General features: G+C 43.3%; 1 protein-coding gene across 1 annotated transcript; it reads left to right on the top strand.

Annotated features, from left to right (window-relative positions):
• Positions 1 to 55,787: 55,787 nt before the first annotated feature.
• BHLHE40 (basic helix-loop-helix family member e40) lies at positions 55,788 to 61,709 on the top strand. Its single transcript, XM_030570443.1, has 5 exons — positions 55,788 to 56,189; positions 56,408 to 56,477; positions 56,939 to 57,046; positions 58,091 to 58,214; positions 59,215 to 61,709. The coding sequence occupies exons 1-5, from the start codon at positions 56,110 to 56,112 to the stop codon at positions 60,072 to 60,074; spliced, it is 1,242 nt and encodes a 413-aa protein (XP_030426303.1). The 5' UTR covers positions 55,788 to 56,109; the 3' UTR covers positions 60,075 to 61,709.
• Positions 61,710 to 72,089: the final 10,380 nt, after the last annotated feature.

The raw sequence follows: 72,089 nt of genomic DNA, 5'->3' as shown, positions 1-72,089 counted from the left end.
CAAAGCTGATTTGTTTTTAGCAACTAGCAAAGATGCTGGAAAACCCCTACAAAGATTTCATTTTAAACAAAAAGTACCAAAAACTCCACCAGTTTTGCATCACAAAGTAGTGGTTAAAGTAAAGATTTGAGTAAAGCAGCATGTTTGTGGGTTTTGTGGGTGGATGGATCTCAGAATGACTATCAGTCTTTCAAAGGGGGAGATCTGCATGTCATCTCTGCATATGACAAGCAAAATCTATAGTGACAAATATCTTTCCAACAGCAGTCTACAACATTAGCCACATAACCCTGTTGCTATACCCAGTACTCATCATGTCAGCACTTGGAGTATAAACCCCCTTTTTTCAGACACTTTTATAACCAACGGTGAGATAAACTTAGAAAGGAAAGTCAAGTATGGAAGTGATACTAAAGCTGCAATCAAATGGCACTGCAAACATGCTTAGTTATATAAGATTAAAACTGTGATATGTGTATAAGGGACACTATATGAAATAGTTGCATTAATTTATTTATCCTACTTTTATGTTGTTCTCATGGGTACTTGTGGCACTCCTCTCTGTAGTATCTGAGAACTTGAGTATTGACTGCACACTGATGCTTGGAAGTGAAATTACGTCACACACTGAGGAAAAAGAAAACTAAAACTACTTGAATAATTATGCCAAATGAAAGGAAGTCTCAGGCAATTTAAATGCAGTCACAATCCCAGGATGTAGTTATTGTGTATGTGGAAACAAGCTGACAGCTGGCAAAAGCTCCATTAAAACATATGCTTCTCCCCCCCGACCACCAAAAAAAACCAAACAAAAAACACAACACAAGCAAGAACACCAGAACTTAGTTCAAACCAGCTTTTACATTTGAACAGCCATCATCTGTCAGATCCCTCCTTAAAATTCACTCCTACCTCTTTAGTGTTCCATCACCTGTTAGCTCTGTGATGCTATCTGTTCCCACTCTGGCACCTGGTCCCTTTTTTTTTTTTTCTCTTCTGTTTAGTGAAAAAATGTTTAGTGCCTCTGTCTCATTGAGGGATTGATTCTGCACTTTTCCTCCATGTTGAGTAGTACTTACTCATTGGCAATGGGACCACTTGCAAGGGGAAAGTGCAACTCTCTGCTAAAGAAAGGGTGCAGAATCCAGGCCCTTTGATTGTTAGCTCCTTGTTGCAGAGATTTTGTCTTCCTGTCTGTTTCCGCCTGTAGTGCTATATAAATAAATATATGGGGCAACAAATGTTAACTAACCATCCCTATCACCTATGTATTAATTTTTTTTAAACAAAATACGGTGGCTGTAGCTTACATTGCAGTGTGAATCTTAAGTAATGTAGTGGAAATAATATAGTTGTGCATTCCATTAACCTTTGTGTTTTCCCATTTGTTTTTACATCACTGTCTTTAGATGAGACTTGCTGAAATATAATCCATTATCTCTATAGGAAACTATTTATATATAGTATGAATGACAGAAGTAACCATGTACTCAGAAATCACACTGCAGAAAATTATCTCTCTCATAGTTCTATTGTGGCTGACAAGTTCATAAATGTAGTTTTATTTAGACATCATACAGATTTAATCAACATGCAATTCATAAATTTTAAGGGACCGCTATGATCATTTAGAGTAACTTTCTGCATAATATAAGCCATAGAATGTCACCTAATGATTCCTGCATCAAGCCTGATTACCTGTAATTGAACCACCCCATATCTTTCAGAAAGATATCCAATTTTGGTTTAACAATTCCACTTGGTGGAGAATTTATTACAATCCTTTGTACTCTGTTTCAATGGTTAATTGATCTCACTGTTAAAAATGCACATCTGATTTCCCATCTGATTTTTTTCTAACCAACTTCCAGCCATTGAATCTCATTATGCAATTGTCTGCTAGATTATATAGCATCTAGTATCAAAGATCTTTTCCCTGTGGAAATACAATATTTTGTATAAAACAATGTAGGCTGTGTCCCTTTAGGCAAACCATTTGGTTAAATAAAATAAAATATTCATCTTAACAATACTCTACAGAAAGGACATGCTCTCTCCTGAATTAAACACACATCCTCACCCTAAGTATGTGTAGCCTGAATTGTGGTGCAAGATGATGAGCTGATTTTAAAATAACTAGAAAACTGTAGGATTATCACACAAACAAGAGCTGTGGCGAGGCAGATTTAAGAGGAACTAATGATATGTTAATACAGATTAGATCCTTGTGTGGGTCTCTGAATAGGTGTTATAAAGTGGAAAAATAAACAGGCAACAACTTAAATTTTCCAGCTCTAAATGAGGAGATGCAATACATGAAACAGTGGCTTAGAGACATGGGTAGACAACATTAAGCAGCACAACTGGTACCAACTTGGAGGAAAGTCCCATTCTGTACATATCATGCTTGTGAAGAATTACATTAAAGTATAGTATCATACCCCCAGTAGTATCATACCCCCACCTGTCTGAAAATACATAAATCAGTAACTAACGGGAAAGCATATGTCCAAAGTCCTCATCTGCTGGACTTTCTCTTGGGCTCAATCTTATTTGAAATTAATACTAAATAGGCTAAAATATAACCTGGTGCTAACTACTTCTAGACCCTTCAGTTACATTATATAGATTTCCACAGGACAGACCTATGTCTCATGTGCATCAAGTATGAATAGGAGCTAGAGGTGGTATTACCATCTCCTGAAAACAAAAACACACGCTATCATTTAAAAACTAGTTCTCCGAGGTTGGCCAACAAAATGATGGAGGTCAACTGTTACTCGATACTCAGAAAAACACAGCTCCTCAGCCCTCAAGACATGTTTATTATCTCTATTTGTATCCTCTTCCTGCTGAATAGGCTAAGCTGTACACAGCTGGTGACCTAACTGGTAGTTAACTTAACCTTTGTACATCATTACTGTACTATAACTGCTGGATAACTAATACACCTCTATCTTGATATCACACTGTCCTTGGGAGCCAAAAAATCTTACCGCTTTATAGGTGAAACCGCGTTATATCAAACTTGCTTTGATACGCACGTTTATGCAGCCCCTGCCCCTGCCCCCTGCCGCGGTGCTTTACCGCGTTATATCCGAATTCATGTTATATCGGACCGTGTTATATTGGCATAGAGGTGTATATATGACTCTTGCTAGGCTTAATTATATTAGGATCACATGTTACATCATCTCTGCAATGTATTTTGTAAAATGCCACTAAAAATCAAGATGGAAACAACTGCAAGTCATTAGCCTTCTCCTGCTTTAAGAAACACGTGACTATCTTTTAACACACGTGCTGGTATGTGCATATGAGCATTCCTCTATCCAATAAAGGAAAAAGGCCTTTTCTGCTTTGTTCAGGGCTGTGAAGCTATAACATGCTACTAAGCTGTTCATAAGGTTGCCCCCCTGTAAGAACAGAGCCCATCAATGTAAAGCCTGCCACCAGACCATTGTACCCAGGAGCACTGTTTGGCTGGTCTTTGGAGACTCTGCCGCTGACCCCATGACAATGAAGTAATGTGTGTCACTTCTAGATCAGATAAATGCCAGTCATTTTATAACCACTACTACACATACTACTGAGAAACAGACAGGAAACAACAAAAAGTCCCACAACCAGTGCAACATAAATGCCAATCCTTAACTGGAATGCTCAATATTGTTTTTCTGGTGCTCATTACTACTTATGGAGTCACAAATCCTTGTTAGCCTTCTGTTAGGTATAGCTTACTTTTCAAATATTTTTTTCTATACTAAGTCAAAACTCAGCATAGCTTAGCACTCCTAATTGGGGGCCAGGGGGAATCAAACTGTCAAAAAATCTATCCTTGTGGAGAGGGGGAAAGGAGTGTATGGTATAGAATTACCAGCATAGTTGAAGATGATTTGAAAATGTACTCTTAAAATCAGCAACTTCAGAACTGTGTGTTGCTGAAAGCACCAAATAACCAGGAAAAAGTTTAAGCTTAAAATCTGGTTCTCCAGGTATGCTGACCACTTCCAGCTCTAATTAAAACTAATGGGAGGTGAAGGCACAACTCTGAAAAACAGGGGTGAAATCCTGGCCCCACTGAAGACAATGGCAGAACTCCCATTGACTTCAATGGCACAAGGCCTTCCCTCTAGGTTCTTATACTTCTCCAACTCCCTCTCCCATTTGAGCCCTATGACATCCACAGCCAGTGAAGATCACTGTTATCATGGCCCAGCAAGGACAACTTCACACCTCTTTTGGAAGCTGACTGCAACAACAGATTGAGAGCAGCATGATCTAGTGGCGTGAGCACAGGACAGGGTTGCTGATCCTAACTATACTCTAGGCATGATCCTGAGCTCTTCTCCATTTCCCCTTTTGGAAAACAAAGTCAGTAATATTTACTTGCCTTTCTATGGTGCTGTGAAGATGAATTCGTTAATATTTGTACATGACTTTAAAAATGAAAAGTGTTATTATTCAGGAGTTGATCAAAGGAGTAAGGTAAACCCTATCTCCTGCATGTACGTAATGTATATGTTACTTTTCAGTTTTAAAGAATGAACTCTGTAGAACAGAAAATAATGTTTAGAAAAACAGAACAATTTAAATCAGTACTGCCTTATTTTAAACTGGGAGGGAGTTCTAGATAAGAAACCAAATTTTGCTACTTTGCTTTCCTAATGGTTAGATTTTTGTACTCTACAATTTGTTGCAACTTTAATTCTAAAAAAGTTATAGGTTTGGGTTTTTTTAACTTTTACAAGATCTTGAAAGTTGCCAGGTGATTATGAATATAACATTTATTTTCTTGACTTGATATTTGTCACAGTAATTTCTGAAACCATGAATAGAAAATTTATATAAAAAAATATAGAAGTGTTTCTTCTAAATTAAAATCTCACCTGTACGGGCCATCCTCAAATCTGTATTGTGTGTGACATTCCACATACAATTCAAAAGCTGTTGGGCGTTTTTGTTGTTTTTTCTCATGTCTATTTGCAGGTCACACTAAAAATTACTTTTTTTCTACTCTAGCTATAACTCAGCAGTGTTAATTTGCATTAGTCTGACATTTTGTATGTAAGTTGCTTAAAAACTGTTTAAACTGGAATGGTCACTCATTGTGAAGCTACTTTCATTATCCACTCCTCCCCATCCAGATTCCTTTCTGCATGTATTTTAGTGGGAAAGGATGATCCTGGTCTAGGATATTTGGGCATATTAACATGTCATATTTCCACATTATAATCACCACTTCAACCCTTTCATTATATGGAACTGCCCCATGTGCTACAAACAAATTTCCCTACAAACCATGCAGATATCTTGCTGAGGGCTTGTCTACATCAGAAAGTTGCAGCGCTGGTGAGGGAGTTACAGCGCTGCAACTTTCTGTCTGCATATGGTTTAACCAAATAATGTTTATAAAAGCCAACAGCCCCTAGAGAGAAAGCATAGTACTCATGTGCATTTTTATATACACTGAATTTTTGTATTCTAACTTTTCCTAGTGTTGTTCTTTATTAGTATTTTAACTCATCTGAAAGCTGATGGGGGATTACTCACACAAAGGTGTGCTCACACAAAGCTCATGTTGAATTTCAATGAATCGTTCCAGCAAAACTATGTAGTTAGCTACTCTTCCTCTTGGGTAAACCACTGTCACATAAGCTGCCAAAGGTAGTTTGAGAAAACATAGTTAATGTGCAAAGGTTGCTGTCAGGAGGAATGCAATTAATACCAAGAAACTTAAATTCATGTAAAAAGGTCCACTGATGTTATGTGACTCCTGTACTGAAACATTTTAAAAGAAAACAATTCTAAAGTTAGAACGCTCATGTCCCACAAAGCTTCCTTTTTTAGCATTGTGTCAAGAGCCTTCAAGTTTTTTGACACTGACAAAGCATTCAAAACAAAACATTCTGTTTTAAACTGGCTTAATTTTATATACAACTTTTTAAAAGCCTCTAATATCATGGGTAAAAACCAAAGTGATTGCAACTTTACCAGCCATATTTACTTTAGTCATTCTTGTATTTTTAAATGGGACAAATCGGTTTTTATACAGGCTAATGCAATGCTAAGCAGCAACTTAAAGAATTGGCTCTCCCACAACTACTCCTGAGGGAATTCTGCATGACAGTGAGGTGCACAGGCCACTGGCTGCATTGAGGTGGACGATCACCCTGCAGCCCCCACCTCCCCGGGGACAGAAACTTAGCAGTGAGGCTGCACCTGACCCTCACACAGTGCCAGGGCTGAGTCTGCCACAGAAACACCCCTGGGCCCTGCTCCTCTGTGCCAGGTGCATCAGGTGTGGGTGGGCAGGCTCAGCCCACCGGGATCCAAGCATGGAGGGGCTTAGTGGGGGGGTTCCAGGGGTGGGGCGAGAGGTTTCTGTGTGGGGCAATCTGGGTGCAGACAGCTCAGTGGGAGATCTGGATGTACAGGGACTTGTTGGGGGGTTTCAGGTGCAGGGGCAATGGGACGTTGCAGGGGATCCATATAAAGGTGGTTGGGGCTCAGCCGGGGGGGGTGTGGCTGGAGGGTAGAGAGATGGGTCTCGGTGGGGAGGTTGGGGGGAGTGTCCAGGTGCTGGGGGAGTGGGGCTTGATGGGATGGGGGTCTAGGTGCAGCTGCTTGGGGATCAGTAGGGTGGGGGTCTGGGTGTGGAGGCGCTCATCAGAGGGGTCCAGCTGTAGGGGGGTGGTGAGGGTTCAATGGGCCTGCTTAATGGAGGAGCCCCAGCTGCTACTGACAGGAAGCCGCATGCCCAGCTCTCGCTTCCCCCTGCGATTCCCTTATCCCCTTTTCTTTTTCATCCCTCTACCCTCACTCCCACATTCCCCTTCCCCTGCCCTATTCCACCTTGCTTCCTTCCCCACTGCCTCTTGTCCCCCACAACCTCACCCTCCCTTTACCACGCACCACCACCAGCGTTCACTGTTGCACAGAAAACAGGAAGGCTCCCAGCATACAGAAGGGGAGCAAAACTGGCAGTAGGACCCAGGCAGGGCATTAGCAAGCAAGCAGAGACAAAGCAGCCTCCTTCAGCTGGGCAGCTCTGTGCTTGCAGAAATGGGGTGGTGGTGGTGCGGCAGTGGCACGTAACCCAGTGTACCCTCCCACCTAACATCTGGGGGGAGGCAATGCCCCCCCCAAAAAAACCGCACCCATAGTCATCCCCCCATGTGGCTTCCCTTTGAATCCCTGCCATTTTCTACAGGGAAGCACAGGAATTCTGTGGGGGTGGGGAGGAGCATTTTCTGCAGGCACACAGTCACACAGGGCCAGCTATTCCCAGAGATTAAATGACGTTAGAAAGAACCCCAAAGGTCAGTCCCCTCAAAGTTCCTTCCTTTATTGAGTTGACAAGGCAAACTCACCCATGCAAAAACCAGCTTTAATAACTTTTAATAATTATTTGGAATGGGGAAAATGGACAATGACTCCACTCTCAAGCTCCCGTGACTTTGTAATCATGTGAAACTGTTTAAGGGGGAGTGAGGGTGGAAATCTCTCCCCTTTTGACCTGGCAAAGTATATGTTTGAGTTACGATATGGCCAATGAGATTGCTATTTATTTCATTTGATTTATACTGCCATCCACCTTTCCCTCACTATTGAAACACCAAACAAGAACATGTTTAAAATACAACGCATAACTTTAGTTTCTATGACTGAAGTTTATTTTATCCTGCACTGTCGGTGCTGCAGGAAAATTAATCATGTGATCTGTACCTATTTATATTTACTTAAAAGATTAAATAGACTTTTGTTACAGGATAATGCTGAGATGGCCAAGATACTTACAGAACTGTGGCAGTGAAACAAAGGCATTTGTTCTTTTTTTTTCAAAAAGAAAAAAAAGGCATTGATCATGCACTGGTGCTAAATTATGACTATTTCTATTAAACTAAGTTACTCCAGCAACTGGGACAAATATCTATAACTAGTGTGGATTGTATCTAATGGAAGCTGGTCCCCTTGTTGTTATACTTTAGTAGTGTACAAAAATCCCCAAGTGGACTATGTACTGTTCAAAGCCATCGGAAGTCAATGGCATGCCAGGTAGGCGCAGCAGCATATAATGAAGTGCTGGAGAGAGGCCTAAATAACAGACCTTGTTGCTTTTTCCATAAGTTTAAGGAGGGTGGTGGTGGTTGTTGTTTAAGGCCTGGGTTACATTAGTGGAGGGGTTCAAACTAAGATACGCAACTTCAGCTATGCTATTCGCCTAGCTGAAGTCGAAGTATCTTAGTTCGACTGACCTAGCCATCTTCACGGGGGTGAGTCAACTGCCACAGCTCCCCCATCGACTCCACTTACTCCTCCTGCCACGGTGGAGTACGGGCATAGATTAGCAGATCAATTTATCACGTCCAGATGAGACGCGATAAATCGATCCCCAATACATCGAACATGACCCGCCGATCCGGTAGATAGTATAGACATACCCTAAGTATTGCATACTTTACAGTGTGAATGACCAACTTTTGAGTTTTAACTTTTTTTTAATGTGAACAATAAAATATGACAGTCTGTGTCATTACAGTGGTCAAAACATTTGTATATTATTCAAACATGTTTGGGGCATTCGGAAAGAACAAGGACCTGTCTACTTGAAATGTCGGATGTGCTTCTTAAAATTTATGATTAATTTGTTTAGCAACGGTGGCCTAAAGACTTCTAAAAAAAATTTTAGGAATACCATACATTATAAAATAACCCATCTCCCTCAATTGTGCTCAGAATATTATGAATTAAAACTGGACTTTTGTTTGCTATTCTGTATATAACATGCACTCAGAGAGCTTGTTGCTGGATCTGCTGGTTTAACAAAGTCACAACCAGACACTTCCACCTCTTTACACTTTTGGTAAGGCCATTTCATAGTTTAACTCACTGTACAATTCTGAGTTCAACTTTATTTTTTTCAACTAATGCTAAAAGATCAGCTAATAGAAAAACCTATTAAAGAGGCCCGAGAAGTCAGTTCTAATGTAAAGCTACCTGCTTAGTTTCTCACAAAAAAGTCTGTTTGCAAGAGGTCATTTGAAATTTGTTTGTGATTCTTTGCTACAAAGGCTAACCACATCCTGGCACAACAAATGTTGTTTGATAAACAGACAGTACACACAAACTTGCTGTCAGTCCAGCTGTTTTTTTGTGATTCTACACTTGAGCTGGCCCTATGACTTTTTCCAGATAACAGAAGTTTGATTTACACAACCCCGTGCAAATGCCTGAGCGTGGTCTGGGTTTTTTTCTGCTATTACACTGAATTTGCAGTAAGTTCCTACATTAAGCTTTGAAAATAGTAACCGACAGAGAAAAGTGAGGTTTGGGACAATGAATGCACAGAGACTTTTCCTCTAGGCATAAGGAAGCAGAAAGAATGCATTAAACAGATTCAGGACTGACTCTATTTTTAGAAACCATAAAGGAGGGATTGACTCGGGGAGTCATTCCCATTTTTGCCTTTGCGCCCCCGGCCGACCTCAGCCAGGGGCACCCATGATAGCAGCAGACAGTACAGAACAACAGATAACTGTCATCTTATTGCCAATTTACAATGGCAGCAGACGGTACAGAATGACTGATAACCGTCTCTGCTATCATGCAAAAGCAAAGGAATGCTGCCGTGTAGCACTGCAGTAACGCCTGTCAGCGGCACATACGGTGACAGTAAAAAAAAAAAAAAAGCTGAACGGGCTCCATGGTTGCCGTGCTATGGCGTCTGCCAGGGCAATCCAGGGAAAAAGGGCGCGAAATGATTGTCTGCCGTTGTTTTCCCGGAGGAAGGAATGAGTGACGTCATTTACCCAGAACCACCCGTGACAATGATTTTTGCCCCATCAGGTACTGGGATGTCAACCCAGAATTCCAAGGGGTGGGGGAGACTGCGGGAACTATGGGATAGCTATGAAATAGCTACCCACAGTGCAACGCTCCGGAAATCGACGCTAGCCTCAGACCATGGACGCACACCGCTGAATTAATGTGCTTAGTGTGACCGCGTGCACTTGACTTTATACAATGTTTTACAAAACCGGTTTATGTAAAATCGGACTAATCCCATAGTGTAGACGTACCCTAAGTGGTCTTGGTGCCACTAGATGGGACAGAACACCACCCCCAGGAGGTGCATGGGTTACACACAGAATTCCCACTGCAGTTTAACAGACAATGTTAGCAGTCAAGGAATGAAGACCCTGAGGTTGCAGAGGATGAGAACACCACATATACACCATAAGTCCAACATAGTTATTACATAGCACTCCTTTCTTTCCCAGTCAATAATTGAACTAAATGAACAGTTCCATTATTCAAAATAAAATAAAAATCCATGGACTTTGTACAACAGGATAGAAGGCATGACTGGAACCCACCATATAGTATCTGTCAATGTGTTCTGCCAGAAAAAGTAGCAGGCAGAGTTGCATGGATTTTAATAGGCAGTACTACATAAATTCAAGAGCAAGTTATCAGAAATGCTTGTGCTGTCTTATTTTAAAGGGACATTGAAAATAAAAACCCCAAAGAAGGGAGATAGTTATTGTGCCTGGAGAACCTACAGTGTTTCATAGAGGCAGTGTTCCTAATTATAAAACAATTTTAAGTTTCCCATATTTTTGTAGGCTCAATCCTGGATTTGCAGGATTGAGCCCAATCTGGGAACATCACTCTATGATGCTTAGTTCAATGCTATCAACTATGATCTCTCTGGATAGCGCAATTGTCTTGAGAAGATGATCCACCTTTAGTTTTAGGATTATGATGATGCATACTATACTTTCCATATTTTTCCCACTCTTTCACAAGGAGAGGTCATAATATTATGGGGTGGGGAGGTACATACCCCTAGTTTACTTAGTCTGTTAGCAGCAAAAATGACTCAATGCAGCCAGAAAAGCGAGCCCAATTCTGTGCTGGAGCTGCTCTAAATGCCTTTGAGTTGGACACAGGGGAGTGGGTGCATGCAGAGACATGTTTTACCTGTTAAAGCATGTTGGTGGTGGTGCTCAGGGAACCTTGAAAATCCTCAGGCAGAATCCGGAAGGGTGAGTTCCAAGTACACACTGGGGTTGGGGAGAAATGGGAACCCGGAGGAAGGAGAGCATGGGGAAAAGACACAGACACAGATACAGGAGTAGGGGGGACAGTGGAAAGGGGTAGCTGCATATGCACTGATGAGAGAAAGAAAATGGATAGATCCCCAAACAGGAAAGGGCACAGGGGGCCAAAAACAGGGGCCACACACACAGGAAGTGGGACATGGGGGACACACTGCAGATGGGGGCCCCCACACAGAAAGGGGTGCATGGAGGGGACACACTGGAGATGGGGGCCCCCACAGGAAGGGGTGCCTGGAGGAGAAACACTAAGGGGGGACACTGACGGGGGGGCCCACATAGGAAGGGGTACGTGAAGGGGAAGATGGAGAAAACACACACAGGAAGAGGCGCATGGAGGGGACACAGGAGACAGGGCCCCCCCACAGGAAGGGGCACATGGAGGAAACACACTCAGGGGGACACGGACTGGAGGGCCCATATAGGAAGGGGTGCCTGGAGGGGACACTGGAGATGGGGGCCTGCCACAGGAAGGGACACAAGCAGGAAACACACTCAGGGGGATATGGATGGGGCTATATAGGAAGGAGTCATGGAGGGGACACTGGAGATGGGGGTGCCCCACAGGAAGGGGTGCATGGAGGGGACACTGGAGATGGGGCCCCCCCACAGGAAGGGACACAAGCAGGAGACACACTCAGGGGGACATGGATGGGGGCCCCCCCCAGGAAGGGGTGCCTGGAGAAAACACACTGAAGATGGGGGCCCCCACAGGAAGGGACACAAGCAGGAGACACACTCAGGGGGACATGGATGGGGGCCCCCCCAGGAAGGGGTGCCTGGAGAAAACACACTGAAGATGGGGGCCCCCCCCCCCAGGAAGGGGTGCCTGGAGAAAACACACTGAAGATGGCCCCCCCCAGGAAGGGGTGCCTGGAGAAAACACACTGAAGATGCCCCCCCCCGGAAGGGGTGCCTGGACGGGACATTGGAGACGGCCCCCCCACACACAGAGGAAGGGGCGGGGAGAAGCAGCAAACCAGGCCCCGGGCTGCGCCTCGGGAGGCGGGTTCGGCTCCGGGCCGCCCGCCCGCAGGCGTGGGGGGGGGGGAGCCGGGCTCGGGAATTGCCCGCCGGGCCCCGTGCGCACCACCCCCGCCGTGAGCTGGGAGCCCCGGCGCAGCCCGGGCGGCTGGAAGAGGCAGGAGCGAGCAGCGCCCGGCCCCGCTCCCGCTCCCGGTGCTTTCCGCTCCGGCGCAGCCAGACAGGCCGGGCCGCACGCTGCTCGCCCCCGGGCCGGCGCGGGAGGGGGCGACCGAACCAGCGAAGCTCGCCAAGCCCTGGGGCGCCCCCAGGGCCGGGCCCGCCGTCACCCACTCGCGGGAAGCCGAGCAGGGCGGCACGTCGGGCCCTGCAGACACGTAATTGTCTGGCTTTGACTTCCCACGGGCGAGCCGCCAGCTCCCGGCGCTGCCTGCCTGACCCCAGCCAGCCCTGGCTCCCGACCCACCCAGCAGCCAGCCCTGGCTCCTGACCCAGCCTCCCAGCAGCCTGTGCTGGCTGCCTGGCTTTGTGCAGCCTGCGGGGGCTTGGCTGACTTTAATTTTATTTACAGCCACGCTTTAGAGACCGGCAATACATTACAAACTAAACACAACCAGCCAGGTGGGTCCTGGGTCCAGCCCTTGCTCTTCTCTGCCGATGTTCCTGTTACCCCCCACGCTCCCCACCCCCAGCTGGATCAGTGTCACATTCTGAATTTAAAGTTAGTGAGGGCCCACTTGACAGAAGATTAATAACCATGAAATGGCTTGTGTTGGCTGGCTTCTAGCCATGTGATCGCTGTAGTCACCTCACACTGTTTTTCTCAGCAGTAATCCTGGTCCCTCGTGACAAACCACTTGGCCTTCAAGCTACTAGTTCATCCCCTTGGGAACCAGATTACTGCTGAGGAAAAAACGGTCAGGCTACTTATTTGCTGTTACAACTGCAAGGTGTTTGAAAAGTGAGTTTTACAGTGATTACAATTTAAATGAACACAGACAACAGTCTGAGCAGGAGGGGGGGGGGATTCTCTGCTTAGTCATCTTCTGGCAGCCACATCTTCTAAAGTAGATATTTTTTGTATGCTTTGAAGTAAATTAATATCTTGTGTTTATATAGTGCTCTTCACCACAAAACATTTAAAACCTGTACAGAGAACAAAAAGCAGATGGTTCTTTCCCCAAAGAGCTTACAATCTATGTTAGCCCTGGGCGACACTAGCCGGGGGGTTCGAACTATGATGTGCAACTTCAGCTGTGCTATTTGTGTAGCTGAAGTCAAAGTATCTTAGTTCGATTTACCTGGCCATCCTCACGGCGGCAAGTCGACTGCCGCGGCTCCGCCATCAACTCTGCTTACCCCTCCTGCTGAGGTGGAGTATGGGCGTCGATTTGCGGATCGATTTATCGCATCCAGACGAGACACAATAAATCAATCCCCAGCACATCAAACACTACCTGGATTGGCAGGTAGTATAAACGTACCCTAAGAGATGAGATGAATAGTGCCATACAGAAGGGTACAAGGAAACAATAAGACAATATTGGTCTGAATGGTAAGCAGTGGTCTCAGCACACCGGTGGTCTAACAGTTGCCAAGAGAGTTTTAAGGTGGGATTTGAAGGATATAATGAGGTAGCTTTGTGGATGTATATAGGAGCTCCCCCTGAGTGTTGAGAGGGCAGCATGGGAGAAAACAAAATGTTGGAAAATTTGGCTAGTGGGCGATGGAGGCTGGCAGCATGTAGGCAGGAGTGGACATTTTGATAGTGAATGAGAGATGATAGGTAGGGTGAGGCTAGGCAGTGACAGATCTTAAAAGTGAACACAAGGACCTTATGTTTGTTGTAATTTTTTTTGAGGGATGCAAAGAAAAGGGTGACTTGGTCAAAGGAATGGGCTAGCAAACAATGTTTTTAGCAACAGTCTGAATGGATGTGGGCAGGACAAGATCACATTTCTCAATGCCAGAGAAAACAACATTGCAATAATTGAGGCACTGACATGAGTACCTAGATGAGAGTTTAAGCCATGTGGATGGGTAGGAAAGGCTGTAGTTTAGGAATGCTATGCAGAAAGAATCTGCAGGAGTTAAAAGTAGCCTGGATGTAAGAATCTAGAGATAGGTCTGAGCTGAATATAACATCCAGGTTACAAGCCTGAGTGACAGGCAGGATGGTGATGTTGTCCACAGTGATTGCGAAAGAAGGTAGTAGAGAGGGCTTGGGAGAAGGGAGGTTAAGCACTGATGGCTGGACATCTATGAGGAGATGTTAGAGAGAGACAGGCTTTTTAATATGGACAAAAGGAGATAGTTCTGGAGAAGAAAGGTAGATTTATGAGTCATCAGCATAGAGATGGTGCTTGCTGTTGAGCTTGCCCAGAGATAAGGTGTAGTGGGAAAAGAGAAGGGGAACAAGGACAGAGTCCTTGGAGACAGAAGGATGGGAAGGGGAAGAGGGGGGGCCAAAGGACCTGTTGAAGGAGAAATTAGGGAAAACCCTACTTCTTCTAAACCTGTTCCCTTGCTCAAAATGTTCATTAGGTTTTCAGCGTGAAAGAATGCATTTATGTCACCTCCCTCCCGGTATAGTTTCTGTGTTTTGCATTATCTTCTGCTAACTATGTTGTGAAATATTCACTTCAGAGAACTGTGTGTGTTTTCTCCCCTTACAAATCTTGCAAGATTGGGTCAGATAGAATGCACAGCAAGATTATTTCTTTGACCATTCAAAATGTAACTATTTAATAGTAGTGCAGTGAAAAATGGGTACTCTGCTCTGTCAGCCTCGTCAGACAAAAATGATACATCCTACTTTACTGGATGAACTGTGGAAATCTTCTGGCCTCCATACCTGCAGTTGTCCTTAGGCAGGTGTTAAAGCAGTGATACCAGATGAAATTTCTGAAATTTCTGCAAAGGTATCATGGTTCCAGGGGAACAAAGTCTACTTTCTCTGCAGTGTCTTATGCTCCACTGAGTTTCTAGGCCTCACTCCCTGCTCCTCTTGCAATCTCCTGAACTTTCCTCATTGGAGAGCTATACAATAAGTTCTGTAAGGAGTTCAATGAGTAGTTTCTTCTGCAGAGTTTTCCACAGAAAGAAAACATTGGCATGCATGTTGCAGAGGTACCATATTATTGGGGTATGGAAAGTCAGAAGAACACCATGGGTTGTGGTGGGTCACCTCCTTACAATGACTGGGAAATCAGACTAATTGGATCTCAAGTTTGTTGGCAGAATCCATAGGCTACCTCCAGCATATAACATCCTAATAGGTACTGTAATTGTAAACTTCTGCAGTGGATTCTTGGGAGCACAGACAGGGAGTGCAAATACAGCAAGCAGTTGTTCTTGCCATAATTGATGGGGACATCTGGCAGTGCACAGACCTATTTGAATACACTATATTTTTATAAAGAAAGGAAAACACCTCTGGTTCATTTTGTAAATGAGTATGTGTAAAAGAGGAATTACATAAGCTTCTTTCTCCCGAGTGAGAGGAGGCAGATAAATCAGTAGTACTAGTCAGCCATTGTGGAGAATAAAATAAGATTAGATTGTTTTTTAAGTAGAAAAACAAATCACATAGCAGGGACCAGACAGGGTCCTAGAAACTGAGGATACTAAAATTGGAAGGGCCTGGAACTCTGAGGTTTATTGTACAAATAAAGAGATGCCTACTGTCACATGCACAGCTGAGAAGGCTACATTAAGAGGAGAATCTCAGTATGGTCCTGAAATAATGCTCATTTAAGTTTGCACTGACTTCCAGTGGCTTTAGATCGGGCCCTTTGTGAACATTTTGTAAAGGGTCAGTTATTTAGTGATTAGACTGGTATCCATGATGGGTCTGGAACCAGGGGTCAAAATATTCCTAGGATGTGTACATTAGTTATTAGATGATATAGAAATTATTTAACATAAACATCCTGGTGCAGTAAGAGGACAACCATGCCAACGCTGTGTGTGGGGACTTGGAGGAGAGTCTGCCTGCTAGGAGCTTTGAGATGCCTGTAAGAGAAATACGTGTGTAGGCGTGAACTCCCTTCAAAGGACAATATGGGACTGAGCGTAGGCATGACAGATGTCAGGGAGCCCAGGAACACTTGCAAAGGAGAGACAGGGAGCGAGGAATTCATCTGCAAAGGGCGATACAGAGAGCTGTGTCAGCCCACCCCTATAAATAAAAGTTCTGTCAGTTGTATTTTTGAACTCTGCCCCCTCTCCATAGTCTCTTGTTTGCATGATAGACCTGCTCACTTGTCTTCACCTCGGTATATATCTAGCAGCAGGCGGTGATAATCTCAGGGCAGTTTTTTATTCCTTTGACATCCCTTAATTAAACTATGACATTTGCTAAGTATAGAACAGAAAAATATCGGAGGAAAAAACCCTCTGCGCTCTCATTAGATCGCTGTATTTATGAGACTTTGGGTGCTGCAAAGGGGAATGATACAAAAGGTGATTTTTAATGAGATTTAATAGAGGTGCCCTTGATTTTAGTTTGTTCCTAATTGTTTTAGCCATGATTTCGTGAGAATTATTAGCATATACATTGTAAAGACGTGACAAATCCTATGTGTTTTTCTTTGGCATGGATTACAAGTTCTGGGCAAATTCTTACTCAGGGAAAACTTGCACTGGTTCCAATGGGAGTTTTACCTGAGTAACGATGGAGTAAGGTCTTCAGGATTTGGCCCAGTATCTGCAATTCATTTATGAATAATGAAGAAGCTGTTTTCAAATGATGCATGCCTTCTGTATCAGGACAGATGAGGTCAAATGGTAAGTAGATCAAAGTGTATATAGTGCTTAGGTACAGTACCATGGGGAGGAGTACTCTGGAAATACATAAGATGTGTGCGGAGGGACTGGGGAATGTTCTGACTCCATGTACCAGTACAAAATCTCCACAGGACATGAGTCTCATTGGCCAATTCCCCACACGCAAACTTCTGAGCTGGGCTTGGTGGTGATTTGCATCCAAGCCAGCTGGCCCATATGAGGGTGTTGGCCAAAGCTCAAATGATGCTTTCATTTGGGCTGGTAGCTCTCTCATTCTGCAGTGGGAACACAGGCTAAACCAGTGGTTCTCAAACTAGGGCCGTTGCTTGTTCAGGGAAAGCCCCTGGCGGGCCAGGCTGGTTTGTTTACCTGCCGCCTCCACAAGTTCTGTGGATCGCAGCTCCCAATGGCTCCAGACCAATGGGGGCAGTGGGAAGTGGCTGCCAGTACGTCCCTCGGCCCGCGCCGCTTCCTACAGCTCCCATTGGCCTGGAGTGGCGAACCGCAGCCACTGGGAGCTGCGATTGGCCAAACCTGCAGACGGAGCAGATAAACAAACTGGCCTGGTCTGCCAGGGGCTTTCCCTGAACAAGTGACAGCCCTAGTTTGAGAACCACTGGGCCAAACCACTCAAGTATTAATAGTCTTCTGATAACTTCCCTGTGTGCTCAGAAGGACAGACAAGTTCTTCTTTGAATGCTCCACGATAGGATGTCCAAGCACCTATGCATTCTTGATTAGGAGCCCCCAGCAGTACATTAGCCATATTTCATGGAGGAGACCACATTTCATGAGGGAGATCAGATTTCACTGTCTGTGATGTGTTTTTCACAGCCATGAATTTGGTAGAGCCCTATTCATAGATGTGTGTTTGCTCCTTTTTCCTTAGCTTTCCTCTTTCTCCAGCTACCTGCTCATTACTCTGCTTAAATTACCAGAGGAATAAATCACTGCCCCATGAAAAGTACATAATCAAATAGATAAGTCTTGCATTTCACCCTTGTCTCTTTCACTCCCACACATGACTTTGCATGTGAATGTCTAAGATCTGTATGCCCTATATTTTTTTATCTCTAATACTGCAATTAATCGCATTATATAACCAGCCTACTGCTGTTTCTAATTAAATAAAAAACCCTGCATTTAAATAATGTAAAGAGTCGGTCTTGAAATTCAGAGGGAAGGCTCAGACTCCATCCTCCCTTCAGCTCCATGTTTCTAGGACTTGCAGCACATACAGGGCGTTATGTAATGTCGCACAATCATTTCTGACTCACACACACTTCCCTCGCAATGGAACAAGCTAAAATTACAGGTTCATTCTTAAATGTGCAAATCCTGGCTCTTCCTCAGTTCCAGGAAGACCCTTGATGAGATTTAAATATAGCAGTTTTTGTACTTTGTTTCCTACTAAGAAATAAAAACAGAACCCCCAAACAATTATTTATTTACTTATAATTTTATAGCATCTAAGATTGCACTGGGAGCTTCAAAAGACAGATAAAAAACATGATCCCTTCCCTGTGGAGCTTACAAACTAATTTCAAACCTGATGCCATGGGAGGGAAAACTAGACAAGAGGGAGGGATCTGAGAGAGAGTGGAAGATAGTAAATTTTCCCAATTCTACCATGTTGGTTAGGAGCACACAAACACCAACCCCAGTCTCGGGAGAGAGAAATGGCACAGGGGGAACTGCTTCCTCTGCATGCTACAGACCTTTACTCTGCACCACTGTACAGGTGTGGTTCTTCAGACAGCGGGGGGAAGTGTGGTGTAGTGCCCAGTGCACCTGCAAAAACTTGGGGATACACTGGCCAAAAGACTGTGTGAAACAAAGCGCAGGAGCCATGCATGCTAGTGTTGCTCTGAGGATAGAATCTCTCTGAATCTTAATGGCAGCTGAATCAAACAGCACAGTTCTCCCTGGGTTCCAGCTACTCTCCCAGCCTGACCTCATCCCTGGATCTCTGTGCTGTAAAATTCTGGGTCTTCCCCCGCCTTCCCTCCTTGAATCCAGTATTCAGACCATCTGTCTGCTCTTCCAGTTCCACCTCATCTTTCCCAGCTGTTCTTGGCAACCATCCACGTCTGCCACAAGGTTGGTGGGGTTTGCAAAGTTCCTGAATGATCCCCTGGGTGGGTGCATGGTTCCCAGTAGCCAGCTAGTGGGACTGTGTCTAGAAGAGCATAGAGAGGAAGCTGATAAGAAGTGATATTCCAAACTTCTCTGAGTCACAATATGTCAGTTTGTAAGATAAGCCCAAACCACCCACAAGTATAGAGAAGTTGAAATTTACATGGTATTTCTCATCTATTTATGAATTTCAAATGGTATTTTAATGCATCTGTATCTCTCTACACAATGTTTGTTACACCAGTTTGCCATTTCTCAGGTGAGTCTTGAAGTATTTCTGTGTTTTTTTTTTAACATCCTTGTTACTAGAGTTACGTAATTACTTGACAATCTCAGCCTTCATCTGAAAATAAAGTACGTTTCTAGCCCTCCTGGTTGCTGAGAAAAGATTAAAAACATGACCCAAGTGCACCCTAAATCTCAAACACCTATAGGCAAATACAAGGAATCCACAATGTATTTTTTTTTAAATCTCGTTATTTTTAAGGCATCTCATGATTTAGGGTGAGGGGCAGCTGACTGAATATCCAGGGTTGGTAACAGTGAAATCCAGATGTTTTCTTTTACTCTTTTCAATTCATAAACTGTAGGATGAAGAATCTTCATTCATTCATAAGGTTCACACTTCTCTTTTTGCTAATGCTATCATAGCCAGCTTATTTAGTAGGGAAAAGTCTGACAGACTTTGCAATGGTTGTGTTTTCAGTTGCATTTTTTATTTAATCTAATAACATTTTACTGTAAATCACAATTTAGTTTGATCTTTAAAAAAATCATTGTACAAAGTGAACTATTTTTCAACCAAAGTGTTTGCTGCTCCTATCGAGTCAATTAGAACATGCTCTTTATTGTAGGTTTATCCTAATACTATCATTTCTTAATCACAAACCCCTCTGCTTAAGGAGATTCGTGACCATCCATTGATCACTGAGCTAAACTCATAGAATGTTTGTGAGGCATTTTAATCAGGTTGATGCTAATATAGCCCATTTTTCTAAGCTATGTAAAGACTTGGCTTCTTCAACTTTCCATTTCAAACCAGGTGCACAGGCACAAGCAGAGGAAGCTAATCCTGGGTGGCTTTTTTATTTAATTGTCCATCCCTAGGCTGACCAGATAGCAAGTGTCAAAAGTCAGGACAGGAGATGGGGGGATAATAGGTGCCTATGTGAGAAAAAGACTCATAAATCAGGACTGTCCCTATAAAATCAGGACCTCTGATCACCCTGTCCATCCCTTGCAACAGCCACAAACTCAATCCTTATCTTGCAGCTGGGAGTACAGAAAACTTCCTTGGAGACGCACTGTGCAGTGTCAGTCCAGGGTAAATTACTTGCAATGAAGCCATGATTAGAGTCTTTACTATCATGTGCAAAAACAGGAGTCTGAACAGAGCTGTCATATTACCTTCCATGGCAAAGTCTCCTCTTACATCGTACTTGCTTGCTCTGATTTTCCATAGCTACCTTTCAGAGAGTGGGCAATCCCATAGGTGCTAGAACTAGGGCTGCTGTTGCAACACCTGGCTTGAAGTAATAATAACCCAAATACTTAGTCTCTGCGTTCAATGACCCCACTATAAATTTTTTTTCCAAAACCCCTTAGTCCCTGTGAATTTAATGAGGTAGAAGTTTTATGGGTGACACTGACAGCAGATGCTGGTTCTGTGTCTATCTCTGTTGTGCCTCCTGCAGCTGTTGTCAGATTGGCATCACCTGCTAAAAATTAAGCAGAAAGAAATGCATGCTGTAAGAGCCAAAGTGCTACTGGGCTTTGCAGGGAATAAGACTCAGTGGAAGGAAAATGCAGGCTAAATGCTTGGGTAGGAGATTGGTCAAAATTCAGTGAGGAAAAAGGATGAAAGAAAGAGAAGACAGGGGATGGGCCTTTAGAAAAAAAGGGGGAGGTTTTTTTTGTAACAGATGAAGAAAGTAAGAATCAATTAAAGGGAGAGAGCAAAAGTTAAGAAGAAAATAGGAATAGAGGAAGAGAACAAAAGTAGAGAAAACAAAGTGAAGACATGGAGACAGGAGAAAAAAGCAAGTAAAGAGACTCGGCCTCCAGGTTAATTAATTGTATTTCCATGACATGAGCCCCACATCTCTGTAAAACTGCACAAAAGGCTGTGGCAGGATGTTGCTAGTTTGGGGCTTATTACTTCATCCTGGGAGTTTGGGGCAAGTGTCTCAGATTTATATGCTGCCCTGATATGTAATTCCTCCCCCAACAAATGTCAAGTCCTGGTTTTGGGGTTTCCTAATAATTACAAAGGAATGAAGTGGCCGCCAAGATGGAAATGGGAGTGGTTGGTGGTGGCGTATTCTCTCACTTCCTTAGATCTGGAGTCACCTGGGTGGAGGGTGGGGTGCTAGGGAAAGAGTCCGCTTCTGGCTACACACCTGCTCCGTAGGCTAACCAAGGAAGGGGGGCAATTTGAACTCTGCAGTGTCCAATTCTGTTACCTTCATTCACAGTGGGTCAGATTCTCCAGTCCTCGGAGTTCACTGTGCTGCTTTACAATGCAATAAAGTGACATTAGACCAGCTGGGGATTTCCACAGGATAATTTCTTCTGGAAGGTGGAATCTCTTCTAGCATAAAACTGGCAGAGGTGGTGTAGTTACTCCTGCATCATCTGCTGTAGGGTTTAAAGTGGAAGGAGGAGCACGTTGGGGTAGGAGGATGTGTGACCTGGACAATACCTGGTCCTCAGCTTGTTGTGGAGCTTACATCAGTGTTGGAAATTAGAACAGAGCCCCTAGTGCTGTCACTTTCACTGGGGCTGGACTGAGGATTAGAGAGCTCCCTGTGGCACTTGCTCTCAATATGGCTGAGCATAGTTTGACCTTAGTGGAGAATCGGGGTCATTGAGTCCTACCTTCTTGCACAAGTAGGCCCACTGATTCTGGCTGAATGTGCCAATATTCTGCCACCCTCCGTCACTCATAGCTTCTTTTACAACCTACTCCATGAGTACCCCCACTGAAATTAGTGGAGCTTCTTGTAGAGAAGGGTACTACTCTGAGGGAGTAAGAGTGGCAGAATCCAGCCCAGTGAGGCTGCTTGTTGAGTAAGCACTATTCAAAATAAGGAAGGGTGGCAGAACCCAATCCTCAGTGAGGGGATTTTTCCCAAATACAGGTGCCCCATCTGTTAGGATATTGCACCACTATCCATGGGGGTCACTTTTTTGGCCCTGAGGCACAATGCTACTGTATTAACAGAGCAGGAGACATTCACTGTTCTGCAGGCAGAGGTGGCTAGCAGGCCTCTTCGCCGAGCGGCTGCATACCTCATTCCTTACAAAGTGGTTGTATTTGTTACTTGCCTGAAGCACCGAATGAGTAAATGCAAAACTCAGTTTGGAGTAAGCAATTCTTAGAGTGGAGAGTGTCAAGAAATCAGTGCACTGAGGAAGATTACTTTGCTTTTTTCTACACTGTGAGCTAGGGTGACCAGACAGCAAGTGTGAAAAATCAGGATGGGGGTGGGGGATAATAGGATCCTATATAAGAAAAAGCCCCAAATATCAGGACTGTTCCTATAAAATAGGGACATCTGGTCACCCGACTGTGAGACCAAGCCAGGAGAGATTTTAAAGCTACCGGAGAAAAAAAATACCTTCAGAAACATGAGATTAAAAAGAGCAGGGAGACAAAAGCAAGGAAAGCCTTTTATTTCATAATTGTCCAGTGGACTCTTTTTCTGATGAAGTTTGTCAGAATGTCCTATGCTGTGTTCTGAAGAGGGTGCAGATGTAGAATGGTACACAGGTGTTTGATTTCCTCCTTGGGAGTTAGCCTGCAGCCAGCACGTTCTAGGGGATCACTCCCAACCATTGCAGAAAGAGAGCGGCCCATCCGCAGTGATTAACCTTGAACTCATTGTCATCAACTGACTCTGAGGCACGTTCTGCGCTTGTCCTGCATGTGGAACTCCCATTAACATCAACGCATGAATCTGCAATGCATGAGTCTGCAATATCAGCTTGCATGGCTGCTTAGGAGATTATGACTAGAATCAGATGGGTACCCATGGTGCCATAATGTTCAGTCTTTATGATGCATAAAGCCTGGTGCTGCCATTTTTGTAGTTCTCACTAGATCTTGGAAGAACAACAGTTTTTGCCTGCCTAGCCATTAATCCAGGAGTGTGTCGTTTAGACACAGCCTATGTTGGGGCAATATGGGGTGCTGCTGCCCAGTAGGGTGAGTTCTGCCACAGGAAGGTAGATTTCCATCCCTAAGTGTCCTAGTGAGCAAAGGGAGTGGACCTACTCCTGTACCATTTCATGGGGGACACAGTATGACACCCCACTGGGAAAAATCATATAGCATAGCCCACTAACAGATCCCTGGATCTTTACGATGTAGAGGAGTTTTATTTCTCCAAGACTTCCTGATGTAGTGTGGAGCAATGAATCCAGGAGGATGCTCAGCAGTTTGCAAGAATTGCTTAGCTCCTTGCTGGATCAGGTCCTTTGTGTGCATATGGTATATGTACTGAAAACACCCAGGGCATAATACTGATTGCTCACTGCAGGAAACCAAGGTTTGCATGTGACTGGGACTTTTACTCCTATGGCTGACTGGGATTGGGATCATCAAGAGAAAGAGACTCATCTTTTATTCTCTGGGACTCCATCATTGTTCAAGCCGCAGCTCCTCACATCAGCTATACAGTAATATATGCACGGCTATAAAGGATTATTGCGGGGGGTGGTTAGCTATATAGCAGACTATACAAGTCTGCACTGGCAAAGTCTGTAATATAGGCAAGGCAATGTGATTATAAGAGGTTAACTGGTTGAAGGGGTTGGTGTTTGGCTCTGTCCCACCCTATTTTGTGCTCCATGGACTGGAAGGTTCTGGGATCATCAGCTGATGTTTTTACTGTGTGTAGTTTAGTTAAGAAGCACGATCAGACTTCAGTTTCTGGCTGGATAAATAAATCTGTAGACGTTACTGTGAATAGAGGTCTTGTTATACTAAGAAGAGAAAAAAAAGGGCTACACAGTAGAAAAACGGCAGCAAAAGGCCCAGGACCCCATTTAGACTGAACCCAAATCCTAACTATGAGGAAATGAGGATTTCTTTGGAATGCAACCTTGGGGCAAAATTCTCTTCTCTGATCAGTACTATGGCTGATGGCCACAATGCCTTTTGCATAACGCTTGCATATTTTACACTCACACATGCACGCACACAGAGAGCTCCCCTTGATGTCAATAGAACAAAGCAGTATATGCTCTCAAGATCAGCACTGTGGAGCAAAGGGGAGGAGTTTGTTCCAGTAGTGATATGTGGAAGATGGAAAGACCATTACCAGATCCCTCCTCATACCTGTCTCTGCCCCCACACACACTAAAGAAATGAAAAGGAAATGAATTATGCACGGATACTATCACTTCTAGTATGTTGGGGAAGGTTTCAGTACACCCACATTCACTCTCACCCTTCAAATAGTGCCCAAAGTGATAGGAGTAGAACCCCTGCTGACTTCTGCAGTCTTGCTTCCGGACTTTCCCCTAAGATATCTGTATCGGCAGAGTTACTACAATGCCATATATAATAATCATCATAATGTATAATCATACTGTCAGGAATGTGCCTGAGTGAACCCATAAAAGAAGTGCATTTCCAAGTGACAGGGAGTGGATAAATGGAATCTGATTTATCTTAACTATGGGCAAATTAACTTTACAGAACAAATACTAAGTTTTAAAAAGTACCTGGACTGCTCACCACATGTTCGCAGAAGAAGCTTACCATAATGCAGGTCATCCAGGTTTCCTTTTTCACTAAAGGTCTCAGTTATGTAACGTCTCATCTGAACATATAGGGCCCAAATAAAGTCAGCTGGGTCTGGAGGCAAATTAAGTCAGTGGAGTACTGAAGTCAGTCCAGTGACTCTGGATTTATAGTGGTATAATTGGGATCAGAATTTGGTCCTAATGGAGTTGTCTACAATCAGGAGACTTACTTACCCAGAGAAAATTTATGATAGGGATGATGAGATATCAGAATGCTGATTAGTTGAAAAATAAGATAAAAACTTCCAGAAAAACTTTATCTCTTTTTTTTCATTACAATTAGTACTTTTTTGGGGGCGGGGAGGGGAGAGCATCATAACTGGAAAATTTTCTACAGACCTTACAGATTATATTTACCCAATCACCCCAGTTTTGAAGATCCTGTATATTTATGAAAGTCGGGGGGGAATAGCTTTAATTCTCTCATTTTGAACAACTTTTTATGTGACAAAAGAAGGTGTTTTCAGGTTTAACCTTTCCTCTTCATCTAATCTAATTTAGTCTAATCTATGATATTTTTAGGACACCTATCACCTTTGCATGTAAATGCCAAATGACTCATGTTAAGAATATGAAGTATATATGAAGCCAAAAATATTAATACAATATAATTGGAAATACAAAGTGCAAAGAAGAGTTTTCCTATCTTCTTTCTCAATGCTGTAGGGAGGGCATATGGCTATTTTAAAACTGGAGCCACTGATGAGGAAAGGCTTTATCAGAGAGAAGTGCTTTAACATTTCAGTCTTTCCGGTGGTGTCCCCTAATTGTGGTCTCACTGCTGAGAAATCTCTGTCCCCTGTGCTTGAATGTTTTATCCCTGGTCTCTTTCTAGCTGTGTTGCTACTGAGGAACATGATTTCTGTGAGCAAGCAGATGCCTGCAGGTGATGAGGCAGCTTCTGAGCCTATTAAAAACCTTGTAAATTAAGAAGACCAAGCGTTTTTTTGCTGAACAAACACTGAGTCAATGGAGATCATGAAGTGATGTGATGTGTTCAGATCAGCCTGTGTTACTTATGAGGTAGCTGCTGAGAGCTGCATGACTGGAGGCCTTTATGTGATGGTTACACTCAACCTTAGTTAGAGCGAGTTGCAACAATCTAAACTGGGGCTGATGGCAGCATGGCTCACAATGGCTAGGTTGTTATCTGACAAGAGAGGGTGTAGTTTCCTGGCCAGCTAAAGCAACATAAGCATAAAGTATGTTCCCAGTCCAACTCGAAAGGGCTCTTTTTGTGCTGTGCTCTCACGTGAAATGTGACTGTGAAAGATCCAAGAAGCTGGAAGAGTCTTGACATCACCAAATTCTCAGAGATTGGAAAATGGGCAGCTATTGGTGAGGTCGCTGGCCCAAAGGACTTCTTTGAGATTGCCAAGCTGCATTCTCCACGGTGGGTGATAGATTGCTTTCTTTGAAGGAGGCGCTGATGATTTCAGTTATTGTGGGGATTCTTGGCTAGACTTTACCAGCCATGAGAGGCAGAGGTAACTCTTGCCGCTGATGAGGTGAACATTCCTCACAGTTCTGAAGGTTTCTTGTGTGGCTGACTAGCCTATACTCCAACAAGGCTGATTGGATGGGCATTGCTTCCAGTTCTGGCGGTGCTTTCTGGGTCTCAGAGGCACCCTTCTTTTGATTTTTTTATTATTATTTTATTTTGTCTGAGAAGTAAAAAGATGAGTTTTTGCATGAAGTGAAGCTTGGGTTTAGATGATCTAGGTCAGGGATCGGCAACCTTTGGCATGCAGTCTGCCAGGGCGGGCTGGGCTGGTTTGTTTACGTGCTACGTCTGCAGGTTCAGTCAATCAAGGCTCCCACTGGCCATAGTTCTCCGTCTCAGGCCAATGGGGGCTGCAGGAAGCGGCGTAGGCCGAGGGATGTACTGGCCACCACTTCCTGCCAGTGGGAGCTGTGATTGGTCAAACCTGCAGACGCAGCAGGTAAATGAACTGGCCCAGCCCGCCAGGGTGCTTGCCCTGGCGAGCTGCATGCCAAAGGTTGCCGATCCCTGATCTAGGTCAATTAGCTAGTTTTACTGCTTGGAGCAGTTACTGGATGTGTCCAGATGTAACCGTGCCTTTCTGGGTCACAACTCAGAATACCAAATTCAGCACAAACAGCTCAGAAATCTGGAAGATACACCCCAAAACTGGCGGCTATTCTCCCTTAACATGTACTATGCCAACAACAAAAGTAAATTTCTGTTTCACCACACTGGCTAACAAGAAGTCAGAACAGCAGTTTCCTTAAGCATTCCAGTCCTTGTATTACCATCAAAAGCACTAGACTTTAAGATGAGTGGTTCTTTACAATCTGTTTAATGAAATGAAAGGTTCTTCTGATCTCAAAGGACCAGCCACACACCCAGATCAATATATAGCTCAGATCTTACCCCAAAATCATGCTGTTGCCGATCCTTTAGAATCTAAAATCTAAAACTTTATTTATAGAAAGAAAGGAAGAAAGAAAAAGAAAGAAAGAAAGGTGAGAATTAAAATTGGTTAAAGGAATCAAATACATGCAGTAATTGCAAAGCTTTTGGTTCAGGCGTGTAGCAGTGGTGGAATAAACTGCTGGCTTAAGTCAAGTCTCTGGTTGCTTCCAAATCATTGGACGGTCCTTATACTAATGGGAGCATTCTAACCAAGGGATTAAGTCCATAGTCCAGAAGTGTGAGCAGGAGAGAGGCAAAATGAAGATGTTTCCAGCCCCTTTTATAGCTCCTCAAGTGAAGGGAATCCCAATGTTCTCACTGTGGAAAATTACAGATAAAAGATGGATTTTGGAGTCACATGTCCATGCATAATTTTGCTTAGTCATAGCAGGAAAGTCCATTATCTGTAGGTAGGTGTCTCTCATGGTCCATTGTGAGTTAAGTGTTCCTTGATGAGCCACTTAATTTGAATAGTTCCTTCAAGTTATGCAGGCTAAATACCTTGTGGGCGTTACCCCAGGAGCAAACATTTGAAATCCAGGTAAAGAGCCAATACTCATAACTTCAAATACAAAAATGATACATGCATACAAATAGCATAATCATATTCAGTGAATCGTAACCTTTCCATAGACACCTTACATGTCACATTTTGTACAAAATCTGTTGCAATAATATAACAGTGGTAGCAACAATGATCTACATGGTCATATTTAATCAGGTAACATCACACCAAGAGAGCTTTATTTTTTATGTATATATGTATTTTTTTTGGCTAAAGCATATGTCAGCAGGTGGCCCTCAACCTATTCATAAATTAAGTTATAGGAGGGGTTTGTACCACAGACATTCCATCCTTCAACATTCATTCTTCATTTTAGATAGTTCATTAGAGAACCTGGTAATTTGTGGGCACAAAGTGGGGGAGGGCTACTTTTGGGCTGGTTTCCTGGGGGTATCCATCAGCAGTTGTTTGTAATGTAACACCAGCGCTTTAATGCCTTTATTGAGTTGAAGTATATTGAACAATAAAAATGCATATGATAATAAAACAATATTAGCATAAGAAAATTTGTCTTTTCCAACAGACAAGGTGTATATTTTATTTCTTGAGGGGAAACTACACACTCCCTATATCATTGGCCTCATAAAGATGGTCCCATATCTAACTGTCATCTCCATTCAAGCCATGCCCTGGGAAGGGAATTGGCATATGACACCGGGTTCAGTCCATGCTTTGGAAGGACGCTGGTGTGCTATTGTCCTTGATGTCATCTGATAAGGGTGAAAAACATGAATCAGACTGGATTTAGCCAATGAATTACTAGCCAGAGTCTTCAAATAAATATGTACTTTTGCATCATACCAGCTGTTGCCCTTTCTGCCAGTTCCTAATTCTCACTGTTATCGGTTTGGCTTTAAGCCATACTGCCGCCCATTATAAACAAATCCCACCCATGTTGTTATGCTTGTGAGATGAAAGCGAAGGTCCATGAACCAAACATCAAACAGGAGCTGGAGGATGTGGGATGCATGTTGGATAGTGTTGCTTAGCAATATGTTTAGGGCGCAGTGATTGCATCCAGGGTGAGATCCACACCCACATGGAAATTGCACTATTCATAATCACACACACGCACATGCCTTAGTAAGTGTGTTACAAAAGGACGACTTGAGCATTGTTAACTTTGAGCAGCTGATGGTTGAAGTCAGGGTGCAAAATATTTTCTTGGCATAAGAGCAGAAGAAAATATGTATGATTTCATCTCTTGTTTTTATGGGGAAGGAAAGCTTTGTCCGCCAAAGGGAAAAATTTTTTTGTGTGTGTGTATGTATATATCTCTGTTCACATACCAAGGGAAATTATCTAGACTGAAAAGAAAGGGGTGAAAAGAGGATCCTGATTGTCATGTGTCTTGTGTAATTGAGGTCCTAGGTGCTTGACAGAAATCTTTGTTCCTTGTTGAGAGAGGTAAGTAATTAGTGCTCTGAGTAAAGCTGCTCCAAGGAAAGTGTCTGAAGTGAAAGTGTCTGAAGTGAAAAGTATAAGACATGTCCCTCTTCTCTCCCTCTCATGATCCTGCAAGGTTCTGAGTGCCTCCCAGAAGGGCAGCGTGCCATCCGCCCTTGTTGATTTCAGTATAATTAGTATTAGTAGCAGCGTATTTTAGATAAACTAATTATAATAAATTAAGACAATTGCTTAGCGTTTATGCAGAATATTCTTTCACCTAAACACAATGTTTTATCTTTCAGAATCATACTGAATACATATGTAATGAAGGAATTGGTTTTGTCCTGGAGAGGGAGGATGATCTAGTGGTTAGGGTGCTTGCTTGAAACTTGAGACCCAGATTCAGCTCCCTGCTCTGTCACAAACTTTGGTGTGGCACTGGGAAAGTCATTTGGCCCCTCTGTGCCTCAGTTACCCATCTGCAGAATGGGTCTATAGCACTTCCCTACCTCCCAGAGGTGTTGGGAGAAAAAATGTATTAAAACGATTGTGAAGCACTCAGATATTGTGGTCATGGGGGCCATTTAATTACCTGAGCTATAAGGCCCTACTTGAATTGCGGGATGATTCTCAAAAAATTGCGGATGAATCATGGACAAGCCATGGAAAATTACAGAAAAGTAATAATGGTCCTTATTATTTGTGGTAATAAAGTCCATTATTATTTTTCCATAATTTTCCACTGTCGGCAGCCCGGGGTGGCTGGGCCTCCCACTGTCAAAATTTTGGTGGAAGTCTAATATTGTGGAATCTGCAATATCACAAATTAAGTAGGATGTTACATAGGTAATACCTAGCTCTTATGTATTTTTTCATCAGGAGATCTCATTTAGGTTAGAGTGAATTCTGGAGCTAAACCTGGATGTTCAATGATGCCCAGAGGTATGTGCTGGCTGGGTCCAGACTGGGGAAGGGAGGATGGGCATTCAGTATATACATAATTTTTAAAAAAATGATTCTGCTCCATTGGATACAGCTTCGCTAAAGACCTCAGAGGATGTATGATTCTGGAACACAAACAGTGGCCAGAGACTCAGGAAAAATTGGACCCAAATTCTGTCTCCATCTTACAGCTTGAGCATCTGTGCTGCATGCTGGGGCATTTCTTGAGGAGAGGGTGGAGCAACACAGTGATAGATGCACTGATCACACCCCCACCATTGTATTCCCCCCCCCGCCCCCGCTGCTGACCCTCTGCATTCTGTGGTACACAGATGTCCACAGTGCAAGATCCCCAGAACAGACTCCCTTCCTCCTCGGCAGTAGCGTGAGGGGTGGGGCGCGGAGGGGAATTATTTTTCAATTTTTGCTGGACATTTTCAACTCAAAGTAGAACTATGTTGTTTCACTGTGCGATGGGCTTTCCACATCCCCCAAAGAGTGTGCCAGAATTATCCTATTATGCAACCTATAGGACTAATGGTACCAATAATGACACACAGTGGTGCATTCTTGGATATCTGTAGTGAGCCATTGGGAATTTACAGAGAGGAGGAAGCAGAATTCCAAAAAAGGTCAATTTAATCTAACTGCTGTGCTGAGCGCCTTCTGATCAGTCTGAATTTGGCACTCATTTCTGGGCTTCCTTTTCATTTTAGTTTGGCAGTTCCCTTATAGCAGAGTCAGAATCACAGAAAGCCCGTTAATAAATATGATTGTTTACATGCAAATACATATCCTCCCACGTACTGCTTCAGCTATGTAGAATTTCTTTAATATCTTAAAAGGTTACGTTTTTCTCCTATTATTAATTTTTAAGAGATGTGATGTACTTTTTTGTACCTATTGAGACGTGATGAGTCTCACTGGTTTTTTTTTCCTCTCTCATTTGTTTCATTTTATGCTGTCAATAAATTTTCTCAGCTATCCTTTCCAAACAGTTAATCTTTGAACAATGTCTGCCCCCAGTGGGGAGAATGATCCTTTCAAAGAATCATTGACCTAAATTGCATTTTAATGCACATACCATGCTGTCCACACCACCTACGTGTCTCCAGGAATACTGGTAAATAACAAGCACTAAATGTTTAGTCATTTCCTGCATCACGTTTGCAGGAGTCAGTAGCTTTATGCTATTAGCATATGTAAGTGCATTGCAGTTCAAACAGTTGGTTTTCATATCAGCAGCTGCGTGGTTTTATCTCCATTTGGGAAAGTGCCACAGGGAGCATTTCAGTGAACCTCAGATTAATATTTCAGCATGCTTTCCTCAACAAAGGGGTGCAGTGACAGTATCACTGAAAAGTCACATCTTGAAAATGTCTCTCTTTACTGTTTCTTTGGGGTTTTTTAATGCCTGCTGTGGGGGAAATCCAACTTTAAAATCTTAGGGACTTTATATCTGAAATGTTATAAGAAATGTCTACAACAGAACTGCTAATTAGTTTTATTTATTTATTTATTTTTATAAACTGCTGTCAGTTTATGGATTGGCTTGTAATCGCTCTAGGCAAGCATCATGAAAGTTTCCTCTACTCTATCAGCACACCTTAATCCTGAGATTCAATAATCCCTGCTATTGCAGTCCTGAGCTTCTACAGAAACTCATGCCAATCACGTGGAGCTGTATGGGAGTTTTCTCATATGCACATAGGGCAGCACAACTGCCTCACTCCTTACCTAGGTTGGGACCTAACTCCCCGTTCTTCAGAAGTGAATGGGTAGCACAGAGAACCAGCCTTTGCTTATTTCCCTGTGTGTCTGTATCACTGGATATGTGAACAGGAATGTGTGGAATTCTGCAACCAGTGGGCCGAATTCTGCTCCCACTTACATGAGGTTAAAAAAAAAAAGGGTTGGCAGTATAAGTGTAAGCCAATAAGGACAGAATTTGGCCAGGTTTTCTGTCAACTTACTGATGCCAAAATGATGGCTGCTTCCTGTTTAACACCTTGGTAACAGAAGGCCAGATTTAAGAGAAAATCTATAAATTCCATAGGGCATTCTTAACAATATAATTGTTTTGTTTGTTAACCCCTCCCCAAGGACTACTACAGATATTAGAGCACTTGAACACGAAGGGTTAGATTCTCCAGTCTAAGTCCTCTTTGTGCCATTTATGTGGCACAAAGTGGACATTAAGTGGCCAGAGGAGAATTCCCCCTGTGCAGTTCGGCCTGGGGGTTGGGAGAATGAAGGGAGAAAGGCAGAGCCCGAGCTAGGACAATCCTTCACAGATATAATCTTCTGCTACTCCTCTGCAGCTCTGGCTTGCTCCTGGCCCAGATGGCTCAGGATCAGCGAACACAACCAGCTCCCTGCAGTTCTTCCTTTCTGGGTAGGGTGAAAAATCTGCCCTAAAATATGTTTTAGCTGGGATATATAGGAGGATCTTGAATTCGTCTATATTTTCAGGACATAGCAAAGGCTTGTTGACTAATGTGCACCTCCTATACTGCTCCCCATCATCTTCAGTCTCAATTAACAGAGGAAACAAACTGAAGTGTCAGAATTCTAGTAAGAGCATATGTTCTGGGAGACCTTGCTACATTGCACAAGCATTCCCATTAAGGGGATTTGGCTTTGTGAGCACAGCACATGAGTCAACAGCACAGCTAGACTTATAACGTGGGAGTCACACCTACTCTTGGCTGCAGAATTATCCAGAGAAACAGAAGGTTAACAGGAACACAATAAAGACTAAGAAATCCTTAAAGGTTACTTACAGGATTTGATTCAGTTGGCAAAGGAAAAAAAAAATCAAAGAACAGGTCAAGCCAAGCAAGAGAGAGAATGGTAATGAAAAGCTACCATATCTCTTTCCATATGAAAGACCAATCTAATCAGATCAGTCAAAATCATGCTCAGTAAACACCTTTTCTTCCTGATTAGCTGGTTCATGAAAGGCCCATTATTGATTAGTACATGAAAGTCAGTTGACTATTGAAAGCATTATGCCATGTCTACACTACAGCAGCACATCTATGGTGCTGTAGCTGCACCGCTGTGGCACTGGTGTGTAGATGCTTCCTACATTGCCAGAAGGGAGTTTCCCATCAATATAGTTAATCAGTCTCTCCCATAGGTGGTAGCTAGGTCTTCGGAAGAATGCTGTTGAACTGGCTGTGTCTATAATGGGAGCTACATCGACGTAACTACAGTGCCCAGGGTGCTAAATTTTTCACAGCCCTGAGCAACATAGCTAGGTCAAGCTAATTTTTAAGACCAAAACTTAGTGGTGCAGGCTTCAGAGTATGTGAGAAACATTAGCTCCATATGAGTACTGTTCGCAAAGGCACACGGTCGCTCCGAAAGGATACAAATACAGGCAGGCCAGGCAGTTGTCCAGAGAGGGAAATACTTGGGGCAGCAAAAGTCTTAATGATTGTCTCTTTGTTTTTGTCTTATTTTTAATTTTATTTTAAATTGAAATGTCTCAAATCTAAGCCTCAGCAATGAGCACGTCTAGCTAAGGTACTTCTATAGCACCCATTACACTCATATCGGAGCTCCTTCAAGTTTTTATTTATACCCATGTGTGGTAGGGAAGTAATATTATCCCATTTGGTTATTAAGAACCAATGCACTGAGAAACTAAGTGACTTGACCAAGGTCACATATGCATGTCTGTGACCAGTCTATGCTTGCAGACCCTGAGGCAAAGCTCACTGTAGTCAATGAAAAGTATCCTAATGAGCTTTCAATCAGCCTTGGATCACAGAAACAGCATGAGCTTAGGAGAGGTCATCCTCAGGTTTGTCACTTCATAAAGACACACACAGTTAATCATTGATACTAATACAATGAAGGTGAAATCCAAGTCCCATTTATAACAATAGGAGGGATCGCAGTAGCTATAAGTGGAGTTGGATCAGGTCTCCTAAGAATGTTTTTGCCTTAGAAAGAGAATGAATGCAGGAAGTTGTTTAGTTGCCAGGGAGTTATTTTTTTTCCTGAGAAATTAACAAAAACTGCATATGGTGAAATAGCTCTCAGTCTTTCTCCATATGTAAGATTCCTATTTATTGTTTATTGCGTGCCTGATTTCATGCTTTGGGAGGCTGGAATTATTAAACCTGTGGTGGTAAAAACCTTAGTGGATCATGTTCTGATCAGAGTTGTTAAGAAGGTACCCCACTGACTTTGATCTGGCTCTTACATCAGTTATATAATTTCTTTGGCTTCACTGGTGTAAGTGGAGCATGCCTGTTCTGCTAGGTGTTTGGAGACATTAAATTTCATGATGGTCTTGTGATGAAGACACAGGACAAGGAGTTGGAAGATCTGGGTTGTTGTAAGGTTTAATTCCCCAATGTCAGTGATATATTCTGAGATCCTTAGGCAGAAGGCATTAGAGAAGAGCAAAGAATGTCTTCTGTCACACTCTTAGCATTTGCAGTGTTGCTGCAGTCATGTTGGTCCCAGGATATGAGAGGCAATTGTGGGTAAGGTAGTAATTTTTTATTGGACCCACACTATGGGGCTCAAAAGCTTGTCTCTGTCACCAACAGAAGTTTGTCCAATAAAAGATATTTGCTCACCCACCTTGTCTTTCTTACACCCTTAGCATGTTTTTTATACAATTCTTATTGTATATTGGGTTGAATTAATGGGTTTAGTTAAATCTGCAGGTGAAAAACTCAAAAGCAGTTGACATTTAGTTGGAGTATAAAATACGGGCATTAGATTAGGGGCGATAATGCTGCCTTCCTCACTGTGTTTGTGCAGGGTGCTGATGTAATTAGGTATTGTGATGAAAGGATGGAAGGATGGCGTGGACTGCACCCTCAGCAAATTTGCAGATGACACTAAACTGGGAGGAGTGGTAGATATGCTGGAGGGTAGGGATAGGATACAGAGGGACTTAGACAAACTAGAGGATTGGGCCAAAAGAAATCTGATGAGGTTCAACAAGGACAAGTGAAGGTTCCTGCACTTAGGACAGAAGAATCTCATGCATTGCTACAGACTAGGGACCGAGTGGCTAGGCAGCAGTTCTGCAGAAAAGGACCCAGGGATTACAGTGAACAAGAAGCTGGATATGAGTCAACAGTGCCCTTGTTGCCAAGAAGGCTAACGGCATTTTGGGCTGTATAAGTAGGAGCATAGCCAGCAGATTGAGGGATGTGATCATTCCCCTCTATTCGGCATTGGTGAGGCCTCATCTGGAGTACTGTGTCCAGTTTTGGACCCCACACTACAAGAAGGATATGGAAAAATTGGAAAGAGTCCAGTGGAGGGCAACAAAATTTATTAGAGGGCTGGAGCACATGACTTATGAGGGGAAGCTGAGGGAACTGAGATTATTTAGTCTGGAGAAGAGAAGCATGAGGGGGGATTTGATAGCAGCCTTCAACTACCTGAAGGGGAGTTCCAAAGAGGATGGAGCTAGGCTGTTCTCAGTGGTGGCAGATGACCGAACAATGGTCTCAAGTTGCAGTGCGGGAGATTTAGGTTGGACATTAGGAAAAACTTTTTCACTAGGAGGGTGGTGAAGCGCTGGAATGGGTTACCTAGGGAAGTGATGGAATCTCCTCCCTCAGAGGTTTTTAAGGTCAGGCTTGACAAAGCCCTGGCTGAGATGATTTAGTTGGGGATTGGTCCTGCTTTGAGCAGTGGGTTGGATTAGATGACCTCCTGAGGTTGTTTCCAACCTTAATATTCTATGAAGACTGGCTTTGTTTTAAGATTTTTTTTAAAAGGGGTGTTTTTACCTCTGGTTATCTAACTAGCTGCCCAGTGGCTTGATGAACTTGATGTTTTGCTGGTGTTTCACAGAAAATAAAAAAAAATTTTTTAACTGCATTTTGGGAGCTTTATGTTAATGAAAAAACTTTACATTTTCCAATTAAAAACTGTTATTTTTAAATGAGAAACCAAAATTTGTCAGGTTTTGGTTTTTCAAATTTTGTTCCCTCTGCACTTTCTCTGCCTCCCCCCTCTCCTTTTTCAGTGGCAAAAAGGGAAAAAGAGCGGAGGGGGGTGAATACATTTTCCTTTTCCATTGTTTTAGCTGAAAAACTGGAACATTTTGAAAAAAAACTTGCAGTAAATTTTTGTTTTTAAAGAAAAGGCCATTTTTAATCAAATAAAAACTCAAGTGAAAAATTTCAGCCACCGTGATGTGTAAGATTTGTGCAGCTGATCGCAACTGTCATATTTTCCTTCAGCTTTGGGCATAATTTTCCACAGGCCTTCTAATACAGACTGATATAGAGCCTGCCAATTATTCTCATTGCATTACAGAAATCCTCCTCATTGCTCTGCTGATTTGTAAGTGCAGTCATTGCTTCGAACAGCATTTTTGCTTTAGAAGCATTTGTCATTCTGCCCATCTGAAATGCACATGGCTGTTAAGCCCTTAGTCTCATGATTATTATTTTTTTTTAATTTCAGCCCCGTGATTTTCACTTTCACAGTTTCTAATTATTTTCCTGAGGCAGTTTAAGAGGTTGATGAGCCACACTGACTTTGTATTGCTGTGTTGCTTAGGGCATTACCAGCCATAATCAAACATTTAACTGATGAACAGGCTGGTGGGGGAAAAAAGGAAAAATCAGATTTTATGAGGCATGATGGGAAATGTAGTCTCCCTAAAGAATCTTAATTTTCAATAAAACTAATAGCTACTTATTACATTTTTTCCTCTTTTCAAATACTGAACATCAATCAATCAACAGCAGTTCAACAGCAATAAAAATTACAGCATTGTATGCACTTGAGGGCAGTTGTTAAGACATTTTGGTGGAGTGCAAGAATGTACTTGAACAATGACAGGAAAAAAATTAAACCCTGGGTCATGCTGAGCTTTCAGAACTAAAGGGATTACATTATATCTGTGTTAATTTTAATGTCACTGAGAGGATAATGATCTTAAACTTACATTGTGTCTTTCCTCATAAAAAATCCCAGAGCCCTCTACCAACTGAAGCCAATGTAAAAAACAGGATGAAACAAGACAGGTGATTGACAGTACCAGGCAATAGGAAGTGAAGAAGAATCTCATATCCAGTTGAAACATTGGGAGTCATTTAGATGGGCATAATATAATTACTCAAATTGGAATTTGGCCACAATGTCAGTGCTAATATCCCTCCTCCTGCCAAGAAGGGTATGGGAACAAGAGCTCGTCTTTATATCTCATCTCAGAATAAGCACATAAATTACTCCGCCCCATTTCTCTGACCTTATAATCACATCGTCCTCTGCCAGTTGACTCCACTTCCCTAATTGTCACTTCCTCTCTTTGCTACTCCCCGCAGTTGGGGTGAAGAGTTTGCTCTTTCACTCATCCTGCCCTGATGGCCGGGAACTCTCCTCCACCCAAGGCAGTGAGTCACTTCCTCTCATTAAACGGTCACCTGCTAACCTTCCTCTGTGAGATTCTGACACTCAGAGTGACTAGAGTTCAGGAGAAAAATAGGGGTCCTGGTAGCAAGACACTAAAAGGTGAAGGTCAATATCCCTACTGCATATGCATAGCCCTCATCATTACCACTACCTACACCCTCACAGCAGCCTCTGAGACAGTAAAGAAAGGTTATGTCCCCTTAGAGGCACCTGAATTAATACCAAAGAACTGTATATTGTGAGAGTTTCTACTGTCCATCCCTGTGCTCACAATACTAGCTCTTCTCCTCATTTTTCTTTCCTCCCTTCTTCACGCTCCAAGGGCCTGAAGCCGCTGAGGGTCATGAGTGCTCAGCACCTGTCAGGATCAGGGGAAAAGGCTGCTCAGGAATAGGACACCATTAGCTTATAGCACTAACCAGCCATGGCTGTTTGCTTCTCTCTGAATATGTGGCTGACTGTAAGAATCAAAATATGTTAAAAGTAAGGTAATTAGCAAATGTTGAAATAATTCTGCTCAGCACGGATCTGTTTTTGGAGAATGTTGGTATGGTAACATGATTCAAGGCTTTTTTTCCTGAGTGTAGCACTAAAACAAACATGCTGTGTCTGAATAGCCAGTGGTGAATGCCTTAATCCAGAGTGACAACTCAGAAATGTGACAGTGAATTTCCTGGTGTGAAGATGTGTGTTAGCTGCCTTCTCTTTTGGTACCAGATGTTGCAATGTTACGAAGTGATCAGAAAACCCCACACAGCAGTTGAAACTTGCCGACTCGTTCTCAATGTTATAAAAATGCAAATTGCATTTAGCAGACTGCAAATGCAGCTGCCAGAATCGGGTTCTTGAAATTAGTTCTGACAGGCTGAAATATCTGTGGTCAGAGGGTGTGGGCATGTCTCATACATGCTCCCTCTGTACAGGAGTGCTAGGCGCAAGATGAGCTGTTCAAAGGAAATCTGTTTGCATCAGTACAAAGCTGCTAAGATGCCTCTCAAGCTGCCTGGGCTGCTTCAGGATGTTTCTCAGGCCTCAGCTGATAGATCAGATGATAGAACCGCTGCTAAACTCACCCCAAAGGAATGAACTTTGTTCTGCTTCAGAGCTGGTGCTTAGATGGACCCTATCCTGCCTGTTTTCATTTGTTTCTTGCTTTGGGGATGCGGTTGGAGCCTCAGACTAACCAGGGCTTCTCCTTCTGGGCTTGGGGAGTATTGCACATGCTGACCATGGTGGATGAGGCCAGGTTGGGCAACCAAGGTGCTATCCCATCAGTTGTGAGTTTGGCCCCAGGTTGGCAACAGAGAATCTAGGATGGAGGGTCCTCTTACTGTCTGTCAGGCTGGTAGGCTGGAAGGGTATGTCAGTTCTGCAACCTGAGACAGGCCAGGAGATGGAAAAGCATTGGTTTGCCCAGAGTGCTGTTACCTGCTGCTTCCCTTTTAGACTGCTTGGCCAGAGGGGTATGTGTATCTTTCTTCCTTGTCAGAAACAAAACCCTTGTGTTGCTTGAGGGTAGGAGCTTCTCCCACCATCCACAAACCAGGAAATGGCGGAGACTCAGTAAAAAGAGCTTTTGTAGTGCCCATTACCCTATATTAATGGGACAAAAGGCAGTGTTAGCATTATCATTCAGGCAATCAACATAATATTATTCATTTTAATTGGACAATAATTGGACCGGTCAGCAATAAACAGCTGGAAAAGGTCATCACCATCATCTTGGATTTAACATTTGCTGAGATTAGGTACAAGGAAGGGGGGCAGGTTTAATGTCCTACCTGTATAATTTAGGGACTAGTCCAGCACTTCCATGGATAATAAAGCAGGATGTGCAGCTGATTTCATGAAACTCCCTCTGGCATTTTTCTTATTAAAACAGAAACACAAGCTCCTGCCGGGGAATTTCCCTTCCAAACTGTGAATTTTTGAATAGCGTGAACGAAATGTCCGAAGTTTTCATATAAAACCCCTTTTCTGCATAGACAATTGTGTTTGATTTTGGTAATGGGTGTGGTAACCTCTGGTGCAGTGGAACATCATACTTTTAGATGTTGCTACATGATGAACAAAATGACAATTCAAGATGCTTCTGAGACAGATGTACAAATTATTCTGACGGAAATGCAAATATTACTTCAAAATCATGATGTTTGTTGTTGTTTCTTCACTTTTTGTTACCAGCCAAATAATGTTTTTAAAACATCTTCTAAGGTACAATAATGTTCTGAGTGAAATATGGATCACTTCTGGTTGTGAATATGCTTTTGCATTTAAAACATGCAAAATGTATGTGTTTTGAAGGAGCAAATAACTACGGAAATTGGCTAGATTATAGAGATTTCACATAGATTAAAATCTTGGATGTGTGACATTGCGCCAAACAGAACAGCAGGCATTTCTCACACACACACACACACACACACACACACACACACACACACACACACACACACACACACACACACACACACACACACACACACACACACAGAAAAAATCTCTCAAGCACAAATTTTGAATTTTGCACAATTCTACTGAGGCTTTTTCAACATCCCTAATTCAGAATAAAACATTCTAATGTAAGAGCAGATCATGTGATAACTGCAACTAAATAGCAATGAAGGGGTCATTGGGCTCAACTGAACTGGCCCCATTAGTCAGCAGTCTGACATATGCTGTGACAGTGGTTGTGCTGGAAATCTGGAGGAGGTTTCATGATGGAAGATCAGGCTAAATAAAGGTTTCCCACCTCCATAGTTCCGGCAGCTGAATTTCAACAGTGTATCTAGTCACAATGAGACATCCTTATAAAAAAAAACAACAAAAGCTACCCTCAAACCACTCTAATTTTGGTGTTGATATGGACTACTGTGGGGCAGCCAAAATCTCTGCCGAGGTGAGGTGTTCCTAGGATAGTCTGTGGTAGATTTCCTTAGCAAATATCTATGAAGATAATCTGTAGAACAGCCCCTTCTTTAGTTGGTAGCGCTGCTGAAGTTCATCCATGGACTGGACTGCAGGAATTGTTTTTATTTGTATTCATCCCTGGGGAAAAAACCTTGTAGCAAGGCCATGGCACCACAGAATATCAAGCTTGGCAGTATAACATATTTTATATATATTTAATTCCTGTTAATATAATTTATATTTGGCTGTGAAAGCATAATTCCTTTCTAAACATGTATTGTATCTTGCTGGACACAATACCCCTGGAGTATTCTGCACAAAAATTTAAAAATTCTGTGCACAATATTTTAAAATTCTTCATGTTTGTCAAAATAATACAATATAATCACTCTGGTTTCAATTATTTCAGTAATTTATTTAAACTACAATACAAGGTATGGAGAATGGGAGTGAGGAGCATTGGAGGAAATCCTCAAGCCCCCTTGCCTAATGGTAATGTAGCTAGGTTTGACCCTTTTTATTTCTGGTTATTAGTCAAAAAATATATGCAGCCATATGTTTGGTGTTACATCATAGGCAACTGAAGAGCAAATGAGGGCTGGGGAATCAAACTCACAGTTTATATTGATTACTGACCATCTCCATAAAGGTCAGTAGCAAACAGTTCATGGAGCACATTTTGATAGGAAAATTTTCAGTCCAATCATTTAGACCAGTTCTAATCACTAAAGCACCATAAGCATTTATAAGGCCATACTGTCCTTTACATCACTCTTGCAATGTAAAAGAGCCTTACACCCTTTATACTCCTGGCGGAATTCACAAAGACAATGGGAACACCTCACTAAGCACTAAGGGTGCTACATTCTGCTCTGCCTGAGGGGCCAGAGCCTGCCCCACACCTACCTCCTCAGAAACACCCCAAAGCCCTGCCCTTCCTCGCCAAGCATGCTGCAATAGCGAGTGAGAGGGACAGTCAGTCTCCCCCCCCCCCATGTATGACTGCCCAACCCCCTCCTGCCCCTCACCTGTGGTGATTTAAGATTCAGCTGAAAGCTCTGGGTTTCTGAACTAACCTGCCTGCGCTGACAGGGAGGGTGTGTGTGTCCACTCCTGGAGCTTCCCTTTGCTTCCTTGTCAGAAATCATTTTTCTGTTGGGAAATGAAATCTGTGTGGGATAAATTCTGTGCACACACAATGACACAGAATTCCCCCAGAAGTAACACATGCATCACACCCAGGCCTGAATCAAATGGGGGGAAGGTTAGATGCAAGTGTGCATGCTTACACACACACACACACACACACACACACACACACACACACTTGCTAAAGAAAGATTTAGAAATAATTTAGTTTCATATTATAGTAGGGAGTACTGGTGAAAAGAAATTTGCTCCAAAGCAGGAGTTATGGCCTGTGTTGGCAGGAGGTCATATTTGATTATCATAATGGTCTCCTCTGGACTTAACCATCTATGAAATGTAAGTAAATAGGATGCTGCTTCCATGTGTGAAATCTGAGGGGGCCCATTTCCATGACAATGTATCATAAGGATGTGATTCAGCAGCTTTCTAGAAATGCCACAACCTGAAAGAGGCAAAGAAGTAAGTTTTCCTTCTGTGTCTTCTCTTATGTTAAGAAGTTAAATGACTTTGGTTCTCCCTTCAGGGAAAACAGAAACTTGGTTTAAAAGAGAAAACCCCACAGTCCTGCTGTGCTGCATCTCTGCACACTCTAGCCATGCATTTCAAACGTTACACTTGACCTGTTTTGGTACAATAAGGTATTTTCCTAAAAATGCTAGTCACAATTTTAGGAGTCAGCTGGCTGTAGCCAATCTGTCTCAAAGTAACTTGAAATGGGTAATATTTTATTTATATTTATATACATACATACATACATACATACATATTCTTTAACATTCCTTTAAAAAATAAGTGAATTAATGCAGGAGACAGAAGCGCTCTGTTTGTGGAATGGGTGTGGCATGGACATCAGCAAGAACAGCTTCTCCCATGCTGCTCCAAAACCCTGTCCTGGAGCAAACGTCCATACGGATAGGAGGATAACTGAGTCTCTATGTTCGTTCAATGGGTAAGGGTACTAAGTAGTCCAACCTCTAACAGCACATTTTGGGCTGTTTTTGCAATTCTTGTCATTAGGAGTTTGGGTACCACAGTGATTAGTGTGGTATTAAAAAATGCTATAGGTACTGGATCCATTCCATTCTTATAGTTCACCCATTTTTATTCATGCTGAATGGCGTCACAGTTGAACTAGTGATGTACAGCTCTGTAGTCCACCACCAATTCCTCAAGCCAGGGTTAACAGGCAGTTCCATCAAGAAGGAAAAATGGGTACAGTGGCCTTCTTGATCAGGTGTCAATTCCAGAGCCTTCTTGAGAAAAAGGGGGAAACAATGGTGCTTAGGATAACTTTAATTGTAAAATATTCTAGGCCTGGAGCAAATGCACAGATGAGCGCGTTTACAGTCACTGTGGGATCCAGAATGAAATGATGCCTGTCATCCATAATGTCTCATGTAATTAGTACATGCTCTGCACCCTAATGAGAACCTGTTCCATTTTCTAATCACTCTGCTCTGCTGCTCCTTCCCTCCTGCCTTCCTCTTCAGTGCTGTTCATTAGAAAGTTTCTCTGACAAAGGGGCTGCAGTCTTTTGGGGTGGGCAAGTCATGAAGAATGACTTTGGAAACCTGAAATTTAGCTGTGTGTTGTTATGCTTATAATCTTCTAATTCGGTAATGAGCCTCTAATCTCATCCAGGTAGAATGACAAGCTAGAAATCTGCCTCTCTCCCCCAAGGGTTTCCAGATACTGCAGTTAGATCCTGATGGTCTCTTCATTTGTAAAAATGTTCCATAGGAAACTGCAACTGGAACATGTACTTTCTAGAAACATCAGCCGCAAGCAGTATAATGAGAGTCTCCCTGCTAACATAAACATGAAATCAAATGCAAGGAAGCAGAACTCACAGGGAGCAGGAGCTTTGCTTTTTGCACTTTCTTTCCAGCAGGAGCCAACTCCCTCCACTTCTCCTGAATGGAAAGCAAAGAAAATTTTTAACAAGAAAAGAAATAATGCAAAGATTTGGAGCCAAAGCTCAAACTTAGCCTATGCTTCGGTGTGCAATGAAAAAGCATTGTCTGGGAAAGGGGCCCTGAAAGGCAACTCTTGTCCCAGTACCCCACGACTCCAGGATGAGAGATTTACACCTAGCAAAATCTCCATGGCTCTGGCACTCTGGTCAGGGTCTAGTGCCGGGGAGCATGGTCTACGGGTTTCACTTAATATACCCTCTGAGCCAGCTACCCCACATCTTCCCCAGCCTATTGCAGAGCGCTCATGAATGAGACTGCGTTCAAGAGCCAGCAGGACTAGATTAAAGAAAATGCACAAGGCCCTCATCTCAGAGGGGCCCCTGACCACTGGATCTGGGAGGGTGACGTTGCAACAGGCCAAACCTGAGTGGCACTGGTACCCCCATGTGCCAGGTAGCAATGTTATGCATTCAAATTTGGCCCAACTACTTCCACCACCAGCCCCTGAGCCTAGGGTGACCAGATGTCCCGATTTTATAGGGACAGTTCTGATATTTGGGGCTTTTTCTTATATAGACTGCTATTACCCCCCACCTCATCCCGATTTTTCACACTTGCTGTCTGGTCACCTAAGCCATGATGGAGGGGTGGCCAGGCCAAATTTGAGTGAGTGGCATTGTGACCTGGTGTGTGGGTTTGCAGTGCCACTAAGATTTGGCCCAGTGTGCGTGTGGGTTTTGACCGGGCCAAATTTGAGTGAGTGACATTGTGAGGTGGCAATGCCACTCATTGAAATTTGACCTTTGCCGTGTGAGTGTGGGCTTAGTAATGGTAGTGAACAGAGCTGCTGGGTAGCGAGGGTCAGGAGGAGCCACCCTAGCCTGAGATGGGAGTGGAACTTTGAGCTGGGGGGCATTGGTCAGTGGCTAGGGAGGTCTCGAGAGTAGTGGATGAGGGACTGGGGCAAGTTGGTGAACTATGAGGAGGGTGGGAAGTGTTGGAAGACTGTGCGGTGGAAGGTTAGGGGCAAGTGAGGATGGGGGCAGGAATGTTGGAGGCCGAAGAGTTGTGTCTGTGGTGAGCAGGATGTGTGTGGGGGGGGAGTCAGGATAAGTGGAGGTCAGTGGAGGGTCGCTGAGGTATATGTAGAGTGGAACAGGCATTTAGAGGTCTGTGTGTTGGCTGAGGTATGCATGGGGTTGGGGCACTTTACTGTGCGGCCCCTGCTCTTGCCATGCAAGTCTAGCAGCAGTTGAAGCAGTGAGGCTCAGGTTTGGCCTAGGCACTTCTCCATCATGATGGGGTTTTTTTTAATCCAGCACTGGAGCCAGATACTCAACTGATGTACATAAGCATATTTCCACTGCCTTTAGTGGAGTTATGCCAATTTACACCTGCTGAGGGCCTGGCCCTGGGTCTTATTTACCCTGCTTGTGAACTGAAAATATTTAAAGTCTGAATTTAGGCCTAAAAGAGTAAGAAGCATCTGATCAGGTATTTGTGCTACACTGCTGACTTCTCCCTTATCCCTTAAATGTTGTGCAGCATAGGGCTCTAACAAAGATTTCCCCCTTCTAGACAGTACCAAATCCAACATACTAGGGATGCATATGCTTGAAGAGTATGTGAACATGTGTTTGTTTAAAAATAAATAAAGAGAGAATGAGGAATTTATTTAAATAGAAAAACTTTCTCAATCATAAAAACCTCAAGGAGGTGACAAACTGATATGAAGTCGCATGTCACTAGAAATGTTTCTGTTCTGAAAGCTGAAAATATTGGGCCAGAACCTGAACTGGTATAAAGTGGATAGCTCTGCTGACTTCAGTACAGCTACACTGAGTTACCCCAGCTGAAGATCTTGCCTATTGACAATGGTGAAGATTAAGTTGTAGAATTTGAAAAGGCATATTGAGGCAACATTTTTATTAGGGGACATAAGGGGTAGCCTGTCCTAGTATTGGTGTTTAGCATATCTGCCATTTAGTACAAGCGTGCTCATTCTTAGGGCAAAATAGTTTCTCTTCAGGAGTATTCTGATAGTTTGTCTTTGGTGAAGGTGACTTAGAAGGATGCAGAGAACGGTGCTCTTCCAGCATGTAATTGCAACATACCATGCTCTGCTCATCTTTGTTCAGACCTATCCTGCAGTATGAATTCTTTCATTTTTCCCTAATCAATTTGAATTCTGAAAAGTAGTAAATAAGTGTAAATACACAGCTTGGTAAACACAGAATGGGGTACTGAACCATACCTTTAAATATATCTATTAAAAAAAGGGCTAAAAAACCCCTATGGTTAGATTTGAATGATCATAGTAGCTAATTTTCTGAATTCTGCATGAACAAACGGCATGAACTTAGGCAGGAAAACAGCTGTTTGTCAGCTCTAAAGTTTGGTAGCGGTCAGACAAGTGTTAATTACCACCCTCATGTGTCCTATTACAAGGATGGCATCTTTTTAAACCATGCTACTGTTACATAATTGTAAGTTGGTGGTTTCAGACGCAATACTATCAGTGAAGCTTGGCACTGTAAGAGGAGCTAGTATTCATCATTGCAGTAATTAGGTTGGAATTCATTTTGCCTAGGTTAGTAATGTAGTCTCAAATATTTAAGGCAAACTGTTCAAAGGGCTCCTAAACACATATTTTGGCTCCAGAGGGAGATTTTCAAAGATAGGAAGTGCAGTTAGTTGCCCAGCTCCCAGTAAAAGTAAATGGAAGATAGGTGCTTCACTTCCATGTGTGCCTTTGAAAATCTTCCTTCTAATGCAGTGGCCTGATTTGCAGATGTACTAAGCGCTTGAAGTTCTCATTGACTTAAGAAGGACTGTTGGCTGCTCAGCAGCTCAAACTTATATTTGGTCCAACAATGATCCCTTATAGGCACAGCCCTTCCCCTTGACACATACCCTGCACTGGGGACTAGGGAGGAGCTTGATGTAAGGCCACGTCCAGACTAGGAATTAAAATCGATTTTAGATACGCAACTTCAGCTACGAGAATAACGTAGCTGAAGTCGAATTTCTAAAATCGAGGTACTCACCAGTCTGGACGGCGCCGCATCGATGTCCGCGGCTCTCCGTGTCGATTCCGGAACTCCGTTCGGATTGATGGAGTTCCGGAATCGATGTAAGCGCGCTCGGGGATCGATACACCGTGTCCTGACTAGACGCGATATATCGATCCCCGAGCAATCGATTTTAACCCGCCGATGCCGCGGGTTAGTCTGGACGAGGGCTAAGTCTATCTGACACCTCTAGTTGGCCAAGGAATCTTCTCACACAGGGGGCAGGCCCTGGAAGTGATTGCTGCCTTCTGGTTTAAGGATCCTTTATGCTACCAGAACAACATAAAGGGGCTTAAGCACAACAGAGAATTAGGATGTCTATGCATAGTGCAAAATTATTATAAAAATGTAGACATGCCTATCTTCTTAATAATGGTAAAAGAAGGAACATCAGACCATCCTGAATTTATGATGGCTTTTATTGTGTTCTCACTGGCTCACAATTATACGAGTAACCTCCAAGCATGAAAAGGCAGAGAACAGAATCTAAAAGCAGAGTTTAAAAAGAGAGAGAAAAAGACAAAGCCATCACTAGACAAAGACTGTATAACTGCGGGACACACACTCAGCACCTTGAGATCCATGGGAATAGTAGTGTTTGTTCCAAAACCATGACAGGGTGGGAACAGAGAATTACTGATGCAGAGGCTAATTGAATTCATACGTAGAAACCCTGGACACCAAATGGCCTCAATTAGATATTGGTCCTTAGCTGTTTCTTACCAGCTGGTTGCTCATTGTTACATTCTTAAACCAAACAATCATTTTCATATCTGGGGACCTGAGGCACCTGATGCCATCTTTGCTCAATGCTTGTAAAATGAAACATCTATTCTCCATTTTGGCATTAGGTGATAATGTATGTGGGGACTTTTGCTCTGTAGATGGCACATCAGGACCAACTGCCGATGCACTAAGATCCTTGGGACAGGGATTGTTCTAACTTGGGTTCCACTCAAAAAGCTGTTAATATAGTTATGGCCAAACTATTTTAAAACTCCATTACATAAAGTGTGAGGGGCATCATGGGTAACACTTGTCAACCATGAGTCCTTTTCTTAAGGAAACTGTGTATTAGATTTATTTTTTTTCTTTTCCCTGTTTCAGTTGGTTGTAATTTCTACTTAATTATGGATCTCTTCTCCTGTAGTTGGTAGTCAGATTATTCTCTTATTAGGAAACATGACTGCAGGATTTAAGCTACATCTGCATCTCAATACCACAAACGATAGTTTCACATATAAGGAATATGGTGAGCAAAACTGCATATAATTTTGAATATGCACAAACCCACCATGAATACTGCATATTCCATTTAGGTTCCTCCACATCATGAGACACATCTTGTTCAGGATACAGATGGGCCATGCTGAAAATTCAAGGGGGTTCTGATGCAGGGGTTTGGTTTGTTATTGAAAAAATGACCTGTGATACTTGGATACAGACCCAAACTACTTCAGTGATGCCAGTGTGTTCAGATCCAGATTTTTTTAGTTGTTGGAGTGACCAGGAAACATTATAATTATGTGCATAGTTTGTCTGACCTATATCTTTGCAGGAAGGAGGCCATGCATTACTAAGCACAGACAGATAACACAACACACTGCCACACCTTTCTCCACTGCCTTTTTCTTCCTGCAATAGTTATGCTAAGTACCAGCAATTCTTTCTTTCCTCTTCGTGCACAGACAACACACATAAATCAGTCACCCATGTGCATGCTTAGAAACAGTTCCCAGCACATCCGAACAATTGCAGCTTTCATTTATAAAATCTTTTATCTCCTTAATATTGGTGCTGCCTAATCCAGAAATCCTCTTGTAGAGAGAACACAGACACCTCACATATACACCTACAAACAGCATGGAATGTTAAACAAGTCCATATAAATACTATGGGCTTGTTCTACTCTATTATTGCTGAGAGTTAATGTCATCCTAGAATTCTGTTCCCTGTCCTCCAGTAACATCTCAAAAATGTGTCTATTCTTGCAGCACCCACTATTTCGGTCCAATCAGCTTCATTCACAAATGTTTCTGTTTACCTTGGTGACAAACTATTAGAAATAGTCCTTAATGTGTCCTTGATGTTAATGATATTCACAGTACAGGCAAGTTCCTCTGAACTGATTAGCAGTCATCCCTCACTTTGCTCAGGAGGCAGTGTCTGAGGTCAGGAGGGCAAGGTATGAGTGACTTGTGCCCTGGCATTCTTCTTCTTAGCGTTTATGTGCAATGTGCCTCAGGTGGCACAGGAGTAGGGTTTATCACCAAATTGGGTCTGCTGGTTGGATCATTACATTCCCCGGCTCAGACTGGATACCGACAGGGAGTGCGATATGAACGCTGATCCGTGCCCCCCTACCCTGGCATTAACTGGAGGGAAAACACATTGTACAGCTCTACTTGTTCCATATTGGGTATATCTCTCTATATATTTACACAAGTAGCATGTTTTAAAGGGTTGCTTCAATGCTATAACCTAACCAAACTGGGACTGCAGTTGTGCTTACCTATGTCAAATGGAATTAATAAAAAACACTCTGAGACAGTATCCATGCCTTATAGAGCCTCAATCCTGATTAGGGCATTTGGATGCTACTAAAACAGAAAGACTAACAATAGTAATAAATGAGGTCCTGTTTATCCATAGATCTCAAAGCACTTTGCAAACTATCATCATTTCTGTTTTACAGATAGAGAAACTGAGACCTGGAGATGTTTAAGTGACTTTGCCTAACATCAAAGAGGGAGTTACTGGCAGAACTAGGAATGTGATCCAGATCTCTTGACTCCCAGTATATGGCCTCTTCACTAGACCATTCTGTCTCTCAGTGGGGAAAATAACTCATTCTCCAGAACAGGACAACATTCACAGCCACACCTGCCTAAGAGTACTGCTCCTCCCACCTACAGCCTTCCCTGCTTGAATCCTGAAGAATGATCCAAGTAAGTCCTAGCATTCCATTGCTTTCATTGAAATATGAATCGGCCATCACAGCAAGGGAGTAATACCTTGATGCTTGAGGCTATGGCTCTCAGATTATGGTAATTCTAGTACAGAGATGGCCGAATTTACGACCCTTCAAGCTGCATACAATAATTTTCAAAAGTTTGAGAGCCAGTGCTTAGGCTTCTGTCCTGCAGGGCTGGAGGAGAGGGTCTCAGGGTTTCTGCTAGGGCACGAGGCTTTAGCCCTGCTCTTGCTGTAGCCCTGAGCCCTGGCAGGTGCCTTCTGCAGGGCTGAAGCCCTAAGACCCCCTCCCTTTTGGGCAGAAGCTCCAGCCCCACCACCCCACCTCAGGGCAGAAGCCCCAAGCTCTTCCAAGTAGTCTGGTAGGTGGAGAATAGGGGGGCTCTGAGAGCTGCAGTTTAATTGTAAAAGAGCCACATGTGGCTCACAAGCTATGGTTTGGCCATCCCTGTTCTACTACAATAAGACAGTGATGTGTGAGAAGTTACTGCATGAAGCCAGTTGTTAGAGCACTGCCAGTAGAGAGAGAGGGAGAGAGAGGGAGAGTGTGTGTGTACTGAATTTACTTCTCACAAGACAGTAGTCAGTCAGCAAAGAAATAGTTAAATAGAACAAGTTCTGTAGATCTCAATTGTTTGCTATATGGATTTGCCTTTTTTGGCACCAGGCTGGCCATAATGTTTCATTAAACAGTCTCAAAGTGGGCAACAGTCTATTATGAATTAGTTTCCTCCCATATCACCTCACACTAGCACATTCAGTGCTAGCAAACATCTTCAGACAAAGAGAACAACAACTTTCACTTGATTCCACTTCAGGTGTTTTATTAAAATGATTTCAGCTTGGCATCCTCCAGCCAATAAATCACCAGCAGCAATCCACGGTCCTTCTGGGGGAAGAATCCTGACCTAGGACATCAGGGTAGCCACAGAGATAAACCTCATTGGATTATTTTTTCAGCATTTTATCAAAGAACACAAATATCTCAGTGGTAGCAGCTAGAACAAACTCATTGTATCCAAACCACAAACTAGATATGACAGTGATCAGTGCCATGGCAATCCTTATACATAAATAAAATGACTCAGACTTTTAGGATGAATCTTTTGATCCTATATTCTGTTGCACTCAGCTGTGCTATTGAGGTGGTGATCCACGTATAAATGAATTGAAAGGTGACATATTTGGTTGGGTTAAATCCAAACCTTGGTAAGTACCTGCAGATGTATCCAGCAGAACTAGATGAAGAACTGTATCCAATGTTCTATGTAGATAACCCAAGCATTGCAACCTTTTACATCCATCTTGTAGACTGATGAATGTGGATTCTCATAGACTCATCCATGACAATATTGAGAAATAACATTCTTAGGTCTCATTTAGAGACCAACTGAGTCACTGATCCTGAACACTCCTAAAAATGACATAACGAATGCTACGTTTACCCAGGAGCATAACTATTGCACATTTTGTCTTTGGTTTCCAGTAAAGCTGCCAGTACTTGATGAATGATGTTGTGTTGTCTACCTGACAACTCCCTGTTGCCTCCCTTAGCCCTTTAACATGCTACTCACTGCAAACACTGGAGCTGAGATCTGGGACCTGCCTGCCTTGGGAACAGAACTGCCGCACCTACTAACTAAAGACTAGCCAGGAAATAAGCCTCACTTCTGCCACTCCTGTGTAATGCAGACAGGACTATCTGTTATGCTAGAATTAACCAGATCCCATATAAACCTTTACTCCTGCAGAAAGTAATGTACGTTAATTACACCAGCCCTTAGATTAGATCTATCATGTGCTGAGAGCTAGCCACTTCCATTCTCCTCCCTCTAGTCTCGATACCCTTAGCAAGGGCTTTTGGTATTTGATGTGGCTGTTCTTTAACCTCCGGTGCCAGTAACCTGAAACGAGACTGCTGGAAATGAGAGAGGGAGAGTCAGTTATTTGATTACAGTTCATGGGCACATGCCTGGCCTTCATGGGTATATTAAGTAAGAGACATTTTAAAACAAAACCTCCCTCAGTAACTCTATCGCAGGCCTGAATCCACTGCCCATCTGTTAACTCCCTGGGCTCTTCACATATTCTTAAGACAGATATTAGTGCCAATGATTTGAAGAACTTTACTTTTTACCTAAAATTACCATTGCCATAATTATGGGGGGGGGGGGGATGGGGAATGTTCTGGGGGTATAGCTCCATTAACTCAGTGCAGTTAGCCAGACCTCTGCACACCTGGGAAAACAAAAGCCAAACCCTTTCCTGCTAACACATCTGTAAATAACTACAAATCCCTATAGGACACAAGTTGTTGTTATCCTATGACATCAAATGCTCTATAACTACTATTGGAAATGCCAGATTCTCCCTTAATAGCTCTAGAAAATAATGTCATTATTTTTAACGTTTCATTATAGCTTCAATTGGGCATTGTAAAAAAAAAAATCTGCCATGGAGAAATGGCTCTGCAAACAAAATCAAGGTGACAAATTAATGATTTCATCAGCCTGTGAAAGCTGTGCCAGGCACCTCAGGAAAGTGTAATTTAATTCTCCCTCAATCTAACTTGATGCCCAAGAATGTAATAACTTCATTTGGACTCTCTTTTAAGGGGGGAATCCAAAATCCTTGGCAACCACCCTTAAGGTCATCAGTGAAATCTGACCTGGAGCATTGTTTGGCAAACATACCAATAGTAAAAGGACTAAATAATAGGGGATTACCTCTGATCCTGATTTCTAGCTCACTATCCACTGCAGGAATGTACTGTGTCAAAGAACATACAAGAGTCAAACAACCAGTAGGCATGAACTAGTTCACATATTTTTACTTTAAATTTAAACTTAGAGAAGGTGAAAAGTATCTGGCCCTGAATCAGAAAGCTAGAATTTTCCCTTAGCAATCCCCTACTATAACCCTAATTATTTCTATTGTTTGATAAAGAGAAGTATGGAGAAGGGAATAAATGAAAATATGCTAGCAGCTAAAAATTATATAGCTATATCTATATATGATTTTTAAATGCCCTTAACTGTGGTACAAACAGCTTAGAGCTTTAAAACAAAGGATTTTAAATGTCTAATTTATTTTTCCACTATTTATGCTATTTGTTTGCTTTACAAATCTCTGCTTTTGCAATTAACAAGAGTTAGTTTCACTTTTGTAATAATTATTGAATTTATTCAAGTAGCACTGTAGCTAACATTAATAAAGACAATTCCTGCCCTGAAGAGCTTTTGATCTAAGGCCTTAATCCTTCAGATGCTTATGCACATGCTTTACTTTTTAGGCACATGATAGTCCCTTTGAAGTCAATGGGACTACTCATAGACTTAAATTTGTAGTTTCATGGCTGAAGGGACCAACCCAGCAGACACTTGAAATCAGTGGATTGATCATGACAGTGAATGCTATACTTGGTAGAAACTGCAGGGTTGTGCTGTAAAACACAGATGAGACAATACTCAGTGAGAGATAGTTAGCTTCATTTTGCGGTTTTCGGTCAGTAGCTATACTGTACTGTTTAGGCTGCAGACACCGCAGGGGAATTTTTCTTTCTTACAAGTAAGATTTTTACAAAACCTCCGTTTTGGGCCTACGTTGTCCTGAGAGAGTTTCGTTAACTGAGTCACCTTCTACTGTAACAGTCTACAACTCTAAACTCTTTTAGCACTTCTGCCACCACACATGCATTCAAATGATGTATGCGGAAATGAGCATGCCACCTTCTCTAGGACAAATGCTGTCTTCAGTCTCCAACCAAGTAATTGCTGACCTCAGGCTCCTAGCCACAAGACTCTCAGAGGAGATGGGGAAATCTTTGACAAACCCTGGGTGCTAAAGTTTTGTTATTACTGTATCTAGGTAAATATACCTTCTATTTGGTGATCTGGCCTCTCCTTGTTCATCATGTACCTATTGGGTGTCTGAGAAGTGGGTGGGCAAAGCCCGCCCACTGCTAAAGGATCCTCCCCCAGCCTAAGGGGAGGAACCACAGGGCCACAGAACCCACTGAGTGCGGGGGACAACTAATAAAAGAACAGGGACAAGAGTGAGGTCAAAGGGTCAGAAGGAGGAAACCTAACGGGGACACCGAGCAGAGAACCCCGGACAGCACCCACTGCTCCTCGAAGGTGTCAAGGGATTGTTCATCATGTAACAGGGGAAATGACCATGTACTCCCAAAACAAAAGGTTTGCTTTGGCAGTTACACTCCACTATAATCATCCTTAGCCTTTGCAGAACAGCTGGCAGCTAAGAGTCTCAACTGCTTAACAAAGATCAAAGAATTAAAACTTTGCTTGACACTTACAAGATATAAAATAGTTACACTCTTACCTAGCTGGTCCTAGTTCCCTGTTATTCTGTTCCTGCTCTTGGGGAATTCAGAGGCTGTATAGGGCATTCCTGATTCCTTGTTTGAGGCCTTGTCTATAGATAAAACTATTGGTGCTTTAACTAGGCTTAATCTGATTCAGCAAAATGAAATCAGCTACACAGATAAGTGCTTTACAATGGGTCTACACTAGGGCTTTTATTGGCATAAATACGTCAGTACAAAAATCATACATAGTTATGCTGGTAAAACTTTTAAAATGTAGATAAGGCCTAACTTACAGCAGCCTCAGCCCTGTAATTTACACTCTGATTCCCTGCCCCTTCTCACATTACCAGTTGTCTTAAATCAGCCACTGATCTCGACAACTGCCCCAATGGGGCACACCATTAAATCTGGTTGTTCGCTGCTCTGCATTTGCCCTTGGCTCAGCTGCAGTCCCCTCAGCCCACATCATGCCTGAGTGCTACTCTGCTCATGGCTACAGTTCACACAAAGCCCTGCACTCCTAATACCAGTTACTCTCAAGCCTTGACATTTGGGCTGGGTATTCCCCACTGACTGCAGAAATGCACCTGGATGATAGTGCAGTTTGTCATATTCTGTGCTGCATTTTATCAAGCCATTAGCCACTGGATTACTACAAAATATAGACCTTAAAAAAAAACACCAAAACCAGCTAAATTACCTGATGACAGATGTGGCATGTTCTGTGTCTATGCCTACTGGAAAGCTGCTATTATTATGTAATGGCTCAGCTGCAGTAGCCAGCCTCTTTCAGTGGGTGGCAAAGCATTTGCCTGTGGTGGCATCAGGGGCCGTGTGCCAGCCATCTCCCTGCTGCTTGCAAGGATTTTCAGTCAAAAGCACTCAGAAGCAGCATTTTTGGCATGTCATCTTATGAATGTCTCCCCCGTTTTACCCCACTGAGGGTGGAGAATCAGTATGACACGCTGCAGTCAGGTGCAGCCGGCATGCTCTGCCTCTGCTGGTTCCCATGAACCTGGAGTGCTGCCTGCACGGCTGGGAATAACACCGCTTCGGAGGGCGTTTACACGTACCAACTAATTAATCCAAACAACCCCTCTGACGTAGGTTACCTTATTACCACCCCGTCTACACAGGGGGAAGCCGGGGCTCGAGTAGCGAAGTGACGTGCCCGAGGCCAAGTAAGTTGCCTTCTCTTCTGAATAGAGAAAGACATTGGGGGACAGGAGTGCCTGGTTCCCCCTCCGACCCCGAGACTAGCCACACCGCCCTCCCCTGTGAGCTCCCTGCAGTTCTGCACCGGCTGGCACCAGCCCCTCCCACACGCCACCCCTGGCGCCCCCCTGTGTCCCTCATGCCGGCTGGGAGGAGCAGCTCCCTCGGGAGAGACACCCCCCCCCGCCAGTCCCAGCGACCGGGGGGGGGCACGCAACCCGCCTGACTGACTCCTCTGCTTGTGTAAACCAGGGTGAGCCCAGCCGGGCCCGCGGAGCGAGGTTCTGGCGAGCGAGGGTCCCTGAGCGGGGGGCGGGGGAGTGGTGTCCCGCCGGGCCGGACTGACCCCCCCCCCTCAGAGGCGGGCAGAAGAGCGCGGTGGCGGCGCACGAGCCCCCTCGCCCGCTCCCCCGGGGCATCCCGGGCCGGGTCCGCGCGCCGCTGGGGATGTTGCCGCCGGGGCGCGCGTGAGGGGAGACCCCCCCCCCCCCCAGTCCCGCGCGCTCTCTGTCGGGCTCGCGCGCCAGCCGCCGCGGGAGAGCCCGGCCGGGCGGAGGTGTCGCCCCGTCACGTTCCGGCTGCAGCTGCCGCCTGCCGTGTGTGGCTGGGAGCCGGGGGAGGCCGGAGCGTTGTCCAGCACGTGAGGCTCATGTGACAGGGGAAGGCAGGGCTCCCCCTCCCCGGCACCGCCAGACGTGCCGGGAGTCACAGGGTAGAACACGTAGCGCCAGCCACCCACTCGCTCCCATTTAACCCAGCCTGCCGCCTCCCAGCCACTCCTCAGCTCGCGCCCTGCCCCGGCCGCGGGAGATGAGCAGCGCGTCCTGAGCCCCCTGCAGCCGGTCCCGACGCCAGCGGTTCTCCGAGGAGCTCGCCGCGCACCCGGCGCTGCCTGATTTCGCTGCTTTCGGCGAGCCTAAGTTTCAGCAGAGCCCCCTCCCCCCCCGCAAAGCCTCCCAAGCTGAAATGGAAATGATCCCCAGCGCCCAGCCCCCTCCTGCCTGCCTAGGCAAGCTGCCTGCGCTGGAGAGCAACGAGCTGCCAGGGTAAGATGCCGCCTCAGTGGTACGTTTCTTGGGGCCAGTGCGCCCAGTGCCCTCCCCACCAAATCCAGGGGCGCAGGCTGGCCGCAGGCTTTGACCTGAGCTTCAGATCCTTCACCCTGTGCCTGGTGGGATCGTTGTCCGACTCATTTGTGGCGTGTGTCTCTCTCAGTGTGCAGGAACTAATAATAACCCATTGCATTTTAATGTCATTGGTGCAGGCTGGCCTTTTCTCACATGTATCAAGTGTACAAGCCCAGGAGAGGGTTAAAAAAAAGTGAAGACAATAAGGTAAATGGAGGAGTTGTTTGGAACCTTTGCATTCTGAGTTAACACCGGTGCATTTAAAAAGTTGTATGCATTTGTGTTCTGATTTGTTTTAAACCTGTTTTGCATAGAGCTCAACTAAGTTTCAACCGTTATAAAATTTGCTGTGGGGTTTGGCAGGGGTTGTTTAACATCAGTTTGAATCAAGGTTGTTGGGGTTTTTTTTTGCTCTGAGACTGTTTCACTTGTACCTCTTGTCCCCAAATCTGAGCTCAGAAGGTGGGAAGGGAATATATGTTTGCATCAATTTAATAATTCTTGTGACAGAAAATCAGTCAGTTAGTAGCTGCTACACATAATACTTTTTGTGTAGCAGCTTGAGATGTAGTTTTATTTCTAGATCACCTTTTACCTGTGTGTCTATCCATGGTGCTAGAAAGTCATCTTGTGTCTTGTCTGATATTCTCCTTTCCTTTGGCTTCCAGGAGACCTATAAATTGCCCCACAGACTGATAGAGAAGAAGAGACGTGATAGGATTAATGAGTGCATTGCCCAACTGAAAGATCTCTTACCAGAACATCTCAAACTTACAGTAAGTGAAAATCTGGCTAATATCCAAACTCCTCTTCCTGTTGGGGATGCGTGTTAGTTAATGGATTTCTGTGCAGGTAGATGTGCCATCTAGAGGTTTCCTTTGAGCACTGCAGATTAAAGTGGAAAAGGCTACGATTTGGGCAGGCTTGCCATTTTGATCAGTCTATTACTATTGAATATCCTGCCAGACACTGTGAATTTCTAAACAGTGTATATCTGTTGTGGTGATGGGGTGATATGAATTGAACTGCTGCTGTTAAAATGAAACCTCATGTAAAAGTGATTATTGTGGGCTTGATTTGAATGTGAGGTTTTTCCATTTGAGCCGCTGAAAAAGTTCCATGTTGCTCTTTCTGAAGTTTTACTGGATTCCATTTATAAGTTGATCCCTAATTTAAATGAAAGTCAAGTCCTTTTAGAGTTTGTTTCCATGCTACCTATTTTGTGTATTTGAAAGGATTCTCTGCGTTCTTGTTTTGTGACAGATGTTAAGGACAACAACTTCTGCTTCTCTAGTGTATGTGAGGTGCCTTCTTTTAAAAAGAATAAAGCCTTAGGTGCTTGATTAAAATTAAACGAAAAAAATCCCTTCAGAAGCTTATGGGGAAAGCCACTTTGGCTGACATCCTGCAGGACTCCCCTCTTCTGTCATTGTTCAAAAGAAACCCTTTAACTGGATTCCCCTGTGTTAAGGTCACAATGCCAGCAGGGGCAGCAGAACAGATAAAATAAAATACTTGTCTGAGAGCAATGCAGTTGGTCCTAAAATACCGGTAGGATGTAACTATATCCTTCTCTGTAACCTTCCCTTTAATTTTTTTTTTTAGTTTACATAATATGTGGATCAGACTCCAAATGTTAAGATTTTTTGCTCAAAATCAATCGAGTGATTTCATTGAATAAAGACAACATTTTTAACCCTGTCCCCCAAATTGCAATTTTTTTTTCTTTTTTTCATTTCACAAGGAATTAGAAAACTTTGAAAATTCCTTGAAGCGTGGCCAGCTCTAGGATAAGTACTAACCTGCCCATTTGTTTCCAGACTTTAGGTCACTTGGAGAAGGCGGTGGTTCTTGAACTTACCTTGAAGCATGTGAAAGCACTAACTAATCTCATTGAGCAGCAGCAACAGAAAATAATTGCTTTACAGAATGGTTTACAAGCTGGTGAGTATTCAAGTGATGTTTGTATCATGTGAGAACCCTGGAATGTTTTGTGATCTTACTTTCAATATCTTTGAAATATTGGCTACTTATGACACTTAGTTTGGGAGGTGGGAGGAGTAAGTTTGTCTCTTCTCATTTTTATTTAGCATACACAACCCACTTTATGTGTATGTGGATTTATGAAAAAGATGCCTTTCATCCCTCTATTTAGTTAATGTATAACTAGCTGTTAATTTAATATAGTTTTAAATTCAACCTGATTCTAGCTATTTTATAGTACAGTTTCGCTGTGAGGGCCTGATCCAAAGCCAATGGGAGTCTTTCCATTGACTTCAGTGGGGTTTGGATCAGGTCCTGATTTCTCCTCCCCCCCCCCCCCCAGCTTGGGACTGTCTAAGGGCCCACAATGTTTTACATCTGTTTCCTCCTTCCCCTCTCTTTGTGACACTTACTTGAGTCTGTCAAGCTAAAACCAGCTTTTCTAAAAAGGCTGCTACTGCTTTAACAGCCGCTAGATATGCAGTAGAATTATACAGCCAAACCCAATGTCATTTCTCGAAGTTTAGACCTAATCCCCCTTGGTGTATGCAGTTAATGAGGGATAAATTGAGCCCCTTGTACCCAACTTTCATTAGCTGCAGAGGAGCCAGATTTGCAAGATGACTTTGGAACTGATGTCTTTCTTAGGAGATACTAGGGTTGATTCACTGTGCTGCCTTTTGCAATTTTCTCCCTAAACTCTAGTGTCTCTTGTGGTTGCCACGTATAATGAGTATAGGATCAAAAACGTGTTTAAAGACTCACTGTTAGAGGGAGGTTGTAAAAATGGGTCTTTAAAGTGACCGTATTGTACAGTAGAATTCACTTGTCCAGCTGTTTTGTAACAGATACTTAATATGGAGATAAAATTTCTTTCTCTCCCCAATGCATCTTAATGATATTAATAAAACTGTTTAGCTTGCTGTTAATTTTTAATTTCTTTCTGTTAATGTTCCCTCAGGTGACTTGTCATCGAGAAACCTTGATACCAGCCAGGAAATGTTTCGATCTGGTTTCCAGATGTGTGCCAAGGAAGTGCTGCAATACCTGGGAAAGCATGAGAACACCAGGGATCTGAAATCTTCCCAGCTGGTCAGTCATCTGCACCGAATGGCCTCTGAGGTCCTCCAGGGCGGAGCCAGCCGAAAATCTGGAGATGCGCCCCCGAAAACGGTGGACTTGAAGGAGAAGTCTGGCTCTTTGCCCAAAACTGCTGAGGGTTATGGCAAGAACTGTGTGCCTGTTATACAGAGGACTTTTGCACACTCCAGTGGAGAGCAGAGCGGGAGCGACACAGACACAGACAGTGGGTATGGAGGAGAGCTGGAGAAAAGTGACTCAAACACCGATCAGCAGTATTTTCCAAAGGATACGGGACTCAACTATACCGTGCAAGACAGAATAAGCTCTATTAAGCAAGAGACTGAGGACCCACCAGCCAAAAGGACCAGGATGGAAACTTCAGAAGACGAAGGCCATTTTAGCAGTGATCTGATTGGCTCTTCAAGTAGTTTTTTAAGCCCTCACCCTCACCAGCCTCCTTTGTGCCTACCTTTTTATTTGATCCCACCATCTGCAACTGCCTATCTGCCTATGCTGGAGAAGTGTTGGTACCCGGCTTCCATGCCCGTCTTGTACCCAAGTCTCCCAGCCTCTGCTGCTGCACTTTCAGGGCTAATGAACCCAGATAAAATCTCTCCATCTCTTCTGATGCCTCAGAGACTTCCTTCTCCACTACCAGTCCATTCCCCTATTGACTCCTCAGCTCTGCTTCAAGCTTTGAAGCAGATTCCTCCTTTGAACTTGGAAACCAAAGACTAAGCACAGTGTGACCGTTTTCTTTTTCTTTTCTTTTTTTTAAGTTTGAGACTTTCAGTTTTATATACCAGCTGGACTGAGGTGTGGGGATAAGGTTTGAGAGTCGGAAGCGAAATCCATTTTTCTCTGACTTGTCAGATAGCGTGGGAAAGGATGAAGGAAGCACCCAGGTTAGCCATTTGGGGGAGTTTAAAAGGAAAAAAAGGTTTTCTTTGTGCTTTATCCTTTACCCTCCCCATCTACAGAGCAACAGCTGACTTAGTCAGTGAAGATTATGTTTCAAAGCTGTGAAAAATATTCCATTAGGCAGATTTAGGTGTTAGGGTCTGTGAGTATAAAAATATGGTACTTCTTATGAGGGCTTTTCAAAGCAATGGCCCACCGCCAGATTTGTTGCCCCACCCAGTTGCCAGTATTTGAAATGATACACGCATGCACAGCAGTTGAAGCATTGGTGTTAGTCCCACTAAAACGATTCAGAGTAGCAATCACTGGTTGGTAATGCATAGTCAGTGGTTCAGGGAGAGTGAGGACAAGGTTCTCTCCACACCTCTGCTGAATGTTTAAAAAACAAAATGAATAAAATGTAGATGCTGCTTAGAAGCTTTACATGATGTACTTCTAATAAACAAATTAACATGCATCCCTTTCTATAACTCAAGCTGCTAGTTGGGGCAGGGAAAGAGAAAATATCCCCATGGATTCCTTTGCTTGTTGCACCTAACGCTAGACCTCTCTTTTACTGCTGCTGTACAGGTGTCTTTGGGTCTAGTGTATCTGAAAGCAAACAGTAGCCAGCAACTGACTGTTTCACTCCTGGGCCAAATCCAGATCTCTTGTAACAGGGTGGAATTCAGTTGGAGTCAACAGAGTTACACCCACTGAATTGGCCCCCTTGAGTACCTTTGAGAATTCAAAACTGTTTTTTTTTTCAAAGGAACCTAATCCCAGTGGGATTTGGGCGCCCAAATCTCTTAGGATCATCTGAAAACCCTAGTCCAAATTCCTATTTTAAGTAGAGTTAGAATTTGTGAAAATTTCCATGTTAACAAATGTTAGAACTATTTGGGCCTGTGCACCACAGATTCAGTAGTTGCTTCAGTGATGAACACTGTGTCCAATTAGGCTTTAAAAGAAACTAACTGCAAAAAGCAGTCAGGTTTTTTTTCTGTATTAATTTTGAGAAATTGTTTCCAGAGTAAATGTCACATAGATGCTCATTTCATTCTACCATTGCACCAGTTGTTAAGATGCACTGTGCTTGATTGCAGATTGTGTTCTCATGTTTATTTTATTGTTTTTTTTTTTGATATACAGTTGTTGCCTTTATTTGTAAAATCTTGTTATAAACATATATGTATATATAAAATATATATATATTATATAAATATATTAGTTAAAATGTTTCAGAGGTCTATTATTTGTATAACTACTTGAGCATAAAGACGTGAGAAATATGAATGTATTCCTGATTTGGGGTTTTTGTTTTTTGAAGAGATTTTGTTTTGTTTTGTTCTCTAGGAAGGGATACAGTGTTTATATTTTGGAGCCTTCTCAGAGATGGGGTATTGTAAATATTTTTATCTTGAGTAAATGTTAAGTAGTTGTTTTTCAATACTTAATAAAATAATTATTTTCCTGTGGAAGATAAGGCTTTGCCTCTTGTTCTTTGAAATATTTGATCAATGTCGTTCCATGTGACCTGATCCAGCAATCAAAATAGTGTGCCATGTGGACTTAGCACTCTGCCTGCGGGGAAGAAGTTACGGAATTAAGGTCTTAGTTATCCCCGGTACAACCTTGCTGGAATCAGTGCCCAAAGTCATCCAAGGGAAAAATGTGGTCCATTATTATTGTAGTATGGGATTTTTTGTTTAATTTACTGCATTTTATTTTTACCTCTTGAGCTTTTCACCTTTAAAGAATGGCCTGTAAGGGAGACCATGTTGGATTTGTACTTTTACTTCATTTAGGTTTGTTTCTTTGTGATGTATCTAGAAAGTCTGACAAGCTTTGGGTTTTATATATTAAAAAAAAAAAGTGGGGGAAGAGAGAGGATTCCTGTGCTTGTTATTCCATTAGAAATTCAAGTTTTGTCTACTCTAGCAAGATTCTATGGCAGCTGGAGAGCTATTGTAATCACAAGAGCCAGAGTATGAAACCTGAGCAATTGAGAAGGGCTATTTAGTCAGACTGCTTAAAACTCTTTGTTCATCTTTTCTCAACACCTGTTTAACTCTAGTGCTAAGGGCCACATCTTCACTGAAGATCCAGGCAAAGGGGATCTTGTGCATGAATCTCCCCCTTCTATCTGAAACATGCCCTCAGACATCTCCAGATCCCCTTGCCCCTCTCCTGGATGCAGTGTAGGAATCTATCTGGTCTGCGTTGAAGGAAAGATTGCATCGGCCTTTGATGAGGACTGTCTGGGACAGGAGTGTGGGCAGAGGATGGTTATAGGTTTCCCTACTCTAGCCCAATGGAAATTCAGTTTGGGGCTTTATTTTCTATCCTTTATTTTCTAAGCCCGATCACTGCTAAAGGATCCCCCACCCCAGCCTAAAGGAAGGATCTACAGGACCTGAAACTGTAGCTGTAGCCAGTGGAGCACCCAATGGAGCTGCTTGGCCAGAGAATTTCTGGGGTGGGGACCTAAGGGGGCGATGGGCTAGAGCCACTGTGGAGGCACTAGGCCTACATGCAGATGACTCTAACTTCCCAAGGATCTGCAGAGGCCTAATCAGGTTTGGGGGCAGGCCCTGTGGTCTTTTCCACAGGAGGCAAACCCCACCATATCAATGGAATGATGCAGGGCAGAATCTCTGCAAGGGGATCCTCAAAGAGATTTCTCGCCTCAAGTCCCCTCACAGGGGTTTTTCTGCTGGAAAGAGGTGCTCTAGGCCTTAACAAACTACATGAGAGAAGGATGATCCTGTTCAAGATTCAACAACCCCTTCAATTAGTGTGTGGGATATCACAACGAAACTCTGAGACATACCAGAAGTCCTCCAGCAAAACCAGGGCTGGCTAGAGTTGACACGTGTGATATTTCTAAGCTAAACAAGAAAAAAACAAACAAACCACCACTGCTCCTTGGACCTTTATCTATTGTCAAGAAGCCAAAAAAGGGCATACTCCCAATTTTAAACAACTCCTATGCAGGGGACCTTAAACCTCATTAGAATATAGCAAACCTCTGAGTTTACCTTTCTGGTTAGAACTAGCCTTAGCCCTGTGTTTGGAACTCCATAAAGAAAAGAACCATACCATAGCTTGCCCCATGAAAGGAAGGAGAGACACACTCTGGTGTTAGTGCTTCACCAGGAGTTTTGCTGTACAGATTTCCCATGATGGCCAAGCTAATGCTCCAAGAGATCCCTATGTTAAAAACAAAAGTGCTCTGTAGTATTGGTGTGAGCCATTATAGCTTTTAGTGTCTGGGCTATTCACGTAGCATATATAGCAGGCAGCTTCTCTTTTTGGTAAGCGCTAGTGGCTCACTTGGGTACTGATCCTGCTGCTGTCGGACGTCAATGGCAAAACTCTCTTTGGCTTAAATGGGTGTAGGGTTGGTCCCTTGGTTAGGCTAAAGGCTGTATACACATGTACTGGCTTGGGAGCTAGCCCTGCCCGTTTTCCAAGTCCCTCCCTCATGTTGTGGTGCATGCCCCAGTATATTAGTTGGGTGTATCTGCTGGTGTGCTATGGAAGGATTCTGGCTCGCTGCTCAAATCTCACCCAAGGCTGCCTACGCTTGGTTAGTGGCTGCTACACCCATAACCCTGGCCCTCCGTTGCCTAGGGCCCACGCTGGATCGGAACCCCGGAAAGAGGAGACACCTGCTTAATTTTGCCAAGAGTTTCATTGTTGTTTGAAATAGATTTGTAGCTAACACTGAAAAATCTGGTGAGTATTTTCTAACACCATCAAGTAAGTCTTGGCAGTCGAATTTATTTAAAACATGCACCTTTTGTTTACATTACACAGGTAATAAATAATATACAAGGTTTGGTTTTGTTTTTTTTTGCAAAATGAAGATGACATCAAACCTTTCCCAAAGGCAAACTGTTGAAGAAAGCAGATGGGCTTTGCACTAAAGGTTTGTTCTAGTAGGGGGAGGGGAAGGGAACGGGTGGCTGAAAGGCGGTAAGTACATGTACTAATGTAGAGTATGGGACCCTTGGCTAGGTCATTTATTGTTGGTCTTTAATTGCTTTGTGAACACTGGAAACGGGGCTAGCCCATCAGCTGGCATAATCAACTCACTGGCGGATGAGCAGGCCCAATTTCTCTAAGGGGTTTGTGTTATCCCATGCCATTCACTGTTGCAGGAAACCTTCAATAATTTACTTTGAAACGAATATGTGTGTAAATGGTGAACTCGTGCATTGACATTCATGACTGAATGACAATTGTATTGTATTTTTAAGGTGCTGATCATGCAGGAGGACCAGGAAGGCTGGTGGATTTGTGAAGGCCCCAAACTGGGATAATGTGTAACAACTGTATCTAGCAGCATCCCCAACTGGGCCCCGAACGGTACAGGTCCCAAAGGTGAATAGTCAGGTAAATTATGGTGGTGCCTCTTTATCTACCTGGGGAACTCACATTCTCCACCATGTTTATTTGTTTTAATTAGAGACAAATCATGCTCCTATTGTAGTCACTGGCAAAATTCCTACAGATTTCAATGGGACCATGGTTTGACCCTCAATATACTAAATTCTCAATACTTCAAGTTGTTGGTAGATTTACAGTTTATTTTCAAGGCTGTCACTTTGAGCTTAGCCTTTTCTGCCTTCTTTACCCTTTGCTGGTAGCAGGACCCACAGAGACTGTCTCTGCAGCAAACAGGGACACAATGAGTATAAACATAGGTGCAGGATGTGCCCTTTGATAGCAAGGACATGGCTGTTGTGGGGAAGTTTCCTTCCTGGTACAGGTCAAAGCCAAAAAAGCAAAACTGAGGAGGCGACATTCCATTGGTGGTGAAAGGTGCAAGAGTGTGGCCTAGTGGATAGTCCTTAGGCTGTAAGCACCTCAGGGCAGGGATTATGTCTGCCTCTGTGGAGGTAAAGCAGCTAGTACAATGGGGCCATGGTCCTGATCTGGGCCTCTGGGCACTACTCTTATAATAACAACAATGGTGACTTAGAGGTAGGTCTTCTGTCTTCAGTTCCTGTCCCTGCCACTGATATTCTATATGATCTTGGGCAAATCACTTCAGCTGTGCCTGTTTCTCCATCTGTAAAATGGAGGTGATAACACTGACCTCCCTCAGAAAAGTGGTGTTGAACGTGGCAGATGTTTATCAAGTGCTTGGAGGCCCGGTGAATATGAAAAGTGTTATGTAACTTACCATTCAAATGTATAAGCTAGATTGCCTTGAAGCTCCTGTAGGTGCAGCATCCTTCACTTTGCTGCATCGTTCATCAAAGATGCCCCAAGGATAGGAGCAGACATTTCATCATGTTTCATTTCCATTAACCCCCCCCCCCCCAGCCCTAAAACATTAAATTTTAATGGAAGAAAATCCTGGAGCAATCAAGGGGTTACAGCAGCTGAGGCTACCAGACTATGATGGGGTGCTTTGCTAAAGTCTCTGCACTCACACTGTTCAGACAGGGTGTGTTGAGTTCCCCTGACTTGTTTTCACAGTCTCACCCAACTCTGACCTGCCTCAAATGTTGACACAATGTCACGTTTCCGACTGCAGTCTTTCATGTGCAGCCTGAGGCTAAATACGGCTGCTGGTTCCTGGAAACAGACGTGCCTGGCACCCTTTCAGTAGAAACCCGATCCTCATGCAGGCTTGGCACAGCAGCTGAATAACACAGCAATAACTCTTTCAGCAGCATTTCAACCCATAAATAGGGCTTCCCAAGCAAACTCCTCGAAGTGCAGAAAGACATGAACAGGGATTTAAAAAATAAATCAAATAAAATCAGAGTGCATGAAAAGTGAATGCAGGGAAGAAGCCAGGATTAAAGTGTTAGAAGGACCTTGCAGAGATACAGAACCTGGTTTGATGAATATAACTGTAGGATTATCTCTTTGGTGTTAAAAAAGAAGCAAATTGTGTAGAATTTTATAATGTCCTGGTAAAATTTTATCCTAATGCTTTTGTAAAGGTAAACCAGTAATCTTCCTGAAAAGGAGATGTATTCCAATCCAGAGCAAGCTGGGAAAATTGAGAGACATTCATAATTTTAGCTTTTCACCACCTGTTTGGAAAGCTACTATAACTGAATGCTCTGAGACTGGATGGTTTTTAGAGGCATGTACTCTGGGAACTGCTTATACTTCACATTGTGCATGGGCCACAGCCTAAAATAATCTGCAACAATGCACATTTTTTTGGCTACAATTTCTTAGAATTCAGGTTTTTTAAATCTGCTGTGACTTTTCAGGAATATGTGCTTTGAATAGAAAACAAGCCCCTTGTCCCTAGAATCAGCATCGCTGTCTCTGTCTTACACTGGGGTGGAGGGATTTCTCTTTCCGCCCAGGCTGTGGCATGTGCCCTTCTGCTTTGTCCTCTCTTTCATCTGTAATTCGTGTCGCTGCATGTGTTTACAAATGCAAGGCATTGCAAGATCCCTTGAACTGTGTCCTAGTACAAAAGAGGCTTTGAAACAAGAAGCACTTTGTCATGGCATGTTCCAGGCGAGCAGCACTAGACTGAACCAGATAATTGCTGTTTCTGCTTTAGCTGTTTCAGTGTGGAAAGAATGGTAGGTTGTGCAGCAAGCCTTTTTCACCTTAAGACTCTTGATGGGCTATTCTAACTTTAACCGTCTGGGTGGGAGAGGAATGCCCTGGAAATAGGTATGAGTGTGTGTAAGACCTTTTATTATATACTACCAGTTCACTTCTAGCCCTGATCAGTTGTGACAGAAAACTGTCACCATCTCTGGGCTGTTGAGTGACTTACGTGAAACTAGTTTGTTGGTCCCAGGCCATGTAACTAGCTGTTGGAGCCAGTGGACCCCCAGCCATGTGACACGGGATATTAACTTTCTGTAACCCTGACTCATGTCATGTGACTGGAGCCAAGAAATCTCTTACCAGCCCACCTGTGTTTTATACCTTCATCACAGGCCAGCTTTGGCAAGCTAATCTCACTCTGTATTTGTTTTAATCACACTTCTTACCATAGTGCCTGAGTAATTCTCAGTGACAGGCAACTGCCTGAATAAAATCACCAAACAGGTGTAGAGACTGACCAGCCCCCTCACACTTAGAGCACAGGGTTGAAGTGCGTTGACTAGAGCAGAGAGAGGAAGCTTGTATTGCAACTGTCTACCCAGTACCTGTTCTGTGGGTTAATTCAGCCTTTCAGTCTTTATAGCCATCAAGCCAGCACTTTTTAGGGGCACTACATTCCTGTTTACCTTTTAAGAAAACAAAGAGTACTAGTCCTTTTTGCTTTTGTTTCTTTCTTTTTGTTTATTTTCTTGGGTGCATTTTGCTTCCTGTCACTCCACAGAGCCAGTTAGTACATGTAGACACAGTACTTTCGGAAAGTCTGACACATAACAGTGTGTTTGGAAAGTACTTGCAGATATTTGCTTTATTAAAAAAGGAATTGCAAAAGGAGGCAAGCTAGTAAGGACCTAGCAGCACAGGCTGGCTGATGGAAAAGCAAGGCCTCTAGGGCTAGTTTGCCATAAGCGACTACAAATGTTTTCCTAAAAAAAAGATACTGCGGCTTTTTGAATTTATAACCAAAGCAGCATAACCTGTAAACAGCTTGGTGGACTAACATTCTGTCCAGGATCTAGGCTGTCAAGAATCTTACGATACGGCCTTGTTAAAGTTAGGGCTGGCCTATTTATCTTTTCCTCCAGAATCTATTGAACTTCTGGATCATTTGGATCAGTCTGAGAAATGTTTGTTTGCCCTGGGCTTTTTGAATTCACACACACCTCTGCAAAATGGGTGTAGAAGGCTCCCACATCAGAATCCACTCACTTTGCACTGACTGCCTTTGGTGAAAAACACCGGAGACTCAGGCCCTAAGTCTTGCAGAATTTGGGTTGCTGGGAAAGGTTTAATACCATGAATTTGATCAACATTCCTTGACTATCACTTCCCATTTGATTATTCAGTAAATGAAGCATAACCTGACATTTTATCATTTTCCAAACAACAGCTCCATGCGAAAATGGGGACAAAAAGAATGCCTAGTATTTGTGGCCTTTGACCTCTTATTAACTACAGTGAATAAATACTATTCCCTGTGCAATCCAATGTTGCCTTTCCTCTAGGAACGGGCCTCAGCATATAGGCTCAGAGACTCATAGACTTTAAGGTCAGAAGGGACCATTATGATCATCTAGTCTGACCTCCTGCACAATGCAGGTTACAGAATCTCACCCATCCACATATGACATTGTTGAAGATCTTGCAACCATCTACTTTACTAAGTTCAAGGGTTTAAACTTAATTATCATTGGCTCTGGTAGAGTGCCAAATATAGACAAAGAAAGATTTGTTCTAGTTCGAAAGTAACTGATGATGGTGAGAGCTGAAATATCATGTAGCTTTGTTATGGAGAATCCAGATGTGCTTAGGTTACATTGTTATATCAGTGACTGCTATTTGCACTTTGGTCTGAGGATGTACGTGATGCTAACATGTATCTGAGAATCTTTTAAAAGATGTAGCTCTTTTATTCTAGACGTCTAATCCTTAATTAGGTTGTGTTTATATTAAAGGTGTTTTCAAATTGCTACATTGTTTAGAAACGAGAGTCTACTTTTACTTAAGATATTGATTTAGAGTACTATAAATGGTCCACAATGACACTCATCATAATTATATAAAATATATAAGTAATTATGAAATTAGTGTCATTTGGTATTAGATGTGATCCACAGGCATATGTAACAGCACTTTGACAGATCCTAGATGGATAAATAAGTGGGCAAATTTCCAAAAGTGCTGAGCATCCATCCAGCAAGACCCACTGACTTCAGCACATTTGAAATCCAAGTCACTTATTCAAGGCCCTAAATATAAATGTAAGAGCCTAATTTGAAGCTTCTAAGTGTTGAAAATCTTGACCAGAATTCACAGTCTAGGAGAATCTTCCAGGGGGAAACAGAAGTGAGATTTGTGATTTCCCTAAAGCTGGAGTTGAATTTCACCCTTAATCAAACAGGCATTTGAACCACAATCCAAGTAGAATGATTTCAGTGCAGACCGTCTTGCAGTCTCAGCGTATGGAGTATTTTGTACACAGGAGGCTGCTGGAAAAGTCACATCTAGCCTGAACTGGCTGGATTCTTCCTTTCATGTTAGCAAGATCTCTTCATGTACTTCAGCAGCCAGGCCAGTTCTCACTGTTTGTCTCCAGGGCGGCTGACTGAAGCCAGGATGACTCAAGAACTTCTTTCAGGAAGCACCGTGAAGAGAGAAGGCGGTGACCCCTCCGGGTTCTGCTTGGGAACTGAAACAATCTATCATGGAAAAACTGTCTTTGTGTAACTCAAATGGAAACTTACCAAGATGACTGTTTCCAAGATTTTCCCTTGAATCACTGTGACTCCAAAGAGCAGCTTTCTAAGATAATGCCCTTGGGAGAGCTCTTATTGGCTTCAGCCATGCCACTGTGTCCTCCTTTCTGATTCTCCTATCACGCCAGTGTGATAACAGCAAATGTTCATTTACTTTAGGGGAGTTACTCCTGATTTTCACTGGTATGTGAGATGAGCAGAATCAGGCTCATGGAAGCTGTGATCCCTGAAGGCCTGATTCTTTGTTACCTTGCACCCTGTGCCAGAGTCTTTGGCCTAACAAGTATAATAGCTGCAGATTGCCCCAGAAGAGGCAGGGAGAATCTCTACTGGCATAAAGCTGACAGAGGCAGCTCCTTTGCCTCCTAGATCTCCTCCTGTACCAGAACTGCACTGCCTGATGTCAAAGGCTGAAACAAAGGCAGCACAGAACAAAGCTCCGCTGTAGACAGTTGCCCACTGATCAAAAGTCCCTGAGGTCCCTTATTTTTGGGCCAGGCAGCTGAGAATCAAAGAGCAGTGACTGACTGACTCCCTCTCTCTCTCTCTCTCTCCTCTCCTCTCTCTCTCTCTCTCTCACATACCCACTGCACCTGACTCAGCACAGTGGAGGATCTAGCCTCTTGTGTAAATATTTGCACCTGTGAATAGGATCATATCAGAATGGTAGCATTTTGCCCCCCACTTTTCACTGATTACCTAAAGGCCAAGGGGAATCAGGCTCCTGCCCTACCTCTCATACCAGGGCAAAGTGGGTGTAAAATCCTACTAAATGCCTGAGTCAAACCACTGCAGAAAAAGTTTGAAGCTCTCCCCACACGGTGCCTAAGACAACTGCTGGGCGGAAACTGGACCCATTAGGAGAGAACTGCCACTCTAAAAGTGAAACTACTTAACCTTAAAATCATGTCGGAATATAATGACAACAATGGGTACCTTATTAGCTGCAGAATGTTGTTCATTAGGACAACAAAGAGAAGAAGTGACAATTGGGCATTGGTACAGCAGCGCTGAAAACAGCTTAAGTGCGTCAGGGGAGGTTTGGTGGTAATTTGAGCAAGGAGCCCTGTCACACAGTCTAATATTACACTGTTCCTGTCTCTAGGGAGCCGAGGGCGCTCTTGAAATGCATCTCTGAGAACGAGTGCAGCATGCTCTGCTCAGAGACGTAAGGGAATTCCACCTCATGTATTAGTTACTGAGACTGTGATTCCCCACGTGAACCCGTTCAAACAAATGCAGCTGCTGGGTACTCAGCTTCCATGTGATGAGATGTTCATAACCAATGTAACTGCTAGTGCTTCTGAGGGCCCTGCGTGGGGCTTTGCTGCCTTGCACTTCATGTTCGCACCAGAGCAAAGTGCTACCAGCTCAGAATGGTAGCATTTCCATCCACTTTGCACAGAGATTGAAGGCAGTGAGAATCAGACCAGGTCTACCCTACAGACCTATACTGATATAACTATGTCACTCAGAGATGTGAAAAATCCCCACACCCCTAAATGACACAATTATACCAACCTAACGTCCTGTGTAGACGCGCTGGTCGATGGGAGAGCTTCTCCCACTGACATAGCTACCCGCCTCTAGGGGAGGTGGATGAACTACACCGATGGGAGAAGCTCTTTCGTCCTGTATAGGAACGTCCTCACTAAAGCACTAATTTACAGTGCCACTGTAACGCAGTTCGTGAAGACAAGCCCTCAGGCTTCCACTCACTACCCCTGGGTTATGTGTGAGGTCAAAACTATCCATGCAATTCCACACTGAGTCAATCAGAGCTTAGGAGCTCAGCACATCTGAGAATCATGCCTCACGCGGGGCATCCAGAAAATGGAGCCACTCAGTATGAGCCATTCAGTTACTATGGCGATGAGCACCATGGGAATCCCTAGAAGGAAGTGAAATAAACAATACATTTGTTTATCAAAACAGAGTGCCTCACAAACGAACCTATGCCTCACAGTATTATTATTAACCTTGTGCAGATAGAGAGGCTGAGGCCAACGTTTCAGAAGTGGTCACTCATGTTGGGAGGGCGGGGTGCTCTATTTTTGGATGCCCAAGTTGAGGCATGATTTTCAGATTGTGCTGAGGACCTGACACGCTCATGGACTCAGAGAGGAATTGCAGGTAACTCAGCAGCTTTGAAATCATGCCCAGAGCAGGGGTCTTATTTTAGGCATCACAAAAATAAACATACCCAGAATTAATGATGACTTTTAACATGGAGGCCTAAGTGGTCCTAGAGGAAGTCAGGCAGAACCCAACCCCCTCTCTCCTGACTCCTGACCCTGGGCTTTAATTACAAATCCAGTCCATAGATCTCTGAGGGCTAGTAGCAGCAGGGCTTCGTCTTGCATTTACACACTCAGTGTGCTTGCTGAGAGACACACCTGATGGCATTTATATCTTGGAGAGGTCTGGAAATGTTCTACATGTTACAGGAAGGAGAATAGGGTCACTTTGGGGGGAAATTCCTCCCCCCCTGCAACAT

This window comes from Gopherus evgoodei, chromosome 7 (genome assembly GCF_007399415.2).
Source record: "Gopherus evgoodei ecotype Sinaloan lineage chromosome 7, rGopEvg1_v1.p, whole genome shotgun sequence".
Classification (NCBI taxonomy): domain Eukaryota; kingdom Metazoa; phylum Chordata; order Testudines; family Testudinidae; genus Gopherus; species Gopherus evgoodei.
Note: the sequence above shows the minus strand (reverse complement) of the source record. Positions and strands in the feature narration are given on the sequence as shown.

Coding starts and splice junctions, on each gene's coding strand:
- BHLHE40 (XM_030570443.1), top strand. CDS start 56,110: ATGGAAATGATCCCCAGCGCCCAGCCCCCTCCTGCCTGCCTAGGCAAG. Junction 57,047..58,090: donor CAGAACATCTCAAACTTACA/GTAAGTGAAAAT, acceptor ATTTGTTTCCAG/ACTTTAGGTCACTTGGAGAA. Junction 58,215..59,214: donor ACAGAATGGTTTACAAGCTG/GTGAGTATTCAA, acceptor ATGTTCCCTCAG/GTGACTTGTCATCGAGAAAC.